The 72,089-nt window shown below is 39.9% G+C and overlaps 3 protein-coding genes across 6 annotated transcripts in view; all 3 read right to left on the bottom strand.

The window, feature by feature from the left end:
- The window catches only part of ttc28 (tetratricopeptide repeat domain 28), a 167,029-nt gene extending 156,552 nt beyond the window's left edge, over nt 1-10,477 (bottom strand). The window contains exons 1-2 of the mRNA XM_085358541.1: nt 10,216-10,477; nt 2,337-2,699 (exon numbers count right to left, since the gene is read on the bottom strand). Coding sequence (XP_085214667.1) covers nt 2,337-2,699; nt 10,216-10,245 — 393 coding nt within the window. The 5' untranslated portion in view covers nt 10,246-10,477. The remainder of the gene's footprint in view (nt 1-2,336; nt 2,700-10,215) is intronic.
- A 1,461-nt stretch (nt 10,478-11,938) lies between these two features.
- pla2g3 (phospholipase A2 group III) lies at nt 11,939-19,764 on the bottom strand. The gene is made up of 7 exons (XM_085358540.1): nt 19,164-19,764; nt 17,599-17,731; nt 17,365-17,499; nt 15,620-15,966; nt 15,410-15,533; nt 14,982-15,092; nt 11,939-14,486 (listed from the first exon to the last, which is right to left on the bottom strand). The coding sequence occupies exons 1-7, from the start codon at nt 19,681-19,683 to the stop codon at nt 14,270-14,272; spliced, it is 1,587 nt and encodes a 528-aa protein (XP_085214666.1). The 5' UTR covers nt 19,684-19,764; the 3' UTR covers nt 11,939-14,269.
- Nucleotides 19,765-23,712: 3,948 nt separating this feature from the next.
- Nucleotides 23,713-71,127, bottom strand: rph3aa (rabphilin 3A homolog (mouse), a). Of its 4 annotated transcripts, none has more exons than XM_085358536.1 (16): nt 71,027-71,127; nt 46,797-46,928; nt 46,523-46,652; nt 39,108-39,191; nt 38,521-38,665; nt 37,589-37,774; nt 37,225-37,452; nt 37,046-37,125; nt 32,977-33,051; nt 31,380-31,489; nt 31,164-31,290; nt 29,257-29,310; nt 25,990-26,141; nt 25,480-25,561; nt 25,297-25,393; nt 23,713-23,846 (listed from the first exon to the last, which is right to left on the bottom strand). In XM_085358536.1, exons 1-16 carry the CDS (start codon nt 71,125-71,127, stop codon nt 23,713-23,715), a joined length of 1,917 nt encoding a protein of 638 aa, XP_085214662.1. The 4 variants fall into 4 exon arrangements, with proteins under 4 accessions (XP_085214662.1, XP_085214665.1, XP_085214664.1 ...); XM_085358539.1 differs by lacking the exon at nt 71,027-71,127 and having other exon boundaries at nt 37,225-37,392; nt 37,441-37,452; nt 37,589-37,762; nt 46,797-46,912; XM_085358538.1 differs by lacking the exon at nt 71,027-71,127 and having other exon boundaries at nt 37,225-37,440; nt 46,797-46,912.
- Nucleotides 71,128-72,089: the final 962 nt, after the last annotated feature.

Below are 72,089 nucleotides of genomic sequence, written 5' to 3'. Positions count from 1 at the left end.
TGATTTTCTAGAGATGAATTTAGATTTTTGGTTTTGGCTCAACAAACTCTTCAGCAAAAACATTTCCCATCAGCATCATAATCTCAGCTGATCCATAAATGATACCTCATCCAAGATCAGTTATCTAGCCTTTAATCTGCTACAATGCCAAGCAGACGTCTTTACTTGTGGGACCCAAAAGTACGGCAGTCTGTGTGGTGAAGCAAAACTTTCCCATACTGCTATAAGCTTAGATATTTGAATAAGTAATGCACCTGTTTTCAGGGGGGGAAAAAAGAAAAAGCTTCTGTGAAAGCACTTAACAACTTCTCAAAAACACACAAAGCCTGTGTAGGCATGACAGAAAACATTCATACGCAAAAGAGCCAGATCTACAAAAGAGAGACACTTTCACAAGAAAAGCTTTCGCTCCTGCAGCAATTTTACGTCTGTGATGTAACTTCATTTGAATCACAAAGAAAGAAAAAGCTTTCTCAAATCTTTGCACTGAATGCAGGAGAGAGAGAAAAGGACGAAAACAAAATCAAAAATGCAAAGAAGTCCTCCTTTTCTGTACGGTGTTGTTATCCAGATAAGCACACAAATATAAGCGACTTTTGACCAGCTACACCCCTCAGTTCCCATGACGGAGTCGACTCATTTTGTGTTTGTGATACAGAGACTGTGTGTTTGAGCCTGTTGTGCCAACAGAAAAGTCGACAGGGGCAGCACTAGGGCAAGCTGTGGGAGGCTCACAGAAAAGAAGAAAAGAAAAAAAGCAGACACCGAGGCCGGGTTGATGAAGAGCCGAAAGAAGGAACTCAAGCAGAAATAAATTCCCCCCCGCCCCCCCCCTTCAGAAAGACCCCCTCTTATTGGTAGTTCATTAGTCTTGATCTTGCCTTTGACCCACAGTAAATGCTGCAGCAAGCACACTGCTATGACACCGCCACTATACAAGCACAGACACAGGAATGCTGCTTCTGTTATTGTCTTTAAGTGCCAAACTCAGGCCAAGGCCTAGCCAGGGTTTCAAAAACAAACTAACAACCGTGCAAGGTTTTCACTCACTCACTCACACACACACACACACACACACACACACACACACACACACACGCACACACACACACCACTTCCGTCCATTCTCTCTCACAGAGAAAGGAAGTGGAGTCGAACTGGCCGAGCCCCAGCTGTCCAGACAGAGGTAGCCTGGCAAACCCAGTCTCCTGCCTGCCTACTTCCTCCTCTGAATGGCTGTAAAAGACTCACAGAGCATTTGCTGTCCTTCAGTGCTCACTGTTTTGTAAGATGTAGAGAGCCACTTCAAGTGTAAAGAAGTACTTAAATGTACTTTCTGCGATGCACAAGAGTGATAGTCTCAACCCTAATTTTTACGTGATCACATTTTGTCCCCCGCCTCTGTTTTGTTTTTAGGGCAAACCCAATAGAAGTTTTGCTCTCTGGGACTCAGAAGTTACATTGTGGGCCCCTCTTTGCTTAGTGAACATCTGCCTACATTTTCCATCAGTATTTATCCCCACAGTGGGCTGCCCACTGTGGGTCATGTGGCTCTGGCCATAGTGCCCCCACATGAGACCATAAGAAGCATGTTGCTGGGTGTTAGCACCATTGTTTCCTTCACTAACAATGCTGGGATTGTGATATAGTAAGAAAAAATGTGTGATAGCTGAGAAACCTACTTGTTACATACTTCTTCAATATCCAAAATATGATCTTTGTACAACAGGAAAAAAAATAGTACTGATACATTAGCAGTGAACATAAATAGTCCAGCTCTCTATCATCACTGTCATCACAATGTTTCTCCTAATCCTTGCATATTTACAGGGACATCTCTGAGATCTATGTGTGTGCTGTCCTTTTTAAACAGCTGCCAAACAAAGAAAGACTATAAAGGACAAGATAAACAACATGTTATAAAAAGCACAACAAGCAGGCTGCAGCATCTAAATAGTAGACCTCTATTCAGCTGCCACACACTGTTAAAAATTCAAACTCTAGAAAAACACACCATCTGACGAGATTTTGAAAGGAAAGAGAGAAAATAAGGGTCTGCTTCGTTCTGAGCTGCACGTAGATCATTAAAGTCCAAGTTCAAAAATGAACTTGATCAAAGATCACCATCACATGACAACCTGCGCATAAAATGAGGCTGAGCTTTCACAGAGGATAGCATATTGATTCTAAGTGTTTATAGTTAGCAGTTTTTTTGCTTTTCAGTATACACACAAGCCATACATCCTTCTCACATTCATTTAAGAAAGTCTCAGGAACAGCAACTTTACCACAATCTCATTTGAAATGTGTGATTGGCCAAGGGTCCAACCTCTTACCTTGGGCCATTTGGGGTTGATGAGTCGTGCTTTAATTGCATCATCCAACGCGGTGCTGTACTCGCCCAGTCTCAGATATGCTGCAGAGCGGTTACTGTACAAAATGCAGTTTTGGGGATCGGCAGTCAGGGCTTCACTGTAAAGGCGAACAGCCAGTTCAAATTCCCCCTGCTGGCAGGCCTGATTACTGCGACGCACCCGCTCGAGAAATTCAGCTTTGCTAAGGGCTGGGGGTCCAGTGCCAGACAGTCGATCGGCTCTTTTTACCATCTGGGCTGAAAGGATCACAGGTGCAGGAGAAGAGGTCGATGACGAAGAAGGGTCGGTGGTCCTGCTGGTGGAGCGAGAACCAAAAAGAGAGAACTGAGGAGAGAAGAAGCAAAAGGGAGGAGAAAAAGGGAGAAAGGGGAAGAGCAGGGTTAAATGTTTTGCAACTAGAGAAGAAATCTTTATTTTACTCACTGTTTGACATAAAATTTTTGGCAAATGAAATAATAAACCGTTATCACCATCAACAAATGAATTCATTACTTCATTCAATCATATTTATATAGTGCCAACTTATTATTTGAAGGTAGAGACCCTGCATAGAAAAAAACTGATCATGTGCCAATAACCATGAAACAGCAGGTCTTCCTGTCTTAATGGGCAGAAACTCTTTTAGTAGCATTTGTAGGACCAATAGCAATGATGATTATCATGAAAGCATATTGTCAATCAAATAGATGAGTTATAAAATCGATTCACCTAGCATGCAGAGTTGTGAAAGGAGAAGTATACAAACTGTCAAAACAGTTTTCCATATCAGGATGTAAGCATGTTTTTAATGCATGTTCAGCATTTTAACAAGACACCCTGTGGGGATTGATTACCTTATGGAGCCAGCCTCAAGTGGCCATTAGAGGAACTGAGATTTGTGACATTTGGTTTTGGGTTCAAATTTCATTTCCAAAGGTAGCTGCTTTGGGTTTCCCCATCTCCCACTGATGAATATCATTGCTCTTCAGACATCACCTCTACAAAACAACTGTGATGCTGTTCATTTTAATAGTCTAAATGCTTCATTTAATTATTGCTTAACTGGTGAACTTGTACTAATTTTTCATATCATTATATTGCTGCGGTATTAGAGTGGTTTGCACACATTCCTGGTTTAATCCCTGGAGGAGCCTGACCCTGAACTGCATAGGTGGAATTAAATTGATGGACGTTACCATGGTAAACATAGATGTTAATATTAGGAAGTTTAGAATTTTCATTGCATAGCCCTTTTAGTGGAAAAGGGTGGAGTGCCAACTCGGTGTCAGGGACAAGACCCTGCACCAAGTGGAGGAGTTTAAGTCTCTCGGGGTCTTGTTCAAGAGTGATGGGAGAAGGGGGCGGGAGATCGCCAGACGTATTGGTGCAGCGGCTGCAGTGATGCGGACGCTGTACCGGTCTGTTGTGGTGAAGAGAGAGCTGCGTGTAAAAGCAAAGCTCTCAATTTACCGGTCGATCTACGCCCCTACCCTCACCTATGGTCACGAGCTGTGGGTAGTGACCGAAAGAACGAGACGGCGGAAATGGGCTTCCTCCGAAGGGTGACTGGCCTCTCCCTTAGAGATGGGGTGAGAAGTTCGACCATTCGGGAGGATGACTACAGCATGTGACCAAAAGCACCAGAAAAAACTATTTCATATAGTATTTTTGGATGCTAGTATTTGTGTGTTTTATAAAGGCATCGGGTGATTTGTTTAGAATTTGGGTGCACTATTATTGGGTGTAGCAGCTATTTCAAATCTCACTGAACTGAGGTGCATAGGAGCAAAGGGTGACATGTACAAAAGTTGAGCCCAGCTATCACATATTTTTAGCTGTTTCAATAAAAAAGCTGTTCACAGTGTTGTTTCAAAAGAAAATGTTCTTTCAGTGCTATTACAAAAGTTATTTAAAAAAAAAACCTTCCTGCATGCAGATTTCTATCCAACACAACACCAAACTGAAGCTGTTTCATTTGCATGATATGATCCAGTAGTTATTAGCAAATGGGATACCAAACTAGTGCCAGCACTTTTTCTTTCTGCACACTGGTACCAGCTTGAATTCCTCCGAGAGTTACAGAGACAGAAAGGAGGAAAGTCAGAGACTTAGTAAGATACAGGCTCTGTTCTTCTTGTTAGTTTCCGTCTCTGAAACTTTGTGTAAAATGTGCACACTGAAGTTCCCTTTCTGTAGCTTTAACATTGAAATGCTGCCTCCCTCTCTGATCTGGTGTTTCCAAATTTGTCCTTTCACCAGTGCTTACACGAAGGCTTTCATTATCTCTCTCTATTTCCCTTCACACACACACACACGCACACACGCACACACACACACACACACACACACGCACACACACACACGCACACACACACACTGAATTGTTTGGATACGCATTTAAAATATGCAGACTGGAAGGATTCCTAAAACTTGCAAATGCATCACCCAACAGTGGATTGAGAGGAGTAAAGGAAATGAAGGCTTTTTGAAGTGTACTGATTATTCACCTCATGTATGCATATATCACATGAGTGACATAAGAACTAACACTGATTTATTTCTTGAAGAATACTGTCTCATTAATTAATATCTGCTGATAAAGTAAAACATGAAATAAATATATGTATTTATAAGTAAGCTGACTCAGTAAACAAATGGAATTAGATGAATTATAAAAACTTTTTACAGATCAAATATTCATGATAAACTTTAAAAAATAACACAAAACAATTGAGGAGAGCATTGCATTCACAAATATATTGACTTGAACTTATATTTACGTGTATTCATGTCAATTATCCTTTTTTATTTTAGTATCCTTTGCTTTTAACTCCAAACCACGTTAGCCACTTCAGTCAGCTGTGTTTCTTGTTCCTGCTGCTTATAAAAAATAAGGTAAAAGAGCTTTTGTGTTTAAAGACTATCAGACTGGAACAATTTACCTGTTGAGAACAAACCAGTTTCATTACTTGCATGGCTTCTCTTCCTACTTTGAGAAGCAGTCGTCCTGTTTACTTTTTTATTAAAATATTTTTGATTCTTTGCCATCTACCTGCATGGGTTTTTTTTTTTTTTCATTTACTTACTTTTACATTAAAAGCATAGTAGTGATTTGTAATGGCTTTAAAATGACTTTTAATGATTTCATTGAACTGTTCTTTTCCAGAGTGAAATGATTGTAAGGCATACATCTTTAATGACTTTAATGACATGAATTTGAACTCAGAGACGATTTAAATTTGTTGGTCTCATGGCACAGACCCACCTTGTTTGTGTAGTCTACGAGTTTTCAATAGGGTTGAGCTTCGGGCTTTGGGAGGGCGATTCTGGAAACTTAATGGTTGCCTACTTTATTCAGTTCAATTCAATTCAGTTTTATTTATATAGCATCAAATCACAACAACAGTTGCCTCAAGCTGCTTTATATTGTAAGGTAAAGATCCTACAATAATACAAAGAAAACAGAGAAAACCCTAATAGTCATATGACCCCCTATGAGCAAGCATTTTGGCAACAGTGGGAAGGAAAAACTTCCTTTTAACAGGAAGAAACCTCTGGAGGACTCAGGGTCAACGAGGGGTGGCCATCTGCTGCGATCAGTTGGGGGTGAGCGGATGAAACAGGAGAGCAGTTTTGATGCCTGTTGTGATTATTATCATGTTAGAAAAACTTGTGTCCAAGTTTCAATCATCTAACTGCTGATTTAAGGTGAAACTCGGTCCTTTTTTTATTATTTCATCCACTTTGTGCAATGTATCAGTACCATTGGCAACAAAACAGCCCCAGAACATGATGAATTTAGATTCACTACCACCATGATGTTTGAAAGCTGGTACAGTGCAAGTACAGTACAAGTTTGAAAGCCTAACCTTTACTTTGTGGCTTGTCCACACGAGCAGCTACAAATTTCAATCAAGTTTGAGAGTGTCAAGTTTTGTTCAGGGGCTTCTCCATCACTATCAATCTGCCACTCCCGTCATTCATGACCCTGAGATACTCAAACTCCACTTTGGTCAGCAACTCATCCGTGAACCAGAGTGAGGACTTCGCCCTTTTCCTGCTGAGAACCATAGCCTTGGACTTGGACGTGCTAATTGTCATTCTCGCCACTTCATCCTCACAAGAGCATCACCTGATGATGCCAAAGTGGATGCCTTATGCCACTTGGCTCTGCCTAAAAGTTCTGTCTGAAATATTCTGAAGAGAATCGGTCACAAAATAAATTCAAATGTGTGCATCCAATTCTTGTTTTTTAAAGTAATTAAAGAGGTATGCTGTGCAACCATTCCACTATATAAAATGCAGTGTTTGAAGAAATCACTAAAAGCTCCAAGTTCCCATGAGATTCATGCCCATGATTACAAACCTCTGACCACAGCTACATATATATTGGGACCTGTTTGAAAACAAGATGCTGCTGCTGTGTGCCCATGTGCTGTAAAGATTAAAGTCTGATTAAAGTCTCAGTGTAAGCCACAGTTTAGAAGAGCACTGCTATACACAAGTTTCCACATAACAACAATGTGTGAAAATGCTAATTTTCATTGTTTTTCTCTTTTATTACATTATTTTCATTAATGTGCCAGGTTGTTATGAGGTTCTAGTTCTGATATGACGAATGTTACATAAAACACAGGTAAATAAAGAATATCACATACAGTATTGTCTGTACTGAACTAAAACTGTTCCTGAACTTGAATGCAACTAGTAGAGTGCAAGAAGAAAAACTACTCTAAGTGGACTTCTGCATTCATACACATTCCACTGATAGCTGTGTTATACACATTTTTGTGTTACACTGTTCTTAAACAGAGCTCTGGCTTAACTGAAACTTCTCTGTAATGTTGTGCACCTGTGGGTAAAATACTTTGTTTCCAAATGGAGAGGATATGTTTGTGTATGAGTGAAAACTGGAAAATAGAAACCTGGAGTCTAATGTATCAAATGGTTAAGTGCTTATTTGGCTAATCACTCAATACAAAAACAATCCTGCCAGTTCATCTAAAGGATCAGTTATGATCACCTTGTTTTTATGTCTGTTTTTAAATCTATCTGTGATATTTTAGTCACCAGAGCTTACTTACATTTCCCTGAATGCAGATTGTTTTTTCTAGCCCAATTTCTCCTCTATCTTTCTATAGCTATTTACATATAAACTACCGTACAAATGAAAATCTGCTCGAGTTGGCTGGAGGTTTGACCATGTAGGTTCACCTCAGTCTTGCATTACAGACTTGTGTGTCTACATGTTTAAAAGCAGAGGTTTGTTGGTCTGGAGTATTCAGGTGTGTTAACACAATGACACAATTTTTGCAGGAATAGATGTCCCAACAAATTCACACCAATGTGAGACCATGCAAAGAAACTGCAACAAAACAAAACAAAATGTTAAAGTTCTTGACAGTAGAATTATAAAAAGAAAGAACAAGCATGGTTAATGCTGCTGAATGCTGTGTTCTACAATAATAATAATAATAATAATAATAATAATAATAATATTATTATTATTATTATTATTATGGGCCATACTTTTTTTCCACATGACTTGCATTAGCATTTCTGGTTTGTAGAGGAGCAGAGTTGAGTCATCTGTTTGTTTCATGTTCCTGTAGCAGCTTATTAATAATGTTGCTGCTTACACACAGACACACCCACACATACACACACACACACACACACACACACACACACACAGCTGTCCCAGTGTGTAGACGGTAGCACCAACTCACTCAAGAGACAGGTTATCAGAAGTGTCACTGCTGATATGTACTTTCTGCATTTGGCTGTAGAGCAAAAACTACAACACACACACACACATTACAGAAGAAAGTGTCAGGTTGCATTCCAGAAGTTTACAAAGAATTTATTTTTGAGGAACAACACTGCCAAACGACAGGAACACAACATGAATATCCTGTGGCAGTCCTTCCACGATTACACACAAACACACACTTCCCCTTTGTTCTGTCTTACTACTCCCAGCCCCATTTTCAGCCCAGGTCACAGGGAGTACATTCCTGGTAAAAATATAGAGACAGAAAGAGACTGATGGGACGAGTACCTGAAAGAGAGGAAACTGTTTGCCTAAAACTGGCCGTTAGATCTTTAATGTGTCATATCGTCGATGGGGCGTCAATGAAACAAGCTGTAGCTGTATGCAGCTGTATGTATAAATGTGTGACATAATGCTAAGGGCAACAAAGATGGAATAGTTCAGATTATGTTTGAAAGGTACTGGAAATCTGACTAAACTGAATATTAGCAGTTAGTTGCAACTGTGATACTATAATGTACCTGCATGCGTGGTTTCAGTTTCTCCGGTGTAATGTAATTTATTTATTTTTTATTTGTCAGTCAGTTGTAATATCAAAAATATATTTGAGCTTTTGGACTGTTGAGAAAGATTATTTAAAGGATATGAAATGTGTCACTATTTTCTGACACTTTATAGAATAAAACAAATAATCAGTTATTTAAGATTTTCACATAAACATGCTTTTGATAAATATACATTTTATTGTGAATGTTTTTTGACAAATATGTATACAGTAAAAGAAAGGAGAAAAAAAAAAGAAAAATGGTCTTGACCAGTCACACCTGGTGATTATTATCAAATCATCTAATAGTTTAGACTCTTTACATGGTGGGGCAAAGGAGGGGCAAGAGGTCTAGACAGAGTGGCACATGCCTCTTTAGTAGTGAAAATCTCCTATGTAACTGAAGTCAACAAAATATCCACAAAAACACTTTAAAACTCTTTATGGCATCATTATTGCTTCTATCTCTTTTCTTCTCCTTTAGATGGGTAGGCTTAGAGAATTAGTTTTTACAAGTATTTTAAAGACATAAAAGTTGGGGGGAGCAAGAATCTACTCACTTTTTAAAGATGGCATTGCTTATTTCAGCAAGACAGTTCCACGCAGCAGAAAACTGTCTGTCGCATTATGAAACCAATGCAAGGACACAGGAGTCCTTAACCTGTATAGCCAAAGAAATCATACTACAAGAATAGGAAAACCTTAGACAGAGTTTCTTGAGTTTAACATTTAATATGTTATTCTTGTAATTTCTTCAGTTAAAGCTACATTTTCTTTTTGCAAATTATTGTTCTTTAAATGTATCTCTTGCATATCATCCCAAGTTTTTGTGTCACTTCTACAGAAGTGACAATTTTTACATTTTAAAAGCTGAGAATAATTCCACTTACCAAAACCATTAAAATTTAAAATAACTCTCTACAAAGCTCTCAGATATTTATTTTAGTCTGTATAACAAAGTATGTCCTGCCAATTTCACAGTGTAGCTCTGAAAAAAAAATCCCTGTCACTTTGTAAATGAAACTTCTGAAACTCGTGTCTGCGCCTTGACACTTTCATTTTTGTTTTTTGTACTGACTTTACTGTAACTTTAATTTGCTTTCTACATTCTGATATATTTCACGCTGTAAAAACAACTTACAGTAAAATTACAGTTGGCAACTTAATGAGCTCCTTTGTTTATGTCTTTTGTATTCCATGGTGTTCCTATAATGTCGTTTCCCTTTTAGTCTTCCTTGTATGCATTTAAGGAATACATGCAGTAAAGATGCACTTCTATTCTATTCTGTTTTTAGTTGTATTAGTAAATAAAAATCTGTTTCACAACATCCACAGGTATAAATGAGCCTGTCAGAGCTCAGATGGAGCTGTCTATGAACTCCATGTTTCAAAATAAGCCCTGCACGATGGCAGCTCATCGTGAGATGTCTGTGTGTAAGCGACTTTTTTTTCTCTTCCCAGCCTCTTACCGATGGCGCTGAGCAGCCGCGGTTTGTGTCCTCTGTGAAACCACAAGATAAAGCGACTGTTTCCACTAGCCTTACCTTCTCTTTCCTCGTTCTTGGCTTTTCCATCTCTGCTAAATCCGGCGACCGGAGCTCTAAACTTTCATCCCGCAGCAGCAGCAGAGAGACAGAGAAAAACAGTCATCCAAAGCCAGGGTACAAGTCCACTGTAGGTTATCCAGCGGTATATGTTACCAATAAACTTGAGAGTGAGAGGCTTGTGTGCTATGCAGCGGTGCTCCAAAGTTTCTCTGAGTGAAAGTTAATCCAGACTGCGTGCGCCATGTTCCCACAGGCGAACTTCTCCCCATAGCGGAATTTTTGTCCGGTGAGAGGCGGGGATCCGGTCGGCTCACCAGCTCACAGCAAGGTTTCAATTACTCTTCATGACATCAGAGAGGAGTTGAGTTACCTGACAGATATTCATTTCAGCAGACTTTTACACTGTGTTGGTGTAGTATGTTAACAGGAAGCCATACTTTGTGTAGGAATGAGGACTTGTTTAAAAATATATTATTTTATAGCATTTGGAGTCTATTGTAGAATATAGCCACCTACTCCGAGTGCTAGTGCCCTATACGGTTAAAAATAACGTTTGTTTAAAAAGACTTTAGACTGGAAGAAACATTATTAACATTATTGTGATTGGTGCAAAATTCTATGGACATGTAGACAAAGGGAACAGAGGTATTTAGTAGGTAAGGTGTTAGAGAAATGCAGATGGATAGATAATAGTACATTCTGCAAAAAGGATGAAAATGTCTGTACTAAACATGCACTTTAAGAAGAGGGAAGAACACAGGGTGACATATAAGAGATGAGGAAGGTGCACACAGAGGGTCCACATCTTATGCAAAATGTGCAATCTGAAAGATATAGGAGACTGCAAGGTGGTGTCAGAGGAGAATGTCGCTAAACAGCATCAGATGGTTGTCTGTAGGATGCCTTTGTACATTAAGAAGAGGAAGAAAGTGAAGGCAGAGGCAAGGAGTAAGTGAAAGAAGTTGAAGAAAGAAGAATGTTGCACAGAGTTCAGGAAGAAGTTGAGGCATGCTCTGGGTGGAAGGAAAGAGTTACCCGATGTTACCTGTATATTAAAGATGGCCCACTAACAAAACAAATTAGCCTCTTTGACTGTGGTAATACAAACTAAAATATCAAGAAGGTAGGTAAGGCTCTTTGTTGATACTGATTTTTGAATATTTTATGGAATTATACATAAACTACTAACTTTTAACTACTAATACTGTACACTTCACTGTGGTGTGAAAACTACTTTAGATCAAAGCATTTATTGACCAGACATTAACAAAAAACTGAGCACTGTCTCCTAAAGGAACCACGTGACGATCCCACATTCTGAATCATCCAGAAGGAGCCCCATTTGCATATACAATGGTCCCTCGTTTATCGCGGGAGTTACATTCTAAAAATAATCCGCGATAGGTGAAATCCACAAAGTAGCCAGCTTTATTTTTTACAATTATTACAGATGTTTTAGGGCTGTAAAGCCCCTCACTACACATTTTATACACTTTTCTCAGACAGGCATTAACATTTTCACACTTTTCTCTCTTTTTTAAACACTCTCAAAGTTCCAACCTTCGTAGAAAAAAAAGTCCAGTATTATACAATGAAACCAAAGATCAAACCCTGTATTCAGGTCAGGTCAGGACGCAGAACACAATGCACTGAAAAAAAAAAAGAAAGCATGCAAAATTGCACACAAAAAAAATCCAGCGAGGTCGCAAAGGTGTCCCGCGTTATCATCATCACCTTTATTTATAAAGCACTTTAAAACAACCACAGCTGACACAAAGTGCTGTACATTGGAACTATATAATAAAGTCACATAAGATATAAATAAAAAGCCAAATAAAAGAAAAAGTAAAATACTTAATTAAATAACTAATTTAGTTACAAGAGAAACTAAGTCTCACTGAGGTTAAAAGCCAAAGAATAAAAGTGGACAGTGAAGGGGCCTCTCTAACATGCAAGGGCAAATTATTCCATAATTCAGGACCCACAATAGAAAAGGCCCCTCTGAGCTTCCTCCTGGATCTCGGTACCTCCAGGAGCAGCTGGTCAGCTGACCTGAGAGACTGACAGGGTGTGTGGGGATGAAGATGCTCACAGAGGTAAGGCGGGGCAAGATTGTGAAGGTATTTAAAAACAAACATGAGAATTTTAAAATGAACTCTAAAAGACATAGGCAGCCAGTACAGAGAGGCAGAGAGTGCAGGCCAAATGTCTTACTTACTCATTTGTGGCAAAAAACTGAGGCCGTCATTTTTATAAATGCATTTTGTTTCTTATTTGTATAGTTAAATATTACGCTCATGCTTGTGATGTGGACATATGCAGTTTATGTGAAGAGATGCCTAACTTAAAGAGTAGAAGCAGGATAATAGCCAGTCTGATTCTGTTTTTATGTCAGTAATGATGCCTACTGACAAACACCTCTAAAGCTCAACATGTGACATTTAAGATCTGGAACTCTCAAGATGTTAAATAGGTTTCATTTTATGTTTTACACTGCGCAAATAAATCTTGAAAGTTTGGCTAAACTTAAAATTAGCTAGCAGGTCTATGCAAAACAGGGAGAAACTATTTGTTTGCTTGAAGTAACTCTGACATAACTCTAACATTTACATTTTTCTTATAGATTAAGCAAACTTGTTAGTGAACACTACTCTGGGTATTGCTAGTAACGGCTTTCAGTCTTTAGCCTAAGCTGCATTCATCACTGCAGTCCTTAGCCTCACATTTACCATACAGTGTTGAGAATGATATTGATTGTCTTGTTTAACTGTTAACAAAAGTAATAACAATAATAATAATATATAATAATAATCTCAATTATTTTGAGAACATTAAGCAAAATCTACATTGCAATCCTTCACAGCGTAGCAAAAATATAGCATTCAAGTCATAAAATTAACAGGTACAAAGAAGACAATGATAACAATGTATCTTAACATTTAACAATATATCTTAACAAACTACTGTTTTTAAATCTAATTAGTTATTTTTTTTTCTTTTTACATCTTACAACATAAAGTACATTTCAACATTTATTTCTTACGTACAGCTATTTAAGTAATTTTTTCTCTTTCATAGCTTTACTTACAACATAATTTGCAGCATTCTGCAACTCATACAGTACAGTGCAAATACTTACATATAGGCTACACATGTGCTGAAACATGAATATAAAACGCATCTACAGTATAGGGTACAGAACTGCAACCATGATTTTATTCTGTGAATACTGAGGTCAACAGTAACCTTTCTTCCAGGACAGCCAAAGCTCCTCCTTTTTAATGAGATGTGTTTTCATGGCAGATATCTCCATCTGTCATCTCAGGAGAAGCACATGTGTTACTATTCATTTTAACAATGGCTCAGCTGAATTGAGTTACTGCAGTGAGTCATTATAGTTTGCCAGCATGGATTATTACAGCTGGCTCTTGAACTTGCACACCTCAATAAAATGCTCTTCTTATTAAATGTTAGTTAGTAAAAAACTATGGTGTCCTGCTAAGACCTACCAACATTTCTGTTACACTTTAGGAATAAGTTTATCTTGTCCTCAACAAGGCCATTTTGTTCCTTAGGTACAACCTCCACAACATCCCATATAGTAGACACCATAAATACACAGTACAATATTTCATAGTAATCCAAAGTTTTCAGTATTGGATAATAGATAAAGAATTGTAACAAAAAATATATATATATACACATATATATATATATATATTTCCTTCTCTGTAGGTTTTGCCTAAATAGTATAAAGTCAGTGGAAATAAATCTTCTAAGTTTGTATTGCTGATCTAAAAATTTATTAAATCAAATTAACATGATCTGTGCAGGCCTTAGAACATCAAACGAGAGTTGAAGTTGTCCTGTTAGTCATTATTGACAGAAAGACTTGAGCGTAAAGACAAATAAAGCTTTCCATAAGAGAGACTGACTGTGAAGAAGATTCATCAGGAAATGAACAGGAAAATTTTTTGCTAATCCATGTGAAAATAGATTTCATAGTGTCTTACGTATATAATATTGAACATTAGGACGAGGTTTTTTCCCTTTAGACATTTTTTCTCTTCTTCTTCATTTGTCTGCGTCGGGTCAATCTCAGACACAGTTTGTGGAGCCTCACTTCTCTGTCTTTTCTCTTAGCTCTCCTTGGGTTTGGCCTCCTGAGGTTCAGTTGTACTGCCTGTAGATGGTGTTGCTCCTCCACTGCTACGCTGGTCCACTGATCCTGCTGAGGAAGCTCGGCTTTTACCACGACTAGAGTACAGCTGTTGAATGAAGCAGAAGAACAAATGTTTTGTGATGCTACTTAGTATTTAGTTTTAGTGTTAGAGTTGACATACCTTTACTTTACTTAAAAATGTATATTTCATGCAGTTTTTCTAATCATCCACTACATGGGATTATTTACATACAGAACAAGTATAAAGCTTAAGAGAATGCACGGCTGAACATGTATTTTAAATCACTGTATGCAATGGAAATGTGTGTAGCATCATCTCATGATCCGATGATCAGTATTTCCATTTTTTTAGGCACCAAACTAAAATATGTAGCTGTATATGAAAGATTTAGAATTATAGCTCCATGTCCACAGACTGATGCATGGCCATTTTGACCATTAATGCTATGTCATAATATATCAGTCATAGTGACTGTGTACTTGATCTGACTTCTTCTGTTATACACAGTGATATAACTGTATTATATTCTTTAAAGCTAGGCCAGTTAAATATATCTACTGTATATGTTTGTATACTTACTTGCTGTCTGCCGTGCATTCCTCAAGCAGGAAGCAGGACTGAGACACATGTCCCAGAAGATGAGCTTGCACTTTGGTCAGTTGTCTCTGTTTAGCCAAAGTCTGGAATATTCTAGAAGTACAAAAAGCCCAGTCAAATGAAATGTCCGAGCACATGACAAAGGCAGAGAGCATATGAAAAGGCCACTAGAACAAAAAGAGAACTGGAGAGAGTATCAAAGCAGAACAAAGCCGAGTGCGCTGTTATCTCAGTGTTTGCACATGCCCTGTAATTACTAAGTAAATGTGTGTATTTTAGATATGGTGTGACACATGCTGAAAAATTACCCCCGATCAGATTATTCTAGAAAAAAAAGCAAGTAAAAATTCTCCGTATGACTTCCCTGTACTGGTAATAATACAGAGAATTTACACAGTGTGTTGCCTTACCTGACAGTACAGTTGCAGTGGTAAAGTGTCTTTGGCTCCTGGTTGTAGAAGCCATATTTCTCATGCTGGGATGGGATCTTGTCCCTACACTCATCGATATCCTTATAGATACCACATGACATTGCTGTAGAGAAGCATCGGCAGAAGTGGTCAGTTACTCTGTTGTAGGAAAATCAGTGAATATACTGAGATGTGGTTAGTATCAAATACCTGTGATATCAGGGCCTACTTCAGTCACAGTATGATTTTTGGTTGGTACAATGTTCTCCAGATTTTCTCTTCTGTCAGGAACAGATCCCAAAGGTGTCTCTGTTGCATTACTGCCTGTGTATGTTGTAGCGTTAGTAAGAGGAATGATGGAGGCAAAGGGTGTAGGGACTGTGAATGCAGCAGCAGTATTGGAGGAAAGCTGTAAATCTGAAGTGCTATTCTCTAGGAGTTCTGCAGTTGTGGTAGAATTGATCACGGAGCTGTTCATGGTTTCATCTGTTGGCTTAGATTTGAACAATATGGGTGAATGAACCTCAGCATACAGAGCCATTTTAGTCTCCTTACACCTGCAAGTGAACCCAAAGGACGAAAAAATTACAGAAATATTTAGTTTTCTTATTGTTCCCAAGTGTTGACTTGGAAGATGGATGCTTTCTCTCAGATCAAAATTAAGTTACAAATACCAGCCTGAAACCAGTCTGAACCAAAAGAGATCAAAACTATAAACTGTATAGAAAAGATGGACTTAATTCAATTCAATTCAATTTTATTTATATAGCGCCAAATCACAACAACAGTCACCTCAAGGCACTTTATATTGTAAGGTAGACCCTACAATAATACATACAGAGAAAAACCAAACAATCAAATAACCCCCTATGAGCAAGCACTTTGTCAACAGCGGGAAGGAAAAACTCCCTTTTAACAGGAAGAATATCCTCCGGCAGAACCAGGCTCAGGGAGGGGCGGGGTCATCTGCTGCAAACGGTTGGGGGGAGAGAAGGAAGACAGGATAGAAGACACTTAGCTACAGTGACTTCGCCTATTACTTAGTGAGGTATTCACTAAGTCTGGAAACTAGTGATTGAAGCCATGAACTCATCAACTAATCGTTTAAAGAGGTCATAGAGGATGAGAGACTTCACTACAAGCAGACTTCTATCTATCTATCTATCTATCTATCTATCTATCTATCTATCTATCTATCTATCTATCTATCTATCTATCTATCTATCTATCTATCTGTTGCTGAAAACAAGGAGTAATGGCAAGCTTATCTAGTTTTAGTAATAATCAATACTTCATGCTTTATGTATTGATTAGCTGTATATGTAAACTATAATATTCACTAGATAATTAGTTTGGATTTAGCTACACACTCAAAAACTCTCAATTTGGCTATAGCCAAACCTAGAATTAAGTTGCCTGACTAAATTGTTTGAACTAATCCATTTTTGTCATATGAAAAATTATCTTAAAACTTGGTCTTGCATGGAAAAAAAAAGAAAATGTAGCTTGGTGTTTTGACATTACAGGTGAGGTAAATAAGTATGGAGTTAATTTAAGTTAGCTGGTTAGTTGGCTGATAGAGTCAGGCTAGCTTTTTTTTCTTTCTGACTCAGTAAAACTGGGTCAAAAAGATGACACCTTATCAAAGATATTACCTTTAGTCCAGGTATATGCTTTTCAGACTTTTTTTCTAGATGTAAAAAGAGGCGAAAGTCTCCACTGTTTCCTGTAATTAGCTTGAGATCCAATTAGCTTTATCTCGACCAAAGTAGTGAACTACCAAAGCAATTTGTAAACCTGCTCGCAATCTAAGGGACAGATGCCTCAAACCCAGAACAAATAAAACTATAATGGCTGGATACCATGAGAGGTCAGGGAGAAATAACAATACTGGATGAATCATAGACCTTCACAATTACACAAAGTCATTTTATTTCCATCACAGCTTTACTTACATTCCAAACCAGTTTCTCTGTGTACACTGAAGCCGGTGGGAGAATGTAAAGCAGTGCATCTTCAGCAGGTTAAAGAAGGTATATCCCACTACATCAGCTATGCCGTCATCCGCCTCCACCAAACAACTTCGAAACCTTTAACATATTTGATGCCATCATTTTAAGAAAGAATCAACATCAAAGCACATGCAACAAACCAGCTGAAAAATAATCAGGAAAGGATAGGATAATTACTTGTTATCACAGTCACAATGAGACATGGTGAAGATGTTGCTGTTGAAAATGCCAAACTCTGAGTGAAAGGACAGGATGGTGTGTCTGCACTGATCGTGCTCCCGGCAGCAACGGTCGGTCCCTGAAAACACTCCTGCAACAGGTCAAAACATATATAGAAGGTGTGGATTAAAAGACTGTAACATGATTGAAACTCTCCAAAATGTAAATGTCAGTTTACTTGTTGTGATCATTGTTTTTTTTTTTCCTTTCTGTCAGTAATGTTCTTGGGTTTGTTCCCATTCTTTAAGTGTGCCACAAGTATATATATATATATATATATGTATATAGATAGATAGATAGATAGATAGATAGATAGATAGATAGATAGATAGATAGATAGATATAAAATATAACATTTACATATATTATTTACCCAAAAACCTGAATAAGGTTTATTGCCTTGTTAAGGAAGTGTGGATTTATCTTTTTGTTTGCTGTGAAAAACTGAAACTTCAAACAGGTAAAAATATATGTATAATAATATCAACTTTTTAAATGCTTCTTCAGAAAATTATTGAATTTCATTCAAATTAAAGACAGTCTAAATGGTCATTTTAGTGACTAAAATTAGCAGACAAGAGGGCTAGCAGAGGTGAACATTAGCAGAAAGCTATTAGCAATGACATACCTGTCAAAGCAGCCATATCCTGGAATATCAAGGGGAGAATTATTCCCCATAGAAATTTTTGTAACGGGCTGTAAACATACTTTTTAATGCAGGGATGTTTTGCTTTTTTAGTATGGGAATCTACTCTCTATTTAAAGAAGAGGGCTTTTGAAGAAGGAAGTAAAGCAACTGTAGTTTTTGGCACTTCTGCATAAGCCTCACTTTTCAGCTCCAGAGAGTACAGCTGTGATATTACACAGAAGAGGGAACACCCACTACTTTTTCTGTCTATATCTATATGTACTGCATGCCATCCATCTATTTCAGTTTTTCCTTATCTTCTTCATGGATAAAATATCTACCCTGGACCCATTGTGAGACTAATTTTTAATTTTGGCATTTATAAATGAAATTAGCTACACTTTATGTAGAGACACACTTTAAAAGATGAATACTAAACACAAGGATTTAGCAAGCAAGAAAGGCAGAGGTCAGTTAGTTGAATTATGGGAAATATATGTCCCTAGGCTGTTTCTGGAGTTTGGGAGAGAAGGGGCTAACATAGTTCACTGTCTGTGGCTTTCATTTTGCTCATTTTAAGTCTGTCTCTTGCATGTGTAATAACTTAACTTTTTGCTAAACTTGTTTCATCAACTCATTAACACAGAGTATTTTTAACCCCATATCACTGGTTTCCAACTTTTGAAAGAAATGAAAAATATGTACTTGTGAGCACCATAGCAAGTCGTGCCCAACAGATCAATCAGAATTGAAAGAAAAAATTCAGAAGAAAAATTAAACATAGTTTTGTTTTTTTATCCTTTAAATGTTAGAGCAAACTTTAGTATTAAGGCTCCAAAGGTGGGAAGCACTCCCTGTACATAAGTTCAAAAACGGAGTTCATGGATCCACATACCCAGATCTGAATATGAGGGTGCCTTGTTGCCAGAGCCGCACCAGAGAGTCCCGGGTACAATAAAACCGCGCTTTACACGCTTATGTATGCTGACCTCTGACCTCTCATCTTGACCTTGAACACGAACACTCCTCACCGACCTCTTTCCTGTGGGTTCCCCGAGAGACGCCAGGGAGACGCACTGCCCTTCTGTCTCTAACACGGAGTCCAAATGGACATTTTCATTCGGATGCTCTGAAAAGCCCCGCGCGCGCTCCCGGCACAGAGACAAATAGTTCTGGGTCACCGCTGTGTCGTCGCTCCAAGTGCAGCCAAGCAGAGCGCGCTCCCCGGACCAGGCGGTGTGGTACAGCCGCAGAGATGGAGGGGTCTGCTGCGGGTCGCTACGGAGAAAATTGTAGTGCATTTCTCCGTTAGCAGAAACTTTAGTCCACGTGCAGAGAACCGAGGCTGCTGCTGCGGTGCAGCTCAGGAGTAATGATGTGCAGATGAGAGTAACAAGTGGAGCGATGCGCATCATGGTGGCGGCGGGTCGAGGAGGAAAGCAGCTGAAGGAAACAGGCTGGGAAACGGTTTCACTTCAGTATTGTTGTTTCACTCTCTGAGGACTTACGGACAGATCGACAGATTCCAGGTCGATTTTAAATGAGAAGAGGAGGAGGGGGGTGGTAGAGGAGGAGGAGGGTGCTCGGGTGATCCGGTGGTACTAAAATAAACACAATATCCAAACCACCCATGTGACCTGTTAGCATAGCCAAACACTTTACTCCCGCCCCCACACAGCCAAGCAAGGACACACACACACTATCTGTCCCACATCACAGACAGTGACCATGATACACACTATTGACAACACTCACCAAACCCACCCAGACACATACCCACAGGCAGCACGCTGCTACCAATCTACAAATGTATCTTTAAAAGTGATAGACACGCCCCAAAAACATTCTGACAACCTTATCAGTGTTTTCTGACTGACAGATGGAAATCTCTTGGAACTCCTGGGAGATTTGCTTTTATATTCAGTCCTTTCTCACTTTCTCCAACCTATGTCAAGACAGAAACTTTTAAACCATAATCCAAAAGCCTGCCTGCTTTTGGATTATGGACCTTTTACTACTATTTCTCAATCTTTTTTTTTAATTGACCTAAAGTGAAGCACTGCCCTCTTATGATCTCTAATCACAGGTTATGTCATTAGTGTTAGGTACACTAGGCTGGTGCCAGATTCTGTTGTGCTTTTAATCCTTTATGGGATAAATTCAACAAGCTGTTAGAAATATTCCTCAAAGATTTTGCTCCATGTTGACAGGAGCTGTCAATTACACATCCATGATGTAACTCTAGTTCAACCACATCCCAAAGGGGATCTGTTGGTTTGAGATGTAGTGACAGTGGGGACCATCTGAGTACAGTGAACTCATTGTCAAGAAACCAGTGTCAGAAGATTTGAGCTTTGTAATGCGGAGCGTTATCTGGCTGGAAGCAACTATCAGAAGATGTATGGTTATAAAGGTCCTCAACAACACTGAGTAGTTAGGCTGAGAAGTTTAAATGGTACTCAGTTTATACTAAGGGGTCCAAAGCATGACAAGAAAAAAACTCTTGATAATTTGATGCAAACTGTAGCCTCGGATTCCTGTTCTTAGCTGCCAGAAGCGTCACCTAGTGTGGTCTTCTGCTGCTGTAGCCCTTCTGATTCAAGGTTGAATGTGCTACGCATTCAGAGATACTCTTCTATATACTTTGGCTGTAATGACTGGTTATTTCAGTTACTGCTGCCTCTCTCTCAGCTTGAAGCAGCCCGTCCATTCTTCTCTGTCTGCTGGCATCAACAAGGTGAGAACTGCTGTTCAGTGGATATTTTGGGAGAGATAGTTGAATAGGAAAACCCCAATAGAACAGGATCTGAAATATTCAGAGCTGCCTGTTTGGCACAGACCAACAAGCATGCTTTGTTCAAAATCACTGAAATCACCTATTTTGATGCTCAGTTGTAACTTCAGCAGTCCTGACCATGTCTACATGCAAAATGCACTGAGTTTCTTCCATGGGATCTGCAGGTTACATATTTGTGTTAATGAGGCGTTAAGCAGGTGTACCTAATGATGTGGCCAGTAACTGTATTGCAGTGAGCAGCCCAACCAGGCAGACTGTTCTCTTCAAGTGTGCCTAAAATAGTATTTGAGTGTTGACATAGTTTTGTGATAGAGAAAAATATAATCTGTAATCTTATATAATCCGTGGACCCAGAAACATCCTCACCTACAGAAGATACTTGAACTAAAAAAATGAAAGACCACAGATGGCGTTTTGTGTCCATTTGACCTTTTTTTTCCACTCCGCTTGTCTCGTTCCAGGGTCATTTTGTCTTTTTTAGCAGCTTTTATTTTATTTTTCAATGACTGCCACTCTCTGTAGTCCTTTTGCATCTTGTTTTTGCAAGCTTGCATACTTATGCTACATTGCTCTATTTCTTATGATTTTTTTTGTTCTTTTTTTGTGGTTGTTTTGTTTGTAGTCATTGAGTCTCCCCTTGCGATTTGTGTCTTTTTAACCTCTCATTATAGTAGGTTTCCTCTTTGTCTATTTTATTGTCATTTCACCTCTCTTTTGGTGATTTTGTTTACTGTTGTGGTCATCTTTTATCCTTTTTCTCTTTTTCTGTTCTCTGTTTGCTTCTTTTATTACCAGGTCATCTGTCTTTATCCCTTCTTGTGATTTTTGTGTCATTTTGTGTCACTTAGTAGCCATTTTGCATTTTTATAGCCATTTTATTACATCATTGTTGTCTCTCGTGTGTTGCTCCTGTGATTGTTTTGCTTATCTTTATATATTCATTTAGTCTCCTTATCTTTTTGTTGTAATGGTCTGTAATGTGTTTGTGTGTTGACATTTTTTGCTCTTGGTTTTTGTGTTTGCATTTTTTTTCTAGAGTCAGTAAAGTGTTCTTTGCCATTATATAGTTTGATGCAGACCTTTGCAGAGTTTCACAGCTTAATTCTACACAGCCTTTTGCTCTGTCTGAAGGTCTTGGAGTTGAAATGTAAATATTGGAGTTCTTGCCAGGCCTATCTTTTCAGCTGTGGTAGAACCTTTCTGATAACATCAAAAGTGAGATCATAGCTCGTAGATCATTCAAGATCAGACTTTTTTAGAGTGTAATGAGTCTATAAACTTTCCCCCAGTTAGACAGAAGAAGTTTTATCAGGAGAAGTCAAAGTTCACAAATTTTTCAGCTGCGTGTCTGTCTGAGCTGATTGGTTTGAACCTCACCTGATTCAGACAAAGTTTATGCCATGTCATACACAACAAATGCCGAGCAAGTTTCATCAGGTCTTTATTTATTAGCCATGTGTTGCTACAGACATGCACCAATATCAGTACAGACAGGACAATGTTGAATATGTAACTGAAAACAACCACGGGTATATAAGATATACCCGTGGAGCAATATTTCATCATATTCCAAAAACAGAACTTCCGGTGACCAGATATTCCACTTTATGTGAGACTGGACATAAAGTGGAACCCTTACTTAAGCCCTTAACTCCCTCTTCCTATATATTCATATATTTAGACAATGTCACACATTTTAATTAGTTCTATTAGTTCTTGTTTACCAAACTCATCTCCTAAAAGTCTCACAAAAAATAGAACAAGAAAAATGATCAATAATAGATTTGCCAGTATATATGGATGAACACCTTTTCAACTCCAAAGATGAATACTAGACAGAACAGTGTTGTCCGTTTAAATATTCTGAACAACTGAACATGAGGTATAACCCTTAGTCTCTGGGTTCAAATTCACACAGGCCACATTGTGCCTTTTCCCCACATTTAGTTTCCTAGGATCTGGTCAACCTAACAGCCACTGCATAATTAAACTTGTTTTTGAAATAATCATTATTATAATTTCATGCAGAAACATTTTAGGTTGTTGAATACTCCCCACATGCATGGAAGAAGGTGATGTAGCGACCATGAAGATATGGAAAACAGTATGTTATCTGCATGTCACATGCAAAACAAATGATTGTTCACTGCAGTGCCTAACGTAATATTTAACAGATGCATAAAGCAGAATAAATATGTACCACAACACATGAAAATAAAAACATAACACCCATACCCAAACAATATGGAAAATCAGATGATAACACATGACCTTAGGTGACATGGATACATATCAATATCAGTATGTGTAAGTTCTGTAGATACTTGACTTGATGACGAAAATAAAGGGCTGTTATCTTGTCCATAAAACACGATAATCAGTTCAAACATTACTGCATGTCAGAATATTTGTTTATAGTCTGATACAGTTTATGATATGATAAACTCCTTTTGACAAAAAGCGTAAAGGTCAACATCCATGTTGGTCACAAAAAACAATAGTGCTTAAAATGAAGCTTTCATATAGCATTTTGCAGCAAACTACATTGAAAGCAAGAGTACATTATTTGTCTACCTGCACTCATGGAAGACATTTTACAGAGAGATATGGAGAAAAAAATACAGAGAAGAGTTGAAGATTTTAACTTTCAATCCTCAAACTGAGTGGTGTTGTCATTTAGAAGAACATGCCAACGCTCAATCTTCTTGTCTTTATTCTTGAGGCATTCATACCAGTGCTTCAAACACTCTCCTTTAGCCTGGATGCCTAACTGACAGCCACCTGAAGGTAGAAAGGAAACCATTATAAAAGATGAATATTTGTCTATTTCATTATGTACAAGCTTATTTCTAAATTTATAATACTTGCAGTGGCAGCATGTTCACATCTGAGGGTTCCTAAAACAAGGCAGATGTATAGCTGTGGGCTAGGCTTTAGAATTGTGTAGTGGTCAAACTGTGCTAAGATCAGTCAATGGTTTTCTGATAATTGGCCAACTTCTATATAAATTGCCTGGACAGAAAAATGAAAATCTTTGTGACACTAATAAGTCTAATAATGCACAACATTAGGAGCTTACAGAATTGACTGCATGTAAAAGACAGACACAGATACGTGGTCTTATAAGTGAAACCTATGCAAGAAGGGCTTCAAATCTTTGTCTTTGAACTCGCCAGCAAGGGGGTTCTCTGGTAGGAAAAAAAGTGATGGTTATATATGTCTGTGGGCAAACAATTCTCAGCAGTTCCAAGTGAGTTCATGGCTTTTAATACTGGTTTCAAGTTATACTAACTACAACATTAAGTTCTTTTTATAGTTTATGGTACTTATTAGAGTCAGAAAAGAGGATAAACCAGAGCATTCTTATTAGCTAACATCCTGTGATTGACTACTCATTAGAACACTCAGATCCACCCCTCACTTTCAACATCCAAAACACCATGGTGATGGCAGTTACAACAGCCAGATTGTGGCTTCATGACTGGACTTAACTAACAAATACGTGATACAACAGTGGCTACATCAATACAGTAGTGTAACAAGTGTGTGCCCCCTTCCCGATTTCCTAATGTTTTTCATATTTGTTGCACTAACATGTTTTATATCATCAAACAAATTTTAATATTAGCCAATGATGTCCTGAATGATTGAGTTGAGCTCAATTTCACTGTTCACTGCTGTCTATCAAAACATCCTGAAGGAGAATGTCCAGCCATCTGTTCAAGCTGAAGGGCACTTGGGTTCTGCAGCAGGACAAATGATCCAGGACGCAATAGTAAGTCCACCTCTGAATGGCTTAAGAAAAACTAAATGAAGACTTTGGAGTGGCCTAGGCAAAGTCCTGATCTGAACCCGATTGAGATGCTGTGGCATGACCTTTAAAAGGTGGTTCATGCTTGAAAACTCTCCAGTGCGACTGAATTACAACAAGTCTGCAAAGATGAGTGGCCCAAATTTTCTCTGATTGGTAGTTATCGCTAACGCTTGATTGCAGTTGTTGCTGCTAAGGGTGGCCCAAGCAGTTATTAGGTTTAGGGCACAATCACTTTTTCATTCAGGGCCATGTACGTTTGGATTTTTTCCCTCTCAATAATAAACACCTTCATTTAGAGACTGCCTTTTGTGTCTAAATTTGTTTGATGATCTGAAACATTTAAGTGTGACAAACATACAAAAATTCAGGAAGTGGACAAGCATCAATAAGGATATGTGATCAAAGTTATTAACTTACCAATAAAATCATTGGATTTCCCCATGTCATAGTCCCAGACTGAGATGTCAAGTGTTTTCTTGGCTAGCTCACCATGCTTAATTTCATAACTGAACTCCTATAACATAGTGACAGAAGAAAGTTTATTACAAAACTGTGAGTGAAATCTGGATGGGCAGAAAATGGCAAAATCCGCAGACTCACCTCATTAAACTCTGGGTTAAGTGTCTTCTTTTTGATCTGTGTCTTGTTTTTAGCTTTCTTTCCCATGTCTGGCTTGAGACATCTATCAAAGAGGACAGAACAACAAAGGTAAAATGCCATCCCTTGGGAATGAAGTTCAAGATTTCTGGGAATGTTTATTTACTTTGTTGAGCTCACTGACTTTGCTCGAAAATTTAACATCTATTTAAATGTTAACGAAGCACATTTCAACAGTTAAGTCAGATTAGCAGTGATAATCATAATCAGAAGTCTATTTTGAGTTTATTCCATATTTTTAACTTTGACGGGTCTAGGCTAGTTAACTTAAGAAACTGTCACTCCAGCTTCATATTTACTGAGGAGGCAAGATGTGTTACTGATACTTGTGTCCAATTCTTAGCAAAGCAAAGTAAAAAAAACCAAACAAATGAAAAAAGGATTTCCCCACTGTCATAGAGAGTTTATCTATGTAGTGACATTAGTGCAGATGCAGCTGGAAAAAACACATACACTTTGACAAACGGGTCAGAGTATCCATTGGAGTCCATTGCAGCCAGGTGAGCACATCGGACCACACCCACTATCAAATGACTCTGCTGGCTGTTGTACATCAATGATATCAAGATACGGCCCCTCTCCTCTGAGTTTTCAACTTCTTTCAGCTGTGAACACACATGCGTAAGTGACATGTACCAAATAACTTTAACATAAATAAATGAAAACTATTTCAACAAATTTGTCTTTGTAGTAAACACACTAAAATATGTCACTGGGATAAATCTCTACCCAAAAGTTCACCATGGAGTTCCACAGGGTTCTGTCCTAGGACCTATGTTTTACTCTGCGATGGCTGGAGAATTTGCATCTGTCTGAGATGTAACTAGAAGTACAAATGAGGATAAAACTATGAACCCCGTTATGAAATTTTTTTTTAAGTAAGTTCTGTTAAATAAGTTCCTCCACATCTGATGGTCTTCAGCATAGATCTTGGTTTTCAGGCACCCCACAGATTTTACACAAATCTTCACATATTATTTTTTCCTCATGAGTCCTTCCACCTTGACAAGATTCTCTGTTCCAGATGCATTGAAGCATCCCCACAGTACAATACTCTTAGTGTACTCCTAGTGTGTTTCACAATGTGGATAGTTGTCTTTGGGTTGTGCGCCACTTCCTTGTTTCTCTAAACATAAGCAGTGTCACTGTGACCAAAGAGCTCTATTTTCAGCTCATCTCACAAAAGGATGCACGCAGTATCCAGCATCCATAATCTTTCTCCAGCCTGTGTTTACTTAGCAAGTTTTAGCGTCATTTCACTTGAGACTTCATCTCAAGCCACCAGTTGCTTTCTATTACAGAAATGTTGGGATTCTCTTTTTAATACAGTAAAATCTTGAACCTACTATGTAAAGCACCATGTTCTTGCTTTGTTTATTTTTTTATATAGTGCCAATATGAGTTGAAGTTTTTCTCTTACTGAACTGAAAACTCGTAGTTTTTGCCTGGATAGTGATGCAACCACTTTCATGCCTTATTTGAAAGACAATAAACCACAATTTGAGTATCTACTGAGGCAAAGTGTCCTGTTCCCAAAATCACATAGTAAGATATCTGTATAACTTACTGAAACTCATCAGACCAGTTTTATGTAAGATAACATGAGACAAAAGGATTACTGGGACAGAAAAAAGTGAGATCTACCATGGCTGTTAAATGAATATAACTGATGACAGAAAAAGTAAAATAAATAAATAAAAAATGATCAGTAACATCTGTCTGATATAATTAACATAGTATGTGATCAGGTCATTGTCTGGCACAAAGGCAGTGCACAGCAGTGGTTAATAAGCAGTGGTAATACTTGGCTTCACCATAAGAGCTGAAGCCGGGGAATCTGAAGAAACTACTTTAGGCTACAGTACATACAGTGGGGCAAAAAAGTATTTAGTCAGCCACCGATTGTGCAAGTTCCCCCACCTAAAATGATGACAGAGGTCAGTAATTTGCACCAGAGGTACACTTCAACTGTGAGAGACAGAATGTGAAAAAAAAAAATCCATGAATCCACATGGTAGGATTTGTAAAGAATTTATTCGTAAATCAGGGTGGAAAATAAGTATTTGGTCAATAACAAAAATACAACTCAATACTTTGTTGGCAATAACAGAGGTCAAACGTTTGCTATAGGTCTCTACCAGGTTTGCACACACAGTAGCTGGTATTTTGGCCCATTCCTCCATGCAGATCTTCTCGAGAGCAGTGATGTTTTGGGGCTGTCGCCGAGCAACACGGACTTTCAACTCCCGCCACAGATTTTCTATGGGGTTGAGGTCTGGAGACTGGCTAGGCCACTCCAGGACTTTCAAATGCTTCTTACGGAGCCACTCCTTTGTTGCCCGGGCGGTGTGTTTTGGATCATTGTCATGTTGGAAGACCCAGCCTCGTTTCATCTTCAAAGTTCTCACTGATGGAAGGAGGTTTTGGCTCAAAATCTCACGATACATGGCCCCATTCATTCTGTCCTTAACACGGATCAGTCGTCCTGTCCCCTTGGCAGAAAAACAGCCCCATAGCATGATGTTTCCACCCCCATGCTTCACAGTAGGTATGGTGTTCTTGGGATGCAACTCAGTATTCTTCTTCCTCCAAACACGACGAGTTGAGTTTATACCAAAAAGTTCTACTTTGGTTTCATCTGACCACATGACATTCTCCCAATCCTCTGCTGTATCATCCATGTGCTCTCTGGCAAACTTCAGACGGGCCTGGACATGCACTGGCTTCAGCAGCGGTACACGTCTGGCACTGCGGGATTTGATTCCCTGCCGTTGTAGTGTGTTACTGATGGTGACCTTTGTTACTTTGGTCCCAGCTCTCTGCAGGTCATTCACCAGGTCCCCCCGTGTGGTTCTGGGATCTTTGCTCACCGTTCTCATGATCATTTTGACCCCACGGGATGAGATCTTGCGTGGAGCCCCAGATCGAGGGAGATTATCAGTGGTCTTGTATGTCTTCCATTTTCTGATGATTGCTCCCACAGTTGATTTTTTCACACCAAGCTGCTTGCCTATTGTAGATTCACTCTTCCCAGTCTGGTGCAGGTCTACAATACTTTTCCTGGTGTCCTTCCAAAGCTCTTTGGTCTTGGCCATGGCGGAGTTTGGAGTCTGACTGTTTGAGGCTGTGGACAGGTGTCTTTTATACAGATGATGAGTTCAAACAGGTGCCATTCATACAGGTAACGAGTGGGGGACAGAAAAGCTTCTTACAGAAGACGTTACAGGTCTGTGAGAGCCAGAGATTTTCCTTGTTTGAGGTGACCAAATACTTATTTTCCACCCTAATTTACGAATAAATTCTTTACAAATCCTACCATGTGAATTCATGGATTTCTTTTTCACATTCTGTCTCTCACAGTTGAAGTGTACCTCTGGTGCAAATTACTGACCTCTGTCATCATTTTAAGTGGGGGAACTTGCACAATCGGTGGCTGACTAAATACTTTTTTGCCCCACTGTATATACATACATCCTTCAGATAAAACCTGAAAATAAGCAAATGCAAGATACATCGAATAAAAGAACATAAGTAACATCAGTATAGAAGATGCCTGTAAAAGGAACAGTGGCCTTAAGTATATTACCTGATTTTTATTTGAAACTGTGTAATGTTATATATTTTACATTTACACAAATGTAGCTTATATGTTTTAATTTCTATTTTTTAAATACGTATATTAACTAATGCACAGTGGTAAGATCTATGTGAAGGTCTTACATCATCCTCATAAAGAGCCATGCCACGGATGGATCCTCCTACAGCCTTCTTCACCTGTACAGAGAGCAAACCATCATCATTATCATCATCATCCTCATCATGATTGAAGCTAGAGCCTTTATCATTAGTTTGTGTGTATAGAAGTAAAATAGGAAATGTCCCTGTTCAAGGACTACTTCAGCATTTCTTAGTATAAGAACTAAAACCCGGGAAAACAGCTATTTAAGCACGGTTAAAGATCAGTAAGTAACATGTTGTATCCCATTTCCATAGACCATACAAAACTTAAGGTGTCAAGCAGAATCCAGTCATACTGTAGAAAATGCTTTCCTGTTTCCAGTATTTATGAGAACTTTTCAAACAATTCGTCAAAGACTTTCACTTCTACAATGTATGGCCTGCAAACTATATGGACAAAGTATTGGGGTACCTCGTAATCTTTAATTTCAGGTTTTGTCAGTGTGCATGCCACAGGGTAATAAAACTGGACACCAAGCTATGCATACTTTTTCCATATACACTATTAAGTGTATATGTATGCATAAAGTACAAAATAATACATTTTATCTCTTCAAGTGTCTAGCCATTTGTGATTAAAACATTCACGTTTAGATCCATTTAAGGTCCACCTGAAGATGTTCAGTTTTCAATGAATAAAATGTTATTATATGAGCACTATAAATAATAACTGTTTTAAAACAGCTGCTCTGGTGGTTAATCCTACTAGAGGATCAGCAGACAGACCTATCACGAAATTATACATACCGAGAATTCCATTTATACTAGTGTTTTTAAAAGGGAACTAATACATTAGATGTATTCTTGGCCACCAAAGTAGTTTTTGTCAGGGTTCCTGGGTGGTTCACCAGCTGTATTCAGTTCATGTTCAGTTTATGTTCCACATTCATATTTCCCGCTTCACCGTGCCACCCCTCTGTTTCAGTGTCATTAGTTCTACTTCCTGTTTCATTATGTTCAGCTGTGTTCTCACCGGTCCCTAATCATCATCATTAGCCAGTGTATTTAAGTCCTCAGTTTCATCCTGGTCTTTGTCGTCTCATTGATGTTAATGTTGTCTACTCTGTACGTGTGTTCAGTTCAGCCAGTCATTTCAGTTCAGCGAGCCATCTTATGTTCAGCTCACCTGCTCGTCATAATAAGCACCAGCCTTCACCTACCTGTGAGTCCAGCGTTTAGGTCCTCCTTTCCTAGCATCCACACAACACCCCTGACAGTTTTGGGTGATTTGTGGTTTTAAAAGATTCTCATTTGTTTTATACTGAGCCTTGGTGCAAGCTCTCAGTTCATTCACTATCTGAAACAAGCTGTTTTAACTCGCTCCCCCCTTAAATTCGATTTCTTTTCATTTGTTGTCCCTTAAGCAAGTTTAAACCGAAGCAAAATGGGACTTATGCAGCTATAGCCAGAGCTGTGTCCCCTTGGTGTCCCTGAGGTAACCACTTACACTGTAATGAGTAATCTTGTGGCCCAGACTGACCACGTACCTACACCAAGCGGAAAATGTGAAGATTTCACTCGATTGCAAAAGTACTTTATGCCTTTGGAAGCAGCAAGTTACTAGTGCTTTACTAAAATGTCTAAGGAAAGAACAAGATAAGATGTTCTGAACTGCTTTGTCATCCTCTAAGATGCTGTTTTGCACCAAAATACAAAACAATGTGTAACCTTCATTTCAGATAATGTGTGACTCACAGTTTAAAAACACTGGCATCTCTTGTGATCTGTACTCATTTTTGCATCTCATGTACTTGAGCTGTGCTGTGAGTTCATCTGCCAGTGCTGAGTTAAACTTACAGAAAAACAGTAGCTAACTGTGTGCCTTATTAAGCAAATATTTAGAGCAGGTCAAAACCTCATCGTATTGTCGGTTTTGCCCTCAGACTTACTGGGATCACTCTCTCCAAACAAACACTGAAGTTCTTCTTCTCATTAAATTTCAGTTTCTTGAGGGCCACTCGTGTCTCTCCTATGAATTCATTGTGTCCAAACTTGTCCTCGTCACTCACCGAAAGCCTGCAAACAACAAACGATGCACTCCATGAAAGCTTTTATTTTGATATAAGTAGCAAATCAGTGTTAAAGTATGTAAAAGTCGTTCATACCGGAGGGTTTTGCGTGACATTTCTTCATCTGTGATGCCATGGTAAACCAGGGTTTCATTCCAAACAGGATTCAAGGTGTTTTTAAGTGTCTTGGTACGAAGCTTATTAGACTAAAGATAAGAAATTCAGATGAATTTCTCAAGTAATAAAAGAAACTGAGGAATAACTGAGAACCAATGCCCATCAGAACATCAAACACTTAGCTCAAAGCAAACTGATTATTCTATTTCACTCAAAATGACACAGTACTCCTATCAGTGATGTACCAGCCAACCTAAATTTAAGGCTATGAGCATTAGTCAGTTTGTTATTGCAATATTATATAATATAAGAGCATTTCAAATCAAATAAATTCACCAAAACACCATCTTCTCAAACAGGATTGTCATTAGGAGCTTTCTAACACTGTATTTACATTTATTGGGTCACATTGCGTACATCCCATCCTCCAATTTCCTGCTAATGTCAATTTCTGTTAAATTAATACAGTTGGTGAAACAGTTAATCAATCCTCTGCTGAATTTATAAATTTTCTTAATTATAAAGAAATGAACAGTCTTAACATTTCCATCGTAGCTTAATTTTAACGGAGAGAAAAATCCAGAAAAAAATCACACATTTTTTCTGTTTGCAAATTTACAAAACCCTCTGAATCTTTACGGTTTTTCAACTGCTCCTCGGCAATTTGAAGCTATGATCTCTCCATAGATTTTTTAAATAATTGAAGTCTGGCGACTGGTGTGGTCACTCCATGATCTTAATGTGCTTCTTCTTTAGCAACTCCTTTTGTTGTGATATGCTTTGGGTCATTGTTATGCTAGAAGATCCATCCATGTGTTTTGGCTGAGGGAAGGAGGTTGTCGTCCAAAATTTTAAGGTTCCCTAATGGACAGGTAATCTGTGTGTCTTGTGGGTGCTGCAATATTTCAATTACAATCTAGTGTCTTACCAATGGTGTTCTGGGTGACTGTGGTGTCAAATGTCTTCAGATCATTAACAAGGTCCTCCCATGTAGCTTTTTGGCTGATTCAGCACCTTTGTCATTATCATTCTCACCAGGCAAGATCTTGCATTGAGCTTGAGGGTGACCGATGGTCATTTTATAGTCTTCCATTTCCAAATAATTGCATCAGCAGTTGTCACCTTTTCACTAAGCTTCTTGCTGATGGTCTTGTGACCCACTGTAGCCTTAGCGCAGGTCTACAGTCTTCTCACTGATTTCCTTTGACAGCTCTTTGTTCTTGCCCATGGTGGTGGCGAGGTTGGAATGGAAGAAACTGATTTTGGGGACACGCGTGCTTTATAACAAATTGAGATCAGGAATATCTAAAAAATGATTAACTGATTGACTGTAATCTGAGAGCCACACAGGTACACAGCAAATCTGTGGGAGCCAAAATTATTGGGGTGGGGTGGGGGGTTGAATTCTGCAAAATGTACAAATTCAGCAGGGAATCAAATAATTACTTCCTACCCTGTATATAGGCAACATTTTCCTGGCTATTCTGCCATATTTATTTGTACATAAAGATTAGCTTGTTGTTTTTAAAATCTTACTTCTTAAATGAGTAAAATAAATAAGTAAGCATGTAAATACCTTACTGGCTCCAGGTAACAGGTGCAGCTTAACATATGGGTCTGCAAGTCCATTTGAGTCCATTGCTTTTAAACCCTGAAAAAAACAAGAAACACAATGCTTGGATTCATTCGAGATGAAAATATTATTATTATATTATTATTTTTGTTTGTTTTTATTGTTAACGTCTCTCTTATATCCCATTTTACCTTGTTCTGTCTTGTGTATACACTGTATTTAAATATGGATGTAAGTTCAGGGTTTGAAAATGAAGCCGGCCAGAAGTGTTTTAAACCTCCCAGTGACCAAAAAGAAGGCTTTGTGTAAACAGCCTTCAGCTCCTTTGTCTCAGTAAACATTTTTCTATAGATTTTATGGCCTTAATCATCCATCCATCCATTCGCTTCTGCTTATCCTTTTCAGGGTCGCGGGGGGCGCTGGAGCCTATCCCAGCTGTCATAGGGCGAGAGGCAGGGTACAACCTGGACAGGTCGCCAGTCTGTCGCAGGGCTAACACACAGGGACAGACAACCATTCGCGCTCACATTCATTCGCACCTAATAACAATTTGGATTATCCAATTAACCTATCCCCACAAGCTGCATGTCTTTGGACGGTGGGAGGAAGCCGGAGTACCCGGAGGGAACCCACGCAGACACACAGAAAGACCCCGGCCTGATGTTGGAATTGAACTCAGGACCTTCATGCTGTGCGGCAACAGTGCTAACCACCGTGCCACCGTGCTGGCCTTAATCAATAGTTTCAAATAACTTCAAATCTTCTTGAATACAACATCATGTGTAGTTTCTAAATTATGGCTCCCATTAGTGTCTACAGTGATGACAAAGCATTGCATGCTCTATGTGACCCACTTTGAGATTGACAAGTCTCAAAGTAGACTCAGTCTCTGTGCTTGTGACATCGGGTTTCAGAATGCTCAATGAAAACATTAAGCTCCTTATTTCTTCTTGTCTATTCTCATTTCTTCTTGACATGGCATGTCTTGTCCCAATTGTCCCTTCTTGTTCTTCTTGTCTCATTTTGTCCTGTCCATTATTAGTTTGGTTGGACCTGAGATGTTTTGTTTTGGCACATATTTTCCTGTGTTGTATTGTGTCCTTTTGTCTTCTCCTTTCAAGTACTCGTTTACCTTGTCCCACTTTATAATTTTTATGTTGTTGCTTTTCCAGCCATCACCTTAAATGTTTTGTTTTGTCTTATCTTCTATATGGTCTGTTTTTATGAGATGAGATGAGATGAGATGAGATAGCCTTTATTTGTCAGTTGCAGGTCTTTTGCCCACAACCGAGATGACAGACCTTGCCGACCATACATACAATACACAAACATCACATTGGGGAGACAGGTCAGGCTAGGTAGCGAGGAAAAAAACATCGAAATGTGTAACACAAAAGGATAATACAGGAATGCACAGATATCAACACAACATAGCACAATAAACACAGACAAGCAACATGGGAAAGTGTTCCAGTGTGTACATCTGATCTGGGATCGCTGCAATCTTCGACTGCGCCTGCAGGTGACCTGATGTCCACATCAGAGGGGAGGTAAGTGTTGGAGGTGGCGTTGGATCCGGGGTAGGGAGGGTGATGCGTCAGTGAGTGCTTATCAGTATCAGTATATGTATGTGTGTGCGTGTCCATAGTTCAGCTGAGACAGTGTCCTTCGCCCTGCCAGGCTAAGTAAACAGTCTTCCAGCCAACCCAGGTGGCCTTGCATGGAATGGGAAGGAACAGACTCAACACAGTCGTTATCAGGGAGTTTTTGTTCGGCTCCAGCCTTGAGCCCACAGCTGGCGCCAAAGGGGTAGCTGGATTGTGATGGTAATTTTTCTTTTGCAACAACTCGTGAGAATTTCAAAGCTGTTCTTTAACACTCCGACACTGGTCTCTCAATCTCCCGTTGGAAAACCGCGAGCTTCCCCATGATGGTATCAAACTTGCGTTCCGTGGTGTTGTCATTCTTTTGCTCAGAGAGCCGATTCTGAGAACTCACGACTGCAGTCAGCTGTTCCACGATGTAATCCAACTTAACAAAGGTGTTATTCTTAGCAGGCCTCTCCTTGATGTAATCCAATGTACACTCAGAGGTGTTATTCTGAGTATTCACGGCAGCTGTAAGAGTCTCCAAGGTCTTATCCATGCTGCTCTCAATGAGCCTGTTCTGAGAAGTTGCGCCTCGTCCCATCGTTTCAATCCCAGCAGGCAGCCTTGGGGGGGTTTGAACAGCCGGTTCCACTTTCTTAATTCCAGTGTTGGGGAGTAACGGAATACATGTACCGCCGTTACGTATTTAAAATACAAAATATGAGTAACTGTATTCTGTTACAGTTACCGTTTAAAAAGGTGGTATTCAGAATACAGTTACTTTGTTGAAATAAATGGATTACACTGCGGTACTTTCCTGTTTCATATTGTCGCGGGTCAGGACTGTTTGGGTTTTGTTTGACAGCTACGTTCTTTTGTTCCAGGCGGCAGCGTTACGGTTGCCATGGTTACAGGGCGACGCTCTCTCTCTCTCTCTGCGACTGTGTGTTTCCTGGGTGAGAGAGCGCATTTCCTTGTTGTTGTTGTTGTGCTAAGCTAACAGGCAGAATGCTACAAGCATAGCTCTAAAGAATGTAGCATCATGGGCAGTGTAGTCCGTGTTGCAGGGAGAATGGACTGCCATACCCGTTATATGTCTGTGAGCGCGAGGAGGGAGAAAAAGGGGAGTGGAAAGGTACGAGTTGTCATCGAGCAAAAACTGGAGCTGGAAGCATGTAAATATAATAATAACCACTTCAGCCAAGAAGAGTGCCTGACGAGCCCAGTTGTAAGTAAGCTATTAAGACTCGACAATAAGTTCCGTTGGAGCAGCCTTTCAACGCCTCTCTCTGTCTCTCGCAAGAAAAGTTGACCCACACAACAAAGTAAAGCTATTTTTCGGCTACGAGCCGACACGGACCCCGCCGTATTAGTCAGAGGTCCCTTTACTACAGTTCGGAGTCGCGGACCTTCAGTAATAGTAATAAATCACCCAGCAATAGTACATTCACGTTGTTGTAAAAAGCATGATAATATATTAAGTAATCCAAAGTATTCAGAATACGTTACTGTCATTGAGTAACGTAACGGAATACGTTACAGAATACATTTTGGGGCATGTATTCTGTATTCTGTAATGGAATACATTTTAAAAGTAACCTTCCCAACACTGCTTAATTCTCAGATAAGCCAGGGCCAAGCCAGCTCCGATCAGCAAAAACCCTGTTATCACGGTTCCGAATAGGTAGATATCTTCAGCGTCCTCGATCGACAGTCCCGCCAGGCACACGATCCTCCATGTCTGCCACCCGTCCATCGTGTATCCGGCAGGGAAAGTCCCTCCAGGGCACTCGGGCTCTCCCGAGCCCAGACTTCTCGTTGAGAAAAGGGTGTCAATAGCATTCAGAGACCAGTTGATCAAATCCATAATTCTCTTTAGGTTTTAGAAACAGACTGTGAGAGAGTGTTCCAGGGAAAGTAATACAAAAAACACAAGACTAGACAAGGACATAAAAACTAAGCAGGGAAGATAAGGGAGAGGAGAGGAGAAAAAGTGCGTCCGCCTCCTCCGAGAGCCAAAACACAGATTTTATCTTGTCTAATCTGTCTGTATAATATTATTATTACTATATCATTTCCAATCTTCATTAATAATGGATTGCATTTATATAGCGCTTTTCGAGACCCTCTAAGCACTTTATAATTCCACTATTCATTCACTCTCACGTTCACACACTGGTGGAGGCAAGCTACAGTTGTAGCCACAGCTGCCCTGGGGCAGACTGACAGAAGCGAGGCTGCCATATTGCGCCATCGGCCCCTCTGGCCATCACCAGTAGGCGGTAGGTGAAGTGTCTTGTCCAAGGACACAACGACCAAGACAGACAGAGCTGGGGATCAAACCGGCAACCTTCCGGTTACAAGATGAGCTTCCCAACCCCCTGAACCACGTTGCCCGAATTACTTATCTTGTCCTATTTTAACTGATCTTTTATTTTGTGTTGTTATCTCATTTCTATTCATACATGTGTATGAGCGTTCACCTTAGCTTTAACAATACCGCAGTGTAGTGCATGGTTCTCCTGTTCATAGAGTAGAGTGAACTCCAGAGATCCCAGAGTGGCTGTAAGAAACACACAGACATACACGTTGCAAAAAATAAAAGTAATAATACATTTGTCTTCAACAAATAAAGGTTTTAAATTTTGAGGAATAATCTTACTGGCATCATCTGAGTCATAGTCATTGTTGTCTTCCTCTGTTTGATCTGGTGGGGGTCTGGGAGGAGCAGGGTTGTTGGCAGGTGGGTTAACAGGTGGACCAACTCTGGAGACAGGCTTATGAGATGAAACAGAGCCAGAGATAACAGGTGGTCTTTTTTCCTCCACAGCTGGAGGGGGCAATGTTTCTTGACTTTCCGCGTGATGGTTCTCCATACCTGCAGCAGGTACTTGAGATTTTATAAAATATAATCAGCAGTTAACACAATCTGAAGTGTCTTTTTATGTATCAGTGTTCATTTGGAACATTTAGAAATTAGCCTTGTAGTGCTGGGCTTATTCTTAGAAGGATCAGTGTGACTTTACCTGAGTTAGGGGTTGTGTGCTCTGTGTTTGCCTGAGGTGGTTTGGAGGCTGACACATGTCTCTCTGTCTTCATTACAGCGGCTGGATGGGAATGACCCTCATTACAACTGTCAGCTGTTGTTTTTGCTGTCTGTTCCCATTGTTCTGATCCAAAAGACTTGTGCTGCTGTGACCCTGCAATGCGCTCTGGGAGTCAAAGTAAGATTATCATCACTGTTAGAATAATGTTTCACTTCAATAGATGCATTACCGAATGGGACTGCCAGGTCTCCCTGGGACCACTAATATTTCATGGTGGAAAGTTACAACTCCAAAAGACAGAAAATAACCACAAAGAGACCAAAAAACCCCCAAAAATTAGTAAAGTGGTCACAAAGAACTTAAGTACCTCTACCTTTGACACATTGCACCATACTGCTTCAGCTCCTCATGTGGGTGGTGGGTGCAGGACCAACCAGAGCCAAGCTGGGCCCTGTGGGTTAGGGCCTAGTCACCAGCACTCTCCCCCAGGTCTGACTCCAGGAGACTCCCAGTAACCCTGATCCAAGCAAACTACCATTGCCATGCCATTGATATCTTCTGAATTGTACTTAGTTTGGCCCTCACCTCAGGTGAGCAATCAGGTTGCTTTGGGAAACCCAACCAGAGACAAATTGCTCTGGTATCATTAGGGATCAACCTCTACCACAATAAGGTGGCAATTTTTCCATTTTTTTTTTTGTCTGACAACACCTTCAAAAACAAGGAGATGCATCCCAAGATGTTTATACGCTAATTCAGCTTTTAAATAAAAATAAAATAAAAGAAGCATATCTCTGGCATAAGATCAAAAGACAACTCGTATTTAGCTCTTATGGTTTTTATCAGTTCTTAAGAGGCATATCTGAAAACCCATGCACAAATGTGAGAAACATTCACTTCCAAAAAAATACCGTATCCCTGATGTGATCCACTGTAGCCTGCTGGAGTAGAGCAGTTTTCTGTGCTCGACTGTCCAGGTCTGGACAGAGGAAGGGGGGCAGGCAGACCCAGTTGCTCTCTTCCTTTAAAGAACCAAGCTCCTGAACGCTTCTGTACCTGCAGTAACACAAAAATTTGCATCACTGGAATATTTTCCAAGAATGGAAATGGCTCACACAATTCAAACATGTGTAACATGTGTTACAGGGACAGTGCTTTGGCAGATATTGTATAGACATACTGTGTTTTTAAGCATAGCTGAAGTCAGTTTCTAGTGGCCAAAATTTTAACTCCAATTTATTTATTTAATTTGAATTCTTTTATTTGATGCAAAAACATGACCTCTTTGTATCTGCAGTATTACTGAGTACTTATTCTGTATGAATGATAGGAATGAGCATTTGTTTAAAGAGTTTGGGCTCCCCAGGGCAGCGACCTCAGCAAGCACAACATCATCATAAAAACAGAATTGTGTAACAGTATTATCGTGACAAAAGACTAATGGCAGACTAATGTGGCACAACATGGAATCTGTTCTTCATCATTCCTTTTCCTTCACCTCTATCTGTTCATTGCAGATCTGGCACAGCCACACAGGGCATGTCCTGCTGTTGCTTGAAATTCCACACTTGGTACACATATGCTGCGGGAAAGGAAAAATAGACATTAAGACATACTCGTGCACAGAGTTGCAGTGTCACACAGATTTAGTCTTCAACAGCAGGTGCGCATAAAACATAGGTGTCAAACTCTGGCCCGTGGGCCAAATTTGGCCCGCAGCCTAATTACATTTGGCCCGCGAAGCCATACCAAATTACTATTAGAGCTGGCCTACTGGTATTATACAGCTAATATACAGGGAGTGCAGAATTATTAGGCAAATGAGTATTTTGTCCACATCATCCTCTTCATGCATGTTGTCTTACTCCAAGCTGTATAGGCTCGAAAGCCTACTACCAATTAAGCATATTAGGTGATGTGCATCTCTGTAATGAGAAGGGGTGTGGTCTAATGACATCAACACCCTATATCAGGTGTGCATAATTATTAGGCAACTTCCTTTCCTTTGGCAAAATGGGTCAAAAGAAGGACTTGACAGGCTCAGAAAAGTCAAAAATAGTGAGATATCTTGCAGAGGAATGCAGCAGTCTCAAAATTGCAAAGCTTCTGAAGCGTGATCATCGAATAATCAAGCATTTCATTCAAAATAGTCAACAGGGTCGCAAGAAGCGTGTGGAAAAACCAAGGCGCAAAATAACTGCCCATGAACTGAGAAAAGTCAAGCGTGCAGCTGCCAAGATGCCACTTGCCACCAGTTTGGCCATATTTCAGAGCTGCAACATCACTGGAGAGCCCAAAAGCACAAGGTGTGCAATACTCAGAGACATGGACAAGGTAAGAAAGGCTGAAAGACGACCACCACTGAACAAGACACACAAGCTGAAACGTCAAGACTGGGCCAAGAAATATCTCAAGACTGGTTTTTCTAAGGTTTTATGGACTGATGAAATGAGAGTGAGTCTTGATGGGCCAGATGGATGGGCCCGTGACTGGATTGGTAAAGGGCAGAGAGCTCCAGTCCGACTCAGACGCCAGCAAGGTAGAGGTGGAGTACTGGTTTGGGCTGGTATCATCAAAGATGAGCTTGTGGGGCCTTTTCGGGTTGAGGATGGAGTCAAGCTCAACTCCCAGTCCTACTGCCAGTTTCTGGAAGACACCTTCTTCAAGCAGTGGTATAGGAAGAAGTCTGCATCCTTCAAGAAAAACATGATTTTCATGCAGGACAATGCTCCATCACACGCGTCCAAGTACTCCACAGCGTGGCTGGCAAGAAAGGGTATAAAAGAAGAAAAACTAATGACATGGCCACCTTGTTCACCTGATCTGAACCCCATTGAGAACCTGTGGTCCATCATCAAATGTGAGATTTACAAGGAGGGAAAACAGTACACCTCTCTGAACAGTGTCTGGGAGGCTGTGGTTGCTGCTGCACGCAATGTTGATGGTGAACAGATCAAAACACTGACAGAATCCATGGATGGCAGGCTTTTGAGTGTCCTTGCAAAGAAAGGTGGCTATATTGGTCGCTGATTTGTTTTTGTTTTGTTTTTGAATGTCAGAAATGTATATTTGTGAATGTGGAGATGTTATATTGGTTTCACTGTATGTCTGTGAAGGTTCTCAGTCATCCAGGTCATCGTAGTCAAAGGAGCTTGCAAAGAAAAGCGTCTGGACTTCTTTAAGTTGCTTGAAGACGTTTCACCTCTCATCCGAGAAGCTTCTTCAGTTCTAAGGTCAAATGGTGGAGAGTCCCAGATATAAACCTAGTGGGAGTAACCCCCCACAGAGGGACAAAAGGACCCCCTGATGATCCTCTAATCGCCTGAGCCAAGGTGGGAAAGTGGGCGTGGGTCCCAATCAGCCAGAGTTTCGGGTGTGTTCATTGTGAAACCTGGCCCCACCTTATCATGCGAATTCCTGAGGTCAGATGGCCCAGGATGTGAGTGGGCGTTAAGGCGTCTGGGAAGGGATCTCAAAACTGGATTATAGATGGCAGAGAGTTGGTGTCGTAAACCCCCGCCTCTGTTCAAAGATGGTCGCTCACAGTGGACATAGATGGCTTCTTTCACTCCTCTTTCAAATCATCTGTCCTCTCTGTCCAAAATGTGAACATTGGCATCCTCGAAAGAGTGTCCTTTATCCTTAAGATGCAGATGGACTGCTGAGTCTTGTCCTGTGGACAAGTGGACAATCCAGTTTTGAGATCCCTTCCCAGACGCCTTAACGCCCACTCACATCCTGGGCCATCTGACCTCAGGAATTCGCATGATAAGGTGGGGCCAGGTTTCACAATGAACACACCCGAAACTCTGGCTGATTGGGACACACGCCCACTTTCCCACCTTGGCCGATGGCAGCTGAGAATGTCCCAGTTCTCACCGGACATGTCACCCATTGAGCATGTTCGGGATGTGCTTGACCGGCGTATACGACAGCGTGTACCAGTTCCCACGAATATCCAACAACCTCGCACAGCCATTGAAGTGGAGTGGACCAACATTCCACAGGCCACAATTGACAATCTGATAGACTCCATGCGACGATGTGTTGCACTGCATGAGGCAAATGGTGGTCACACCAGATACTGACCGGTTCTGGGTCCCCAGACCCCCAATAGCGCAAAAAACTGCACATTCCAGGGTGGCCTTTTGTTGTGGGCAGTCTGAGGTACACCTGTGCACTACTCATGATGTCAGATCAGCATCCTGATGTGGCACACCTGTGAGGTGGGATGGATTATCTCAATATGGCAGATGTGCCCACTACCACACATTTGGACTGATTTGTGACCACTGTTTGGGAGGGATGGTTATATTGTGTATCTGGAATGAATTTTAGGTCTCTACGTCCATCCCATGGGGAATGGGAGCAGTAACAAAGGTGTTGCGTTTATATTTTTGTTGAGTGTATAAGACCCTGAAATGCACCACGTATGTCCAGATTTGTTTGCACATGGCCCAGCAGTTCTAAGAGCTGTTGAACAATATAGAAAACACCGTAAACAGCCAATGTGTCAGCTGTAAGAGAACATAGGAAAAATGTACAGAAAGTATTAAAATAATATCCCCTGTGATATCTGATTCTATTTGACATTATTGGATCATGTGAACTGATGCATCAGTTTGTAAGCTTTCCAACTGAGTCGTGTCACAGTGCTGGGATTTTTGATTTTTACTTAATGTTTATTTGATTAATTGTGCTTTTACATTTCTGCTCTAGGCACAGCTGTTTTACAGGATGGGTCATTTATATGGATACAGCGTAATAACATGGGAATGGTTGGTGATATTAAAGTCCTGTTTGTGGCACATTAGTATATGTGAGGGGGCAAACTCCTCAAGATGGGTGGTGACCATGGTGGCCATTTAGAAGTCGGCCATCTTGGATACAACTTTTGTTTTTTCAATATGAAGAGGGCCATGTGACACATCAAACTTATTGGTAATGTCACAAGAAAAACAATGGTGTGCTTGGTTTCAACGTAACTTTATTCTTTCATGAGTTATTTACAAGTTTCTGACCACTTATAAAATGAGTTCAATGTGCTGCCCATTGTGTTGGATTGTCAATGCAACCCTCTTCTCCCACTCTTCACACACTGATAGCAACACCGCAGGAGAAATGCCAGCACAGGCATCCAGTATCCATAGTTTCAGGTGCTGCACATCTTGTATCTTCACACCATAGACAATTGCCTTCAGGTGACACCAAAGATAAAAGTCTGAGGGGGTCAGATCGGGAGACCTTGGGGGCCATTCAACCAGCCCACGATGACCAATCCACTTTCCAGGAAACTGTTCATCTAGGAATGCTTGGACCTGGCACCCATAATGTGGTGGTGCACCATCTTGCTGGAAAAACTCAGGGAACGTGCCAGCTTCAGTGCATAAAGAGGGAAACACATAATCATGTAGCAATTTCAAATATCCAGTGGCCTTGAGGTTTCCATTGACGAAGAATGGACCCACTATCATTGTACCCCATATACCACACCAAACCATCACTTTTGTTGTTCCAACAGTCTTGGAGGGATCCATCCAATGTGGGTTAGTGTCAGACCAATAGCGGTGGTTTTGTTTGTTAACTTAACCATTCACATAAAAGTTTGCCTCATCACTGAACAAAATCTTCTGCGTGAACTGAGGGTCCTGTTCCAATTTTTGTTTTGCCCATTCTGCAAATTCTGTGCGCCGATCTGGGTCATCCTCGTTGAGATGCTGCAGTAGCTGGAGTTTGTAAGGGTGCCATTTGTGAGTAGCTAATATCCGCCGAAGGGATGTTCGACTAATGCCACTCTCCAGTGACGTGCAGCGAGTGCTACGCTGTGGGCTCTTGCTGAATGAAGCTAATAAAAATAATAATGGATTGGATTTATATAGCGCTTTTCAAGGCACCCAAAGCGCTTTACAATACCACTATTCATTCACTCTCACATTCATACACTGGTGGAGGCAAGCTACAGTTGTAGCCACAGCTGCCCTGGGGCAGACTGACAGAAGCGAGGCTGCCATATCGCGCCATCGGCCCCTCTGGCCAACACCAGTAGGCAAGTAGGGTAAAGTGTCTTGCCCAAGGACACAATGACCAGGAGAGAGAGCCCAGGGATCAAACCGGCAACCTTCCGGTTACAGATGCGATTCCCAACCCCCTGGGCCACGGTCGCCCCACAAGCTAGGACAGCCACTGATGTTTCTTCATTAGTGACAGTTTTCTTGCGTCCACATTTTGGCAAATCCAACACTGAACCAGTTTCACAAAACCTAGCAAGCAGTTTGCTAACTGTAGCATGGGAGATGGGTGGTCTCGTAGGGTGTCTTGCATTGAAATCTGCTGCAATGACCCGGTTACTGCGTTCACCAGATATCAACACAATTTCGATCCGCTCCTCACGTGTTAACCTCTTTGACATGTCAATGGCTGTGAACACAGAGAAACTTTTAAATAACTCATGAAAGAATAAAGTTACTTTTAAACAAAGCACACCATTGTTTTTCTTGTGACATTACCAATATGTTTGATGTGTCACATGGCCCTCTTCCTATTGAAAAAACAAAAGTTGTATCCAAGATGGCCGACTTCTAAATGGCCACCATGGTCACCACCCATCTTGAGGAGTTTGCCCCCTCACATATACTAATGTGCCGCAAACAGGACTTTAATATCACCAACCATTCCCATTTTATCCATATAAATGGCCCACCCTGTACTTTGGTAAATGCTTTTCCTTATGTGTATTTTGTTGTTTTCCTTTCTGTCTTTTCCTTTCTGTCTTTGTCCAATCCCCTCCTGTGAGTCCGTAATTGTTTCCACCTATATCTCATTTTCCACTCAGCCTTGAGTGTGAAGACATGAGTTTCCCTCTATACTTGCACTCCCAGGTTTCCATCTCTGCCTTTTTCAGTTTAAGGACTTTGTATCCTGTCAGTATTTTGCAGCACATTTTGCTCACATCCTTTGTGAGTTTGTTAAATTAATTTTGTGCTGCATTTGGGTCCTCTTTTGAACTCTTAGGCCCAATGTCCACTGTCACAAATTTACAGACATTGAGTCATGTTTCCGTTAAAACCCTGGAGGATTCAGGACTGTCCCACTGTCAAATCATCAAGTGCATGAGGGCTCCCTGCAGTGTTGGCAATATGGGTGGGGCTTGGGGGACCGGGCTGTCCAAAAAGGTCGCTCTGCACCCTCAGCTAAATTCTACTGACACACTTTTACAGACATAAGTAAAATTTGTTCATATATTTTGGTAAAGAAAGAGTTGAATGAGCAGATCAATAGTGAGTCATTTCAGTAACAACCAAGCTTAGGTCAGAGATGCAGTATTAGAAGCTTAGTGCAGCTGCAGCGACAGTAAACTAGTACAAAGAAGTCACTGACCCCACCAGGGTGTCAGCTTTTATGTTTTTCGGTGTGATTTCTAGCATGACCTCACTTAAAAATGTGCGCAAGTGCATTGAGGACCTGTCCTAGTGTAATGACTTCATCATTCCAGTGGTGCACTTTGACAAATTTCTCTGCACTTTTGTATTTCTGCCAACATTTCTATATGGGGGCACCACATGCCTGTTTATTCTTTATCCTTCAATTTGTTTTGCCTCTTTAGCCCATAAAGGTGGTCCAACGTTTAGTTTGCAATACTGTTTTAAGTAAAAATGTAACTGGTTTCCTATTGTTTATAAATGTAAGCAAACATGACATATGAGTGCAGACTCAGATGTACAAGTAGCATGTACACCTCTGTCTGTTTATTTCTTATATGACAAAGTAAAGTGACAGAAAAGCCAGCAAACCAACATGCCCCTCGACTTTGCCAAAGGAAATTACCGACAATGCATTGCACTAAATATGAGGTTTGAAATGCACATAGGAGGGGCAACCAACCTGAAAGTTGCAAGAAAACAGAAATGTATCTGACACTACAAGTATGTAGCAGATAATAAAGTGATTTAGCTTGCCAGATAATTTCAACTCTAAATATGATCCTTATTGCCAATGTTAAACAGTGTTGTTTAACTGTCAGTTAAATCATTTTAAACCATAAAGCAAATATGTGTAACACTGCTACCTACAATAGCTTGAATTGTGGCTTTTAGCCAGTTAGCTGTAACTTAGCTGTGGTGCCTAATGTGTGTTTTTGGGAATGACTTTTTCATCATCTCTAAGTCAACTTCATTATACTCAAATATAAAGTAGAAACTGGTCTCCCGTTGTTACACAAGAAACATGACATACACTACATAAGTGCAAGGTGGTTGCGCTACTGCACGCAAATAGGAACAACACCTAAAGGCCATGGGATATCTTGTACTGTATATCATTAATCACAAAAAAGCACCAATGGTTTCCCATATATATATCATACAATATATATCATAAGAAAATTAGTATAGAACACAGGAAACAAGAATTCTGTTTAGGGGGTCCTGAATAAGCTTTATTTTCGTTTTTCATCTTTTTGTGACGTGGCAGATGTCCAAATGGTTGGTTATCACTCATTTAATTAATGTTTAACATCAGATTGTATTTTAGTATACATGTTCAATTATACAATTGACCAGAACTTAATATTAAACCCTAATTGTTTTCTTTACATTTGTTTCAAACTGGTGTCGCCCTTTTGTGGCTTTATGGGTCATAGTGACTTACAGTAATCACCACCTGAACTCTTCAACAACTTAAATGAATCAAGAAATTGCACTGGTTACTAAAAATGTCACATAAATCTCTGGAATACCATTAGGTAGAAGGATGAAGTAGAGCAGAATGTTAAAGAAAAGGTAATGAACCTGAAAGTTGTGCTTAAGTATAGTATTTGAGTAAATGTTACTTTCCAAGCAGTGGTAAAGAAAATTCCAGTCCAGGCACAGTCCCTTCAACCCCTATGAACAAAAAAAAGTAACAAAATCCACCTACTTTTTTGCACTGCACACAGAGGACAGCTGTGACCCCCTGTGGTCCAAACGACGCACCACACAGCAGACAGTGCATCTCTCCATCACCACACGCTGTCTTCTTGATATTATCCAGACGACTGGAAAGACGCCTGAGAGCACATGCAAATTATTATCAGCACAGGGACACAAACTTGGCACAGGTTTGTCACCAAAAAGTTGTTCATCTCAGTGAGCATCTGTGCATGGTTGGTGATGTGATTCAGTGCAACAGAGACAACGGTTTTCCATCTCACTCAATCCTCTCTTGCTCGATGGCCTCCATCATAGCTGCCCGAGCTAGCACACTGTTGATGATCTCCTTCTCCTCATCTGTGAGCTCCTCCCCTGGGGTGCCGCCAGGCATGTTCATTGTCCACCTAATTCTGCTGAACCCAAAGCGCACACACACAAACACACAGAACAGACACAGAGTACAAGTGACAAGCAAAGTGAAAATAAGACTCAGACAAATGGCCAAAACATCCAAAAAGTGCCTAAGTAAGGAGTGCTAGACACTAACATCAAAGCACAGCTGGAAACATGTTGGACTTGAAATAATACTGAGCAGCTGCAGTTGTTTTCATACACAATAACACAAATGATGTCCAATTTTTATTTTGCATCTTGTGACCAAAACCCACATAAAATAAGCCTTTTAATTAAGAGTGATCTGTGATCTGAAATCCATTAAAGTTTAAATGGTTCACAGATTCAGTGACAAGCCAGTGGGGATCAGTCACTTTTCTTGCAGGTCATACTCTAAGCTTGCTTCACATGACCTGGTCATTTTTTAAACTAAAGCTACGGAGAAAAGGCCAACAGAATATGCTTAATAAATGTAGTTAATAAATTAATCAGTTAGAACATTTTGGGACTGTTTTATCATCACATTTAATCCTACAAGATAGGATTGAATATTTTTTTGTTTTATTCCTTGTTTATTTTTTCAACTGGGCCATGAGCTGCCAAAAAAGATCATTTCCCCCACTGCGGGTAAATAAACTCAGCAGACATACAGGGGCATTTCCAGGATTTCTTGTTAATGTTGTTGCTCAGTGAAGACCAAGAACAAAAAAGGGGGGATGACCAAATAAGATTATGTGACACAGCACCAGTCTTAACAATAACACATTACAAAATAACACATTATACCCATTACTGTCATTACAGTAATGTGTTACAAAGTAACGTTACATCACATTTCTACAGTACTACAGTAATTTTTGTCATTACTTGTGCTACAAGGGTCCCTCAGTTCTCTGCACCCTAGACTGAGAGCAAAAAAAAAGAACAAAAGATCAAACGTATTTCTTCCTGCACACTATAATCAGCTCTGTACCAGGATCAGGAGATATTATAGAATATCATCTTCCACCAATTTGGTCACAGAGTACATAAGTCCACTCAGTGCCAATGTGGAAGCTTCATATCAGTGTCGTCAAATTAAGACTAGCTGCAAACAAGAATCTTGCGGGTTTCTAAACATGTGTCTTTGGCATATGGCTGATAAGAACAATCTTAAAATTTCATTACAGAAAGTAAATATCTGGATTTTTAAACAGCTGTACTGAGACAAAGACAGACCAATAATTTAGTTTGTCACTCACAAGATGACTGTCTAAGAAATTTTACTGGCAAAAAAAGATGCCACTAGTGCAAATGCTGCTGGATGGTTGGAAAACCTCTGGCATATTCACTCGGAGAGCAGCAAAAATAATTTGGCCAATGAAAATCAAACTCATCAGTCTGTGAACTAAAGTGTTGGATTTTCCTGGGAAAGTGTCTATGGTGGTAATTTCAGTGACGGTGGGATTTTCTGGCGCAACCCACGCTTGCTCTGAAAAATGCATGTCTCTTAGATTTCTGACAGCAACAGTGTCAGTAATAATATCTTCACAAGATCGAGGCAGCAGCAGTTCTTGAAACCAGGCTGCACAGTTGGCCCTCCACAATTACAAGACCATGGGGCATAATGGGACATGGCTGGCTCCATCGGTGGACCGATGGTGATTTTTCGTTTTTATGGGCTGATGTTTTTTCTGGGTTTTTTGTAACGGTATAAACAATGAGAGGTGGTGGATTGACCAGATGCTGGCCGATGTGTAAAAATAACTCCGTTGTTTGGTGGTGGCTATGGCGGAGCTTCCACAGAGGCCAGCAGGTGGATGAGGGAAAGGGGAGGCAGGAGGAGGAGAGACCCGAGGCGGCCGCAGGTCCGAGTGTCAGGTGAACTGAACTTCAGGTAAGAAGTTATATGACCTGCAGTCTGTCTGGGTCAGATATAAACCAACTTTAGGGGTAGTTTATTTTCGTTGTGCTGACTTTTTACTGTCAGTTACAATAACTCGTACTGCGTGAGCTAGCATGACAGTTTCTATACAGCTGGGTGGGTGCTATGATGTTACCAATAGTGAACTTTATTTTATTCATAAGGTTAGTTAGTAGAGTTGCCAACCGTCCCATAAAAAAACGGAATCGTCCCGTATCCAGAGAAAATATTACGAGTTTTGTATTGAGCTGAAAGGAAACGCAGTATGTCCTGTACTTCAGCCAGAATGGAAAAAGACACAAAGCTGGAGTTATTCTGTCTTTACGCTGCACAGCTGCTTCTCCTTCTCTCATTCTCTCCCCCTCCCTCTCCTGTTGCTACTTCAGTCATGATCAGTGATCAGCTGATCAGCTTTTCTCTCTCATTTATTTATCGCCCACTTTGCACCAGAAAGAGGAAACCAGCGGATGTTGCGCTAAACAACAGCAGCACGTTTAAGCTTGATCAGCTGCTGTTAGAATTTATTTAATATTATTTTCTAGTATCTGCTGATGTTTGCTGGTAAAAGCTGCTGGTCATGATATCGGTTTGGATATGTGGTGAGAGGGAAACATGAAGATGAAACCAGGAGATGTCCTTACTGAATCATCAGAGCTGAACAGGTGATGGAGAAACAGCTTTATCTTTAGGTGACATGAATGAGTTGAAGGGAAGTTATGAACTGTTTCTGAGAGACAAATAACACCAGGATCCTTTGTAGCTGACAGCTGGTAACTATGCAGGGGCGGGTCTAGCAAAGTTTTGCCAGGGGGTCAGGTAGGGCATTAACAGGGAAAGGGGGGCACAAAGAAATACTTTTCTTTCTTGTTCTTATTTAAAATGTCTTGCTTTTAATAAATAATTATCTGAATCTTACAACCAAAGTTTTTATCTGACATAAAATGTATAGAAATCATACATATACCAACAAGACAGTGTATCACTGTCACAACAGCGTGTGCTTTCATTCAAAGGCCCTATGGCTTTAATACCTGGTCTCTTGTCAAAATGCCCGGGCCGATTTTTTGTCCCAGTCCAGCCCTGGCTGGTTCTCACCTGAGTTAACATCTAATTGGATCTGATAAACAACCGTGGAAAAAAGAAAAGAAAAACCTCAACATGTGGTCAGCAGGTCCCTCCATAATGATCATGTTTACGTCACTTAATGTATTATTCTAATTGCCTGTGGGCATTTTCTTTCCAACAAAATGAATGTTTGTAGTTTCAGTGGATTTAACAAGGATTCATTATTCATTCAATCACCACAACACTTCCTTACTTATAATTCTGCTCTGTCCAAGCTGTAAAGAAAGCTTTTCACCAATTTATAAAGATATTTAACTTTTGCAAGGTTTGATCAAGGTTATAGATGCTGCATGTATAATTGTCAAACACATCCCTTTGGGCTACATGGAACTCAAATGGCTGCTTTGCTAAACCTGGGATAATTATAAGATCAATTATAATATACTTGCATCCTGCAGATTGTTCTTGTATGCATATTATAGAGTGAGGCAAACCTCAGCAATATGACCTTTTTTTCTTCTCTTTTTGTTAGACTTCTCTATTAACCACGGATGTGAATATGTGCCCTCTTGTCTTGAATGTCTCTTCATTGTTGTATGTTTGCTCTTTTACTTTACTAAAATTAAGGTAGCAACACTGCATTCAGCAAATTAGTTTTTTATCAGGTAAAAAACATTATCCAATATATGGCAGTCATTTGTTACTGAAAGAAGTTAAATCCTGTCTGAATTTTACACCAAACGCCTTTCCTGATCCAACCTCGGTTGTGTCTCTGGTTGAAATTAATCAAGTGGCCATTCACTTGCCAAGCAAATATGTAAAACACTACACTATGTCCAACAGATGCAAAGGAGCTCAAGACTCAACAGCCAACTCAAACAGTGTTACCATTAAGTTAATACGGTTGTGCCACATTCATAAACATTCACAACTCTGTATTTGGGGATGTACACATGGATCATGTGGAAAACTATGATGATGCAAATATTTAATAAATTCATGCAGCTTAAAGCAACAATATACAACTACACCGCCTGTTAACATCTTCTCTAATTCACTTGAGATTTTACTGATTTTGATTAATATCATCTTAAGGAGAATTTATTGTTTTAATGAAAAACTGCTTGTTTTTCAACATGCATATTACATCTTATATTTTATTCATGTTTTTCCTGCTGAAAGTGCACTTTAAAAGTGATTCACAGAATAACTAAATGGCAAGAATGAATAGAACAAGCTGACATCAATTCATATGAAGAAATTCAGAGTAATATATGTGACTGAGTGATATTTCCATTGAAAGCAGCTCACATTATTCTGCTTGTAAAGACATGACTGCAGGGTTTTCGCTGTCCATTCAACTTTCAGTGTGCCACGGTTGAAAAGGTACGCCTTTAAAAAGGTCTGAGAGGAGTTAATTTGGTTACCCATGATTTATGTGAGCTCGACCACACCTATTAGTGCTTCTGGCCATTAAAACCTGACTGTCTGCTGGTCCACAGGCACATAAATTCTGTACTTGTGCTTGAAAAAATGAGGCATTAATTGAAGCTGACTGCTGACTGTAGTAAGTGAACTGTTAGCAGTAATGTGTTGTTCAAGTCTGGACTGCAATGTGCATGCCTGAAGTCATTTTCACTGTAGAGTAGCACACTCATTATCTTTTGACAAGAACATTGTTAAGAGAAAAGAATGACCTCAACCTCTTGCTTCTGGACCAACCAGTCATTTTCCTGATCCTGCAGACTGCATCTCAATTCCAAGTAAGTACAGAAGGAAAATAGTTTTGCTCCACAGTTAGCACATTTTATTGTCCAAATTCCAACTATATCTGCTACCTGCCTCATTAATGTCCAAGCATCAGACATTAAATCGGGCAGTGGCTGCTGAGTAATGCCTCACTTACTTCACAGCTGACTGCTTTTCTTCTTTCTCATCCCTTTCCTCTTCAAAAGAATATCCTGTCCCCAATGCATGTAAATGTCAGAGGTTGCTGTCATTGCAGACAATGTGGCAACCTGACAGATTGATATCTGCGACTTGGTGTGTGTGTGTGTGTGTGTGTGTGTGTGTGTGTGTGTGTGTGTGTGTGTGTGTGTGTGTGTGTGTGTGTGTGTGTGCTTATGTGCCTTGAAGGGTTTGAGTGAAAAACAAAGGTGGGGGGGTCAGGGAGAAAGGAAATGTTCAGAAATGGCAGACACTTTCAGCCCATGAGTCACTACACTCAGCGGGTAGCACACACACATGCTGTCATCATGAGTCAAATCACTGCAGTTACAGCCTGGACCATCTGCAAATAAACAATTTTTATGCCATGAAAAAAAATTCCGTTATAGCAGAAAATTAATTTGCGCTTAGATTTTGCTGTAAAAAAAACCCCAAATGATCTGTATGAGTAAAGTCAGTAATATATCTCTATCAAAATATTTTGAACTGTAAGGAAATAAATTTGGGATATTGAATTTGCATATACGTTTGCTAGTCACAAAACTACAGTCAGCAGGTTGCAAGCTTAGTTCAGCATATAGAAAACAGCTTGCCTTTGAGCAAAACTACAAAAAAAAGGGAAAAATCTACTTAGTTAAATCTGTTTCACAAAGAAATGACTAAAATGTCAGAATTTGCTTTTATGCTTCACATTAATTGTGATCAGGCTTGTTGATGTTAATGTAATGTGCTACTGGCTTCATATTTGCCATGCAAAGGCACCAACTATTCCATAGTTAGCATCAGTCAGCCAGACTACAGATAGTTATAGCAGAGAATATTGTTAATTTATACTGCACATAATAGATCACATAAATCATGAATTAGAGTTCCAATTGGTTGTTCCTCATCATCTCTGCATCATCACTCTGCACACACACACATGCACGTGCATTATAAATTGACCATTGAGAGGAGAGCTCACTGCATTAGAGAAGATCAATGTGCACTTGGGCTCTGCAGCAGGGCATGACACTCCTATCTGGTTCTCAATGTCACATGCTAAAAAGGCCAAACCGCTTACACATGACAGCATGTCAGCATTATCCCTATTTTCACCCCATGCCCTTTTGGTGTGTCTCATTTACTGATTTTGTAGCAGTGATACCATTACAACGGAGCTGCTCTACTCATAATTAAGCTGCACTGGTGGGTCTCCATGGGCCACCAGCATTCAACTATGTGAATGTAGTTGTAAAACTTTATGTAAATGATATTTCTTTAGTCATATATTGTATGTATGTATCAACCTTGCAAATAACACTATGGGATTTCTTTTTATTTAAAGTTATATTTCGTTGGTATTTTTATCTTAGTAGTGTCTGTCTGCTGCCATCCTCTTGGGGCACATAGAACCAACCATGAATGAAAATATAAAACTTTCTCAAATCTTTTTTTTAACCAAGTGAAAACAGTATGGAGGTTGGGGTGATGGATGGGTCAACAAAATGCTGGAAAAGCATTGTCCTCTACTCTTAACCAAGAAAAATTTAAAAACCCATAGTATGATCTTTCCAATCCTCATAGCTGTCATTTATAATTGTCAAAATTAATTCAACCTTAATTAACAGAGTGCAAACTAGTTACATAAATTACAAACTAGTATGTGCATTCAAAGCAGTTGTGGGATACTTCGTGTGTGTGGGCCCTGCACTTTGTTTTCTACACTCACTGAAACAGAAGCTCCTTGTCATTTTAATCTCAATTAGCTTGGAGTAAATGGGTTCTAATTTTTTTAATTTAAGGTTATTTTTGTTATATCATGGGTAGTAGTGTTTACTGATTGGAAGGTTTGTGGATTGGTGACTGGCTCGTCCTGTTCATGTACCAACTTACTCTTGGCCAAATTGAAGCTGAACTCCAAGTGGCCCCTGATGCATATATACACCATGTAAATAGCACTTCTTTGCTGTAATGCTACAATATTTTACTGTTTTAAGAATCCACCATGATCCATCAAAGACCAGCAGGTGCCTTGGGAATATGGTGGGAGCACATAAAGTTCTCATGGCAGCCTGAAAGTACCCATATAACTCTATATAATGTATGTAATCTATAATCTATATAATCTATCTATATAATAAGAACAGACATGACATCTGTAGACTGACAATTTCAATATTCCTAAAACTACTATTTAGCTATTTTGACTCATCTCAATATTAAAATCAATCTAAATAGTACAATCAATATGCAAGAATTTGCATGCAATTTTATGCAATGCTATAAAATTTTCATTTTTGTGCATTTTTGTATAATTTCCAAAAAAAAAAATCCAATTCAAGAAAAGAATGACATGTTATTCTTATGACTAAATATCAAAATGGATTCAATTTGAACCAAACACAATGTGAGGTTTAAAGTATAGTGAGCAAAGAGCTAAGGGAGCTGACATTGAGCAATGACCAAACAGATGACATCAAAGATACAATCAGTTAAGATGACCTTTCCCTGACAGATGGCAGGTTACAGTCCACATCAATGTGTCAAGAGCTCAGTGACTCGAAAAGACCTCAGTGGCAAACTGCTGCTCATTTGAACTGAAAGGGACCTGCAGAGGTGTGTTGGTCACCTATAAGTGATGCTTCTGGACACATAGGAGGGAGTGTATTTATAGAACCACAAGAAACAAAGCTTCTGGTTCACAAGCAAAATTGCAAAATGTTAGGGAAGAAAACCCTACAAATGCATATCAGGTTACAAAGCCACAATCTGTTCCATGTTTATGATGAGAGAGATGATGTGCTTTCCTGAGAAAACCACATAAGAAGACCACACATCTTGAACTCCTGCCCTACACCAAGGACACATGTCACCACATTAAGCCTGGCTTGATTTAGAACTTTTTTATAGTGTAAGTTGACAGAGAGGTGAAATTGGCTCCAGGGATCACTGGCACTTACATGTGTGTGTGTGTGTGTGTGTGTGTGTGTGTGTGTGTGTGTGTGTGTGTGTGTGTGTGTGTGTGTGTGTGTGTGTGTGTACACTGAGATTAGAGGTCATAACTTGTGAGGTGAAGCCAGGGTTAATGACTCTATAATGATGGCGGAGAGTGACAGAGAAATTTAAATCTACTGTGCTGGAATAAAATATAAATAGTAGACAATAGGAATAAATGACAAACAGGAGAAATATATAAAGTCAAGAGGGATATACAAAATAAGAAAAATATATACAAACAACTATTGCTTTGGTTTAATAAATGCACAAAAATATGTGTTCATGTGCTTGTTCATTCAATTAGCCTGCAAGTGTTACTTAAAATGCTTATAGGTCTTCTACAATCACAACTCTCGCCAGTTTCTTATTAACATTACAAGTACTGCATTACGTACTATAATAAACATGCATACACTTTTTCCCCGTGAGTTTCCGACATACGCGTGCCACAGACTTTACATTCAGAGTGAGTGGCCCAAAAGAAAACCATTGCAAACTGAAGCAAAGAAAAAGGAAACCCAAACAGTATCTGTGCTGGGGCCATAAAGGTCGTAGTCTTAGTCTGTTCTTGCAGTCAACTGGTCTCCCTTAGTTTTTGCTTCAGTATTTACTCATTATCCAAAAAGTACCTTTCATATTAGTTTTTAAACTACACATTAAATCACAAATTAGTAATCCATCACAAAACATGAAGATGCAAGCTCTTTTGGTTGTGTACAAACTGACACTTCTGTTTACTGCCATCTTTACTGTGTTAGAAATGCACAGTAATTGGAGTTATCATTTGTACCTGACTTATGGGTGGCTGTAGCTCAGGAGGTAGAACAGGTCACCTACTGATCGGAAGGTCAGTGGTTCAATCCCTGGCTCCTCTAGTCTGCATGTCAAGTATCCTTGGGCAAGATACTAACCCTAACTTGCTCTCCGATGCATCCATCGGAGTATGAATGTCGTTAGAAAGCACGAAGTGTAGATAAAGTGCTTGTGAGAATGGGTGTGATTGGGTGAATGAGGCATGTTGTATAGAGTGCTTTGAGTACTCCGTGAGAGTAGAAAAGCGCTATATAAGAATCAGTCCATTTACCATTACTTAGCATCATTCATTATCTTTCAGAGGGATGTTTTTAGTCACTCCAATGATTAGGATTTCACATAATAATGGATTGGATTTATATAGCGCTTTTCAAGGCACCCAAAGCGCTTTACAATACCACTATTCATTCACTCTCACATTCACACACTGCTGGACGCAAGCTACGGTTGTAGCCACAGCTGCCCTGGGGCAGACTGACATCCCACAGATGTTCAATTGGATTGCCATCCAAGGAAATTGGAGGCCAAGTCAACACCTCAAATGTGTTGTTGTGCTCCTCAAACCATTCCTGAACCATTGTTGCTTTGTGGCAGGGGGCATTGTTCTGCTGAAAGACGCCACAGTCATCAGGGAATATCATTTACATGAAAGTGTGTGGTCTGCAACAATTCTTATATCCACATGGATGGCAGGATCCAAGGTTTCTTGTTAGAACACTGCACACAAGTTAAGTGAAGCACGCACATCCAGCTATCTAGATGATGTAAAAGAAAACGTGATGCATCAGACCATCAGGTCACCGTCTGGCATTGCTCCATGGTCCAGTTCTGGTGCTCACATGTTCATTGTTGGCACTTTCAGGAGTGGACAAGGGTGTGCATGGGCAATATGATTAGTCTGTAGCCCATATCCAGCTTGAGCTACAGTAGTCCATCTGTTGGATTGAACCATATGGACCAGCCTTCACTGCATCAGTGAGGTTTGGCAATCCATGACCCTGTCGCTGGTTCACCAGTATTCCTTCCTTGGACTACTTTAGATCGATACTGACTACTGCAGATTGGAAACACCCAACAAGAGCTACAGTTTTGGTGATGCTCTGACCCAGTTATCTAACGATTAATTTTGCCATTGTCAAATCTGCAAAAAAAACTTACAATAATCCTTATTTCCTGCTTCTAACACATCAAATTTGTGGACAGAATGATGCTTCCTAATATATTCCACCCACTAACAGCTGCAATGATGAAGAGATAATCAGTGATTGTTGTATATAATACTTTTCTTGTCTTACTTACCACTCAAAGTTTTTATGACTAGAAGTCACATTTCACCACGTGTTCATTCAGTGCTTAGTTCTACACATTTTATCTGCTTCACAACCAAAGCCAGTGTAGACTCACCAAGTAGCCTAACATGCTTCATTTAACTCTTGGACATCTCAGTCAGCATCGGTGACAACCCCAACCCTGGGCAATCCCACTTTGCATTTTTCATTTTTATTGCATTGTTGTCTCTGAGTCCTGGCAACCAGGGAAAAAAGAAAAATATAATTCTAACTGACACACAACAAGAACTTTTTCCTCAAAAAGAGAAGTCTGTTTTGCTTTTCTCCAATAGAGGTTTAAGGTTAGGGTTGCCAATACCACCTATGATGACTTGAATCAATTGAAAATATTTGTCAGTACTGTCAAATAAAACCAGAAGGCTTTAAGATAGTAATGGAGTTAAATAAGATTAAGACTAAATGAGTTTCAAAGATTTCAAAGGGACTCCGGAGGCAGCCAACAGGTATCGACAGGCCAAGCGGAATGTGGCTCGGGCAGTGGCTGAAGCAAAAACTCGGGTGTGGGAGGATTTCGTAGAGGCCATGGAAAAAGACTTTCGGACTGCCTCGAAGAGATTCTGGCAAACCGTCAGACGTCTCAGGAGGGGAAAGCGGTGCTCTACCTGCACTGTGTATAGTGCTGGCGGAGCACTGCTGACGTCGACTGAGAAAATTGTCAGGCGGTGGAAGGAATACTTCGAGGACCTCCTTAATCCCACTGACACGTCTTCCGAGGAGGAAGCAGAGTCTGGGGATGAGGGGAAGGACCCGCCAATTTCCGGGGGCGAGGTCACTGAGGCAGTTAAACAACTCCTTGGTGGCAGAGCCCCTGGTGTTGATGAGATCCGCCCCGAGTTCCTGAAGGCTCTGGACGTTGTAGGGCTGTCCTGGTTGACACGCCTCTGCAGTGTTGCGTAGAGATCAGGGGCAGTACCTGTGGACTGGCAGACCGGGGTGGTGGTCCCCATCTTTAAGAAAGGGGACCGGAGGGTGTGTTCCAACTACAGGGGGATCACACTCCTCAGCCTCCCTGGGAAAGTCTATGCCAGGGTGCTGGAAAGGAGAGTTCGTCCGTCAGTCGAACCTCGGATACAGGAGGAACAATGCGGTTTTCGTCCTGGTCGCGGAACACTGGACCAGCTCTTTATCCTCTCCAGGATACTTGAGGGTGCATGGGAGTTTGCCCAACCAGTCTACATGTGTTTTGTGGACATGGAGAAGGCATTCGACCGTGTCCCTCGGGGTGTCCTGTGGGAGGTGTTGCGGGAATATGGGGTGTCTGGCCCATTGCTACGGGCCATTCGATCCCTATACAACCGTTGCAAGAGCTTGGTTCGCATTGCCGGCAATAAGTCGGACTCGTTCCCGGTGGGTGATGGGCTCCGCCAGGGCTGCCCTTTGTCTCCGGTTCTGTTCATAATTTTTATGGACAGGATTTCTAGGCGCAGCCAAGTGGCGGAGGGCTTTCGCTTTGGTGGCCTCAGAATCTCATCTCTGATTTTTGCAGATGATGTGGTTCTGTTGGCTTCATCGGGTGAGGGCCTCCAGCTCGCACTGGAACGGTTCGCAGCCGAGTGTGAAGCAGCGGGAATGAGGATCAGCACCTCCAAATCTGAGGCCATGGTTCTCAGCCGGAAAAGGGTGGAGTGCCCACTCCGGGTCGGGGATGAGTTCCTGCCCCAAGTGGAGGAGTTCAAGTATCTCGGGGTCTTGTTCGCGAGTGATGGGAGAAGGGAGCCGGAGATCGACAGACGGATTGGGGCTGCAGCTGCAGTAATGCGGACGCTGCACCGGTCCGTCGTGGTGAAGAGGGAGCTGAGTGTAAAAGCGAAGCTCTCAATTTACCGGTCGATCTACGTCCCTACCCTCACCTATGGCCACGAGCTGTGGGTAGTGACCGAAAGAACGAGATCGCGGATACAAGCGGCAGAAATGAGCTTCCTCCGAAGGGTGGCTGGCCTCTCCCTTAGAGATAGGGTGAGAAGTTCGGCCATCCGGGAGGGGCTCAGAGTAGAGCAGCTGCTGCTCCACATCGAAAGGAGCCAGCTGAGGTGGTTCGGGCATCTGACAAGGATGCCCCCTGGGCGCCTCCTGGGTGAGGTGTTCCAGGCATGTCCCACCGGGAGGAGGCCCCGGGGCAGACCCAGGACACGCTGGAGAGATTATATCTCTCGGCTGGCCTGGGAACGCCTTGGTATTCCCCCGGATAAGCTGGAGGAGGTGGCTGGGGAGAGGGAGGTCTGGGCCTCTTTGCTTAGGCTGCTGCCCCCGCGACCCGGCCCCGGACAAAGCGGATGAGGATGGATGGATGGATGGATGGATGGATGGATGGATGGATGGATGGAGTTTCAAAGATGCAATGAGTCGAGTAAGACAAAATGTTAAGGTTGTGGGTTGTGCCATATTATATCCGTTGTTAGACCTTAAATGAGGTTAGCCAGCTCAGGAAGCCCAGGCACCCTCATCTACTACAACAGCAAAATCCCAGTTATTTATGGTACACAGAACATTCCCCAAGGAGCTCAAACACTCCCATCTGAATTAGACTGGAACATTTCAGCACTCCTATGTGCACGCACCCTCTTCTATTCAACACTTTCATCATCCCACTCCACGGCATCCCCCTGTTTATTATCCCTTTCCTCACACTGCCCCCACAGCTGTCATTTCTGTAATCATCACAGATCGCGTTGACTTCTTTACCAGCGCCCTCTGCAAAAGCTTCATCCTTTCACCCATTCATCATCATTTGTCCATCTATTTAGGCGGCTGTGCCATATGTCTCTCTTTTCCTCTGCTGAGGCTTGTCAGACTTGTGAAGTAGCAGCTTACAGAGCTTAGTTTTACAAAGACCCATCACCACCTACTTTATCCCCTGCCTGATGATTCTTCTTAAACCTTAACCCACATGCACACAAGCACCCCAGCCCTGTGTCTAATGACTCTTGGTAAAAAGCACAGTAATCTAGTCTCCAAATACCAACATTGGTGATTCAAAGCTTTGACACATAGCTGAAATGACTGTATTTAGTCTGCGTAGAAGAGGAATCAGCAGGACAAAAAACATATTCCTGTCAGAACATATTGTTTACAAGTAAACTGAGGGATGAAAGCAGGACAAGACAGTTTAGTTGCTCATGAGGATGCATTTCTTTTTTTTTTTATTTAGCCCTAGACTCTGGAATAACCTGCCACTTGATCTTTGTTCTGCAGAGTCTATACAGTCTTTTAAATCCTGTCTTAAAAAATCACTTTTTTTACTTTGGCTTCTAATTTGAGTTCAGTTCGAGTCCCACAACGTTTTTTACATTGCGCTCTATTATTCTATTTGTTTGATTTTGTTTGTTGTATTTATTTTTATTGATGCATGGTTTTATCTTGTTTGTTTAAACTAACGTAAAAAGCAAGTCAACCTCAGTAAACCTGTTTTTTTTATGTGCAACAGAAATAAAATTTGCGCTGACCTATTTTTGCCAGTGGAATATTCACTATTGTATGGAATAGGATTAAATTTTTTACAGTTTTTCATGTTCCCCAGAGGATAAACCCACATACTTGTGTTGATTCCCTCAGTTTTCATTTAGTCCCACGATGGGGTTGACATGTTTTGTTTCAAGTGAAATGAGAACTTTATACATTTCAATTTAAGTTTGTTCATGGTACAAAAAGGATGCATTTATCTAAATTTCAATACAGCACTAACTTTAGTACTTTTAATTTATCAACCAAAATAATGCAATAAGTACTGGATGAGATTACATTTAACATTACATTTACACAGACATTCATGATCTCAGTATGATGAGTCTCCTGACTTTAGCGAGCCCCTTACTTCTCCTCTGACTGACATTGACATATTTAGTTTTTAGTGAAATATTTTAATACTTGGGGAAAAAAGCAGCTAAAAAAATTTAAATGTAGCTGTTCATTTTTCAAGTCAGGTCAGCTTTATTTATATAGCACATTTAAAAGACATCAAGTATCGGCCAAAGTGCATTTGTGATTCAAATATCAACTACTACTACAATGATCACATTTTGAGCAGATGTTCAGATTACCAAAACATATTTCACCAGAGTTTGGTGGATTAGCACAATCAGTTCCTGAACTAAATTCAGACTGTGTCCGTATCCCAACATTTACATAAGGCTAGATCTATGCATAGATTCAGTCCTCAAACTTAAATTTCATTATTACTTCTGGAAATAATGTGTACAAATATGTAGTGGTACATTACAACAACACAAGCAAAAAAAAAAGTTGTTCATATTAGTACATTTCTTTAATTTAATGGCTCTCACAGTGCCTCAGAATGTTTTTGGGTAATGTACTGAACCCCAGTGAGGCATCTAATATTCCATTTGTCTGACAGATAAAAAGTGTTGTATGCATGGCAGTTATATAGCACAGTCTTACTCACTACTTAAAGCACTTCTAGCCACACATTTCACTGATAATTTACATAGCACTTTTATATGTACTATACCTTGTACCTTGTGTTCATGCAACCAACCAACAGAATAGCCGTTTACACTCATGTCTTAGGACTATTGGAGGGAGCCGGCGGAAACTCACAGAGCCACACAAAAATACCCCAGCTGACAAGGAGATTCAAACCTAGAACAATTTTTCTGTGAGATGACAGTTGTAACTACTGTGCCACCGTGCTGCCCGAATCTGTTTGGATTTATTGTCTGTTTGGATTTAGAGCATTCTGATAGCTTTAAGCATAAGACACCTACCATTCATTAAAAGGGTCATTTGTTGCATGTGTTCTTACTTCCTGTTTTCTCTTAGGTTTTTACACTAATAAGTATTTTTTATTTTATTTTTTATTGTCATTGTCAAAGAACAATGAAATTGCGTTTGGGGCTTCCGTACAACCCGTAAAAAAAAAACAAAAAACAAATACCCCTTAAAACCCAAGTGTAAATATTTATTTAAAAATATTTATTTAAAAATATTTAAAAATACATTTTTATGCAACTGCAGCATATATCTAAAAAATATGTTGTCATTGGCAGGACTTTTTATTAAATTAAAAGCAGATACATGGAACAGGAAAAAATATCGTATCGGCAGCAGTGTGTATACACTGTGTTCAGTTCACTGTGGCTGCCGTGTGTGTGTGTGTGTGTGTGTGTGTGTGTGTGTGTGTGTGTGTGTGCGTGCGTGTGTGCGTGCGTGCGTGTGTGTGTGTGTGTGTGTGTAAGAGCACATGCCCATATGGTGAGCAAAGAGTGGAAATCACAGTTTCTGTCTATGTGTAAACACCAGGGGCAGCACTGAAACCATTAAACTGAGCAAACCAGAACACGAACGTCAGACTTCCCATGTCTGTTTCTCATCTGTGCTATCTCTCACACTGCTTACCTTAATGCAAAAGAGGTTGGTTTAAAAAGGGTGGCAAAGTTATAGATACTTTTAATTTTCAAGCCAAGATTGTTTAGAAATCCATTAAGTCCTCAGAAAAGAAGAACATGATCTTCCAATGAAGCTGTTTTTCTTTGCGTCATCAGATGCAAACTTTCTTCCCCATGCCCACCAATTAAGGATTAATTTTTCAATGCATTTGAGAGAAACGCTTGAAAAGCAGCAGGTAACATCTATAGAAATGAATTGCTGCAACAATTTTCAGATAATGTGCAGTTTATTTTAAATCCAATTGATTTGTCTTTTGGATCTTACCGTTATCTCGAGAACTGGTGATTTCAGACAAAAAGATCGCTGTGAGAGAACAAAGTGAGCTTTTCAAAGTTGGCTATTTCTCAAGAGCTGAATTTACTAATTCAGCTGAATGACAAAGAGATTGACTGTCTGACAAGAGAAGAGGTGCTACAGTAAAACTGTGAGTCCAGAGAGAAACTATTGTCTAGGCTAAGAATGCTATTTGTTCTTCACATATTCTGTTCTATTCTATTCTTAGCAACAGTGGGAAGGAATAACCTATAAACCTATATAAATATTTATTCACAGAAAGAGAACTCTGATAAAACCAGGCTTAGGGAGATGCAGCACAGTTGAATTGTGAGAAGAAAGAGAAGCAGGAAAAAATAAAGTGAGAATTAAGAGAAAAGCGCAAAACACAAATTACAAGAGAGAAAAGTTAATGATATGCAGTAGCAGGTATACATAAATGCATCTGGACTAAAAAGGGGTAGGTGGAGAAGAAAGGAAGGAACAGCTCGTCCTGCTTTCACACCTCAGTCTAGGAAGGCCCACAGCAACTTATAGTAACATATTGCTCAGGGTCACCTGCACTATAAAGCTTTATTTTAGGCCATCTGTTTCTTGAACCCAAATAGGGAGCTGGTTCCATGGGGGAGTAGCCTGATAACTAAAGATTGTGCCTTCTTTCTTGCAAACTCTGGGAACCAGATGTAAGCCTACAATCGGAGATAAAATACTCTACTTGGATTATATGATATTTAGAGGTTTTTAAGATATGATGATCATTCAGGGTTAGGTGTTCTATTGACTAGCTTAGGAATGGTAGCTGCATCCAGTAACAACTCATAGACGAGAAATGAACTTGGTGCACTACAGGGAGTGCAGAATTATTAGGCAAATGAGTATTTTGTCCACATCATCCTCTTCATGCATGTTGTCTTACTCCAAGCTGTATAGGCTCGAAAGCCTACTACCAATTAAGCATATTAGGTAATGTGCATCTCTGTAATGAGAAGGGGTGTGGTCTAATGACATCAACACCCTATATCAGGTGTGCATAATTATTAGGCAACGTCCTTTCCTTTGGCAAAATGGATCAAAAGAAGGACTTGACCGGCTCAGACAAGTCAAAAATAGTGAGATATCTTGCAGAGGGATGCAGCAGTCTCAAAATTGCAAAGCTTCTGAAGCATGATCATCGAACAATCAAGCGTTTCATTCAAAATAGTCAACAGGGTCGCAAGAAGCGTGTGGAAAAACCAAGGCGCAAAATAACTGCCCATGAACTGAGAAAAGTCAAGCGTGCAGCTGCCAAGATGCCACTTGCCACCAGTTTGGCCATATTTCAGAGCTGCAACATCACTGGAGTGCCCAAAAGCACAAGGTGTGCAATATTTAGAGACATGGCCAAGGTAAGAAAGGCTGAAAGACGACCACCACTGAACAAGACACACAAGCTGAAACGTCAAGACTGGGCCAAGAAATATCTCAAGACTGATTTTTCTAAGGTTTTATGGACTGATGAAATGAGAGTGAGTCTTGATGGGCCAGATGGATGGGCCCGTGGCTGGATTGGTAAAGGGCAGAGAGCTCCAGTACGACTCAGACGCCAGCAAGGTGGAGGTGGAGTACTGGTTTGGGCTGGTATCATCAAAGATGAGCTTGTGGGGCCTTTTTGGGTTGAGGATGGAGTCAAGCTCAACTCCCAGTCCTACTGCCAGTTTCTGGAAAACACCTTCTTCAAGCAGTGGTACAGGAAGAAGTCTGCATCCTTCAAGAAAAACGTGATTTTCATGCAGGACAATGCTCCATCACACGCGTCCACGTACTCCACAGCGTGGCTGGCAAGAAAGGGTATAAAAGAAGAAAAACTAATGACATGGCCTCCTTGTTCACCTGATCTGAACCCCATTGAGAACCTGTGGTCCATCATCAAATGTGAGATTTACAAGGAGGGAAAACAGTACACCTCTCTGAACAGTGTCTGGGAGGCTGTGGTTGCTGCTGCACGCAATGTTGATGGTGAACAGATCAAAACACTGACAGAATCCATGGATGGCAGGCTTTTGAGTGTCCTTGCAAAGAAAGGTGGCTATATTGGTCGCTGATTTGTTTTTGTTTTGTTTTTGAATGTCAGAAATGTATATTTGTGAATGTGGAGATGTTATATTGGTTTCACTGGTAAAAATAAATAATTGAAATGGGTATATATTTGTTTTTTGTTAAGTTGCCTAATAATTATGCACAGTAATAGTCACCTGCACACACAGATATCCCCCTAAAATAGCTAAAACTAAAAACAAACTAAAAACTACTTCCAAAAAGATTCAGCTTTGATATTAATGAGTTTTTTGGGTTCATTGAGAACATGGTTATTGTTCAATAATAAAATTATTCCTCAAAAATACAACTTGCCTAATAATTCTGCACTCTCTGTAGTGTACCCATAGAGTATGAAGACATCTAAAGTCCTTTCAGTTTCAACTGCATCTTTTAGTGGTGAATGCTAATTTTTGGTAGCTAAGTTAGTCACTTTTCTATCAAGGCTCTTCTTGCCTCTTGTCTTTGTGTTAGCTTGTTTCTAGTGCAATGATATGGAGGTCTCCTGACGTGTTCTAGTAATTACAAAACAAGGAACATTCCTTGCAAAAGCATATGAAGTATTTAATTCAATGCATCTGTTCTTCTGGAATCCATTGGCACTAGGACCCCTGTATGTAGGGTTTGTTTGTTTTTTTAACTAAATAAGCAACCCAAATAACAGTTTGTTGTTAGTTGATGCACAGATCGCTGGTGGCATATTATGTGTTGGACATTTTTGCCCTGAGGCTCCTGAAATAATATTTGGGTCATGCAAGGGACAGACAACAGCAGCACATAAAAGTGTCATATCAGTTTTCTGTTTACAGCTGTGCTTCTGTTAGATAATCACATCTGCCCACCTATTCTTCCTGTCTGTGAACAATTTAAGTGTGCTCACAGTACACAGCTAATCAAACAATCCTAGCCACAGTGGATTTGTGCAGCACATCTGCTGTTCCTGCTGTGTTGAGACAATTCCCACTGAAAACAATAATGCCTCAGCTGCAGAAATGAGGAAGAGTATAACCAATTCAATGGTCAGTATTGCTACATGCTCCAGTGAATGAGCTCATGTGGAAACAGCCCCCACTGGAAGTAATGGGAAATCTGAAATTCATCAGTTTCAATTGATTGTTGTAATGGATTAGGGCAAAATGGACACGACCCCTACCGCGGCACCAATTTATCATCAAAAAGGCGATTTCACTCACTTAACTGGAATGGTGCAAAACATATGGCAGCTGTTTATTTTTTACCCTAAAACATACAAAAGATTTGTGCCCTATGAATGCATTTGATATTTATTAGATGAGGTCCTAAGTTGGAGAATGAAGATGTCTTAGATACTCTGCCATAAGCTAATGCTGCAGCATTTCTCTTGTAATCAGTTTTAGAGTAAAACTGTAACATTGTCTCTTAGACTTTGCAATAAAATGTCTGCATGTAGAAATCATAAGTCAGGTTGCAACAAACTCTAAGGGAACTCTACTAATGGTAGGTTAATTTACAATTATTTTATCATTAAAGGCTGGAACTATAACAAAAACATATCTTTTCATTAATTTCAGCTGGTATCAATACTCAACAGTTTTGTTTTTATTTACCATCTCTGTAGTCCTACTAGGGTTTTATTTTTTTAGTTTGTTTATTTTTCTGTGTTCATAGGCAGGTTGACATATACTTATGCTCTCGAGGCATCGGATTTTAGGAAATACAAGCTTCTCAGGGTGGAAGATTTTTTTAGTTAGTCAGTATTATTGTTTAATATTTAAATTATAACAACTATAATATCTCCAGATATCCGCAAAAGCACCTTTATTCTCTGACCCACAAGGCAACCTCTGGGGCCTTTGTGCCAAAAACTGCAGTTCTTCTAATGGGCATTTGATGTCAGTTTCAAGAGCAAGTCAGTCCCCATAGATGCCCATGTTAAACTGCACAACTAAAATAGCATTAAAAAGCATGTATACAGCCTGGTAAAAGAAACCATTTTGGTAAATGGAATGATTCTTATATAGCGCTTCTCTAAATGGTAATGGCCTGTATTTGTATAGCGCTTTACTTAGTCCCTGTGGACCCCAAAGCACTTTACACTACATTCAGTCATCCACCCATTCACACACATTGTAACCACAGTTGCCCTGGGGCACACTGACATAGGTGAGGCTGCCAGACACTGGCGCCACTGGGCTCTCTGACCACCACCAGTAGGCAACAGGTCAAGTGTCTTGCCCAACGACATAACGACCAAGACTGTCGGAGCTGAAGCTCGAACCGGCAACCTTCCGATTACAAGACGAACTGCCAACTCTTGAGCCACGATCGCCTGTACTCTCCTAGAGCACTCAAAATCCTTTATACAACATGCCGCATTCACATTTTTTATGCTTAAGTTTTATACTTAACTCTATTATCTATCTTAACTTTATTAGGAAATAATACTTTGACTAATACTTTGGCTTGCTGTGAAAAATTTGTGCACTTATTAGCATTACATTTTTTGTCTCTGTGTTGCACCTGTATAGTTTATGGATTGCTTACTAACCAAGCTAGCTAGTTTTAGCTCAAGTCCACCCTGTCATCCAAATATTGTCACTTCTTGTTCCTGAAAACCAATAAACACAACTGCAAGTCCATCATTGTTATCAGCCCGTACTCAGAGCCAGTGTCAGAATACGCACTGTATATGAGTACAGAGACCAGAACTCTAGAGTTGTCTAGTCTCTGTGCTGTAATGTGATCTGAAACATGACTGAAACTATCCTACGTATCATGCAAGTTAAACAAAAAATGTCTGAAGCTGGTCAAAAAGGACTTTTTCAAGAATCTTAGTAAACACAAAATGCACACAATTTTAAGTGAAAGTGTTTATTATTGAAGGGGGAAAAAATCCAAACCTACATGACCCTATGTGAAAAAGTGTTTGCCCCCTAAACCTAATAACTGGTTGGGACCGCCAGGACTTAAAAAGCCAGTCCAAAGTCTTCATTTTGTTTTTATTAAGAGGTGGACTTGCTGGTGTGTTTTGAATCATTGTCCTGCTGCAGAACTAGGTCATGAACAGACTGAACAGTGCCATTCTTCTTCAAGATGTTTTGGTAGACAGCACAATCCATAGTTCGATTTACCACAGCAAGTCTTCCAGGTCCTGAGGCAGCAAAAGAGCCTCAGATCTCACTACCATCACCATATTTTACTATTGGTATGATGTTCCTTTTCTGAAATGCTGTGTGGGAGTCAAATCTTTTTGGCTCTTTTTGGGGGAGGGGTTGGCTAATGTGAGATGAGCCTTCATGTTGTTTCTGGTCAGGACTGGTTTTCTCCTTGAACCCGTGGATGACATTTTTGCCCAGACTCTTTCTTATTGTTGAATCATGAACTCTGACCTTAACTGAGAAATCTGAAGCCTGCAGTCCTTTATTGTTGTTCTGGGTTCTTTTGTGACCTCCTGGTTTGAGTGCCATTGGAGTAATTTTGGTAGGCCGGTCACTTATTGGAAGCTTCACTGCTGTTCTTTTTTTCTGTTTTGTGTATAATGACTCTCACTGTGGTTCAATAGAGTCCCAAAGCCTTAGAAACATCTTTGTAACCCTTTTCAGACTGACAGATGTCGGTGACTTTATTTCTCAGGTATTCTTTAAAGCGTGATATGAAGTGTTGCTTTTTGACGTCTTTTAGCCTGTTTTATTTTGTCAGACATGTTCTATTTAAGTGATTTCTTGACTCAGCAGGTCAGGCCTGAATGTGTTTAATGAAACTGAGCTCAGCTTTCCAAAGCATGTGGTTAATCACAGTTAATTCATGATTTAACAAGAGGGGCAATTACTTTTTCACACACGAGCAGTAGGCTTGGATAACTTTTCTGAATTCATCAATGAATTCATCATTTAAAAAATGCATTTTGTGTTTACTCAGGTTACCTTTGTCTAATAATAAGAATTTGTTTGATGATCTGAAACATATAAGTGTGAAAAATATGCAAAACACTATGAGGAGGCAAACACTTTTTCACACCACTGTATATACATATACATATGCGATGATCATTAACAGAAGATAATATTCACCTCCTTTTCTTTTTTTCTTTTTTAAGACAGTACAAGAGGTATTTGGTAATAATAAGTTATAAGTTATTTTGTACTTCTGTCCAGCGCTTTGGTCAATGTTGCTGTTGTAAATAAATGTGCTATATAAATAAAACAAACTTGAACTTTGAACCTTTCCCCCTCCTCACTCCATTCATCCCAGACTGAACAGAAATGAGCATCCTCACATTAACCACACCCACTCACATTTACACCTCCCCTCTTTTCTTCACCAGCTCTGTGTTGTCTTGTTGTTTGTCTAAGTATTTAAATCCTGTGATGTACCACTCTAAATGTATTCCTTAAAATACTGCTCACAAAAAAGAGAAACAAAACTGCTGTCAGATCCCTCAATAGATGGTGGAGACCAAAAAGTGAAACAAAGTTTAGAATGTCTGACTTACATTACGTTTGTAGATACAAAAAAACAAGTGAATGAAAATGTTTCCACTGCATTAAAGGTGCAAGCATTAAAAAGCAGGTATTGCTGGTTAAGATAGCTGTAACTGACCTTATATTGACAACTCTTTTATCACCAAACTGCTTTACTGCAAAAAGCAGCTTTCAGGACAATTAGGTATCGAATGGAAATGTCCCAAAAAACACAGACGCAAGAAAAAAAGCCAAGCAGTAAGATGGTTTTCCCCTGACTTCAGCAGTCAGGGTGTATAGAGCTAACGTTGACCATTTCTCCTCAAGCACATTAGCCACATCAGTCAGGACCTGAGAGATCAGCACCCTGTAATCCACAGGCATCCATCTCGTTCAAACTGCAGCCAATGCACCTGATTTCAAGGCTTTTCAAGGGATTTTTAGCAGGGATTATAGGCTGCATGGGAAAGAAGAGGGGGCTCAATGAACCCAACTGTTAGAGACAATAGAACGAAGATTAAAGAAAGTTATAGTATTGCTTATCAATTTTACACAATTCTACATAAATTTTCCTCCTCTCCTTTCATCTCTGTGTCCTCAGTGTTGACTTCTTCAGTGTCACTGCATATTACACACTAAGTTGTGGGTTCATTCCCTCTGCAAATAGATGGCAGAACCAGCCCAGTTCTCAACTGCTGTGAGATTATTGCAAACTCTAGATTGATTTCTCAAACTTATCATTACAGTATCAAGAATATTAAAAGATAAGAAAACTAGCTAAGACAGTAGAATAGGTAACTTCAGCTAAGTTAACATGATACAGCTAGCTAACACCCATAGTGTATAGGAGACTATCTAGAGGTTATAGTGATAAAATAGAGTAAATTAACTCAATGAAGTGTGGAATTACAGTGCCTGCGTCATTTTATTGACTGCTGCAGCTGTCTACCATAATCATTATCAAAATGATCATTATCTGTGTTTATATGTTTAACATTTCAGAAATCACTCAAAGAAAATTCTGAAGTGGAGTACAGACTGAAGGGAAAGCCCCTACCACCTAAAAAACATACCAAATATAATAATATAATTATATATTATATATTATTATATTATATATCATATATAATAATTCATTAAAAATGGTGGAACATATATGCCGGCTCTGTCCAACACTAAACTAAAATAATAAATAACAGATAAAAACAGTGTTGCCCTTAAAGCAAAATTTTTAAAGCAGTTTCCATCCTCTAATGTAAACCATGACTGGAAAGGCTTGTCATGAGTAGTTAGTGTAAAAGAGGATAAAACACACTTGACTGCTTGTCTACTAAGCTTTTACATATTACAGAGCCCGACTGACTGGTTTTAGCTTATCACAGCTACACCATTGTTAAGTCAAATGTCAGCCAGCAAAAAACAAGAATTTGTAGTACAGGCATTAGGTAATTTGTTTAGTCAAATGCAAAATACAAAAAATAAAGAAATATTTTTGAAATATTTATCATGTCTATATTAATGTAATGTCATATAACTGTATTAAAATGAATCCAAAATATGCTAATATGGATAAAGAATTTTCTAAACTTATAAACTGGTGTCAGAGCTTTTACATTCTTTTATTATTTAAAAGAAAAAAATCAGAGCTTTTAGGAAAATATCTAAATTTAAGTGTTTTGAGTTAGCACTCATTTTTTAAAGACTGCTTGAATAACATTTAAAGTAAACCAGAGACTACGCAAAATTCAGAGGTAGCAGTGAAGCAAGGAAGAAGTAAAAGAAACAAAAATGAAAAAAAAAGTCTAAACTAAAAGCTTTCCAAGGTCATTTTCTTCTTCTCATTAAAATACATGAAAGAGGGTGTGAGGACTTACCTGAGGTGTTCAGACAGATGTTGTGTTGTTCTTTTTTTCTGCCAGGAGCAGGCTGCTTCAGTGTGACACAAGGTATAATGCCAACAGCACAGCTTCAGCATCCTTTGTATCACTATCCTCACTGACAGCCTCCTCAGCACACACACACTGTAGTAAGAGCATCGCCCCTCCTCCCTTTCTCTCTTCATTTCCCCTTCTCTCTCTCTCTCTCTCTCTCTCTCTCTGTTCAACTAAATCCGTCCACTCTCATTTCATCAGCAGAAGATGAAATGGTGAGGTCACAAGTGCTGCCAAAGTGAGCTATTTAAGTCAACCTAAATACAATTCACCATGCAAAGTATTTGTACTCCACTGTATCTCAGATACAAATGTTGCCTTTTTTTTCCTACTACATTTACATCTCAGTTAATGTATTGATGGATACATCTTATATGTAATCAAATGATACGTTTTTGCATATCATTTGCACTACAGAACTATATGAAATAGTTACTGAATAAAATGCATATTTATTGACACATAACTATTAACAATACAATCATGTCACGTGACATCACATACAAGCAAATTCCATGTTGTCATTTTTTTCATCTATTTGCTTTTAGTCCTTTTAGTCTTTCACTGGTATTTATTATCTTTTTCTATTTTTTGCTTGTTGGTGTCGTTAAAATTAGTCTGTAACTTAATTGTATTGGTCTTACTTGCTTTATAAAGAAAGCTTAATATATAATAGTAGTAGTAAAATATATTTTATATTGTACTGCTACTTCTACAGGAACTGAATGTTTTTCCTTTTTGTTTTATGGATTTTAAAACCACTCCCATCCATTAAAATTTTCTTCTTATTCATGCACTGCAAAAAGCTTACATTAATGTACCATATGGGAATATTTTCTAATAGGTCTATTTTTAGTGCTTTCTTATCCCTCAAGCAAAACAGCTGCACTTATTATGTGCAATACAATGCAAATCCAATAGGCTTTCTGCACTGTGCAATTAGGGCCCATAATGATTATGTAATTCTATTATTCCGCAAAGGTAGCCCAGAGATAACCTTAAGCAA

The sequence above is a fragment of the Diplotaxodon limnothrissa genome, linkage group LG7 (assembly GCF_057381915.1).
Source record: "Diplotaxodon limnothrissa isolate DT_005_m linkage group LG7, D_limnothrissa_male_GT1.1, whole genome shotgun sequence".
Classification (NCBI taxonomy): Eukaryota; Metazoa; Chordata; class Actinopteri; order Cichliformes; family Cichlidae; genus Diplotaxodon; species Diplotaxodon limnothrissa.
The sequence above is the reverse complement of the archived record's forward strand: the minus strand, read 5'-3'. Positions and strand labels throughout refer to the sequence as shown.

What these genes read in the sequence shown, in the direction of transcription:
- rph3aa (XM_085358536.1), bottom strand. Translation starts at nt 71,127, where the DNA reads ATGCTGAAGCTGTGCTGTTGGCATTATACCTTGTGTCACACTGAAGCA. An exon ending in ATCGAGCAAGAGAGGATTGA is followed by an intron (nt 46,653 to 46,796) that starts GTGAGATGGAAA and finishes ATGTGCTCTCAG; the next exon opens with GCGTCTTTCCAGTCGTCTGG. An exon ending in TGGATCACATCAGGGATACG is followed by an intron (nt 37,775 to 38,520) that starts GTATTTTTTTGG and finishes TTTGACTCCCAG; the next exon opens with AGCGCATTGCAGGGTCACAG.
- pla2g3 (XM_085358540.1), bottom strand. Translation starts at nt 19,683, where the DNA reads ATGATGCGCATCGCTCCACTTGTTACTCTCATCTGCACATCATTACTC. An exon ending in CATTGTGACTGTGATAACAA is followed by an intron (nt 17,500 to 17,598) that starts GTAATTATCCTA and finishes AATATGTTAAAG; the next exon opens with GTTTCGAAGTTGTTTGGTGG. An exon ending in CACTGCAACTGTACTGTCAG is followed by an intron (nt 15,093 to 15,409) that starts GTAAGGCAACAC and finishes TTGTACTTCTAG; the next exon opens with AATATTCCAGACTTTGGCTA.